The sequence below is a fragment of the Saccostrea cucullata genome, unplaced genomic scaffold (genome assembly GCF_032062105.1).
Source record: "Saccostrea cucullata isolate Sc308-1 unplaced genomic scaffold, CSIRO_AGI_Scuc_v1 ctg1196, whole genome shotgun sequence".
Taxonomy (NCBI): Eukaryota; Metazoa; Mollusca; class Bivalvia; order Ostreida; family Ostreidae; genus Saccostrea; species Saccostrea cuccullata.
The window spans coordinates 7,859-79,947 of record NW_026940220.1 but is presented as its reverse complement, the minus strand read 5'-3'; the positions used below and the strand labels follow the sequence as shown (position 1 = coordinate 79,947).

At 32.7% G+C, this 72,089-nt stretch overlaps 2 protein-coding genes across 2 annotated transcripts; both read left to right on the top strand.

Annotated features, from left to right (window-relative positions):
• Window positions 1-17,174: 17,174 nt before the first annotated feature.
• Window positions 17,175-18,362, top strand: LOC134254987 (fibroleukin-like). Its single transcript, XM_062737528.1, has 3 exons — window positions 17,175-17,364; window positions 17,545-17,641; window positions 18,172-18,362. The coding sequence occupies exons 1-3, from the start codon at window positions 17,338-17,340 to the stop codon at window positions 18,360-18,362; spliced, it is 315 nt and encodes a 104-aa protein (XP_062593512.1). The 5' UTR covers window positions 17,175-17,337.
• A 25,295-nt stretch (window positions 18,363-43,657) lies between these two features.
• Window positions 43,658-47,361, top strand: LOC134254988 (fibroleukin-like). The gene is made up of 5 exons (XM_062737530.1): window positions 43,658-43,684; window positions 43,832-43,928; window positions 44,444-44,611; window positions 46,949-47,193; window positions 47,331-47,361. Exons 1-4 carry the CDS (start codon window positions 43,658-43,660, stop codon window positions 47,191-47,193), a joined length of 537 nt encoding a protein of 178 aa, XP_062593514.1. The 3' UTR covers window positions 47,331-47,361.
• Window positions 47,362-72,089: the final 24,728 nt, after the last annotated feature.

The window sequence follows — 72,089 nt, the reverse complement described above, 5'->3', positions numbered from 1 at the left end:
CTTCTTCTGACGATGAGACATATGAAGTTAAAACAGTCAAGACCAGAAAATTTTTCAAGAAGGATGAGAAGGATGATACTGATCAGCAGGTTGTATCAGAACAACACCAGATTATACAAGAGACACTGCAGGTTATACCAGATACGCCACAGGTTATACTGGAAACACCACAGGTTATACTGGAGAATGAGGAAATTGTGCAAGAAAGTCAGGAAGTGGTACAAGAGAAAGAAACTAAAGAGACAGAAACAGCAGATGTTCAGGAAGAGGTACCCTTACCTGAAACATCAGTACCAGTACCATTGAGAAGATCACAGAGGGTAAGAAAACCACCAAAGTGGTATTCTTCAGGTAAGTATATCACAAAGGCAATGGTGCAGTCACCATGGGAAGAAAAAATCAATTGCATACAAAGTCTTGTTTCCACTACAGATTTATTTTCAGGGATGGAGAAAGATGTCGCAGCAACGATACCTAACATCATCGACCATGGTTAGCATGACGAGGACGTCATTTGCCACCTGGGGGGAATATGTGGTAAAGTGTAAATATTTAAAAAGAGTATATAGTTTTAGTATTTTGAGCTTATTTGACAAATTGACATGCATATTAGTATTTTTGTCTATTAAATAATTTTGATATTATTTCCAGGAATTTATTTTATTTAATCATTTATATTTCAGCAGTGAATTATTTATTTAAGGTATATTATACTTTAGAAGCTTTAGAATTATTTAGAAATTAATTAAGAATTATTAGATATAAGTTTCCCTTATACTTACTTTAGCTTTGAACTTTGAGAGGTCAGTGACCTATGAAGTGACCTGGCAATAGATTTCATTGGTTAAGATTTTGGAGGGAAATCTCTTTGTGGGTAGAGCTATTTTTAGGTAGAACTGGTCATACCAGTCTTTGTGTCCAAGAGGACAGTGTGTAGTTTTGGTGAATTCCTGAGTTTACTATTTTGTTGGTGTTCAGTTGTTCACTACATTATTTACATCTTTATTGAGGGTGAAATTCAAGGATCTCAGGTTTGTTATTATATTATTTTGTATGATTGTGATATTGCATGAAAGTGAGTGAAAAAGGTGTTAGAATGGTGAGTGAAAGTTTGAGAGTTTGTGTATTTGTGTAAATGAGAAACATAAATATTTTATCTGACATTTCACTCTAAAACAGTCATGAAATTGTATATATGTAGGACTTAGTGAAATGAATAAATAAGCATAAAGTTGTTAAACTTGTTTTATAAATAATTTGTATTACTGTAATGTTAATTATCATAAAATTAGGAATTTTAGCTTTTATTTCATATAATTTAAATAATCCTTTCTAATTAAAGCATAGGTATTTTTCATCAAATTAATCAGTTATCATTATTAAAGATTTTTACATCAGCTAAGGGAGATTACTCATTTTTATGCATTCTTTATAGGACTGAAAACAGCTACATGTATTAGCTTAGTACAAGTTTGTAATATCCAGACCTTTTGACCATATTGAAGATAATCTATGTGTTTTATGTTTGTGTTGTTCTATTACATGTATGTGTTGACAGAACTTTATTTTGAGTATTTGTCTTGCATGTTTATATTTTATGTTGAATTGAATTATATGTGTATTCAGTCAAATGCATGAAAGTGTATTTTTGTAAATGTTCAGTAATATTATTTGATTCTGAATTATTTGATATCTGAAAATGATTACGATAAATTATTTTGACTTTCTATTATTTTAAATTGCTAAACTGTTAAAGGAATTATTTTTATGATAAATTGATCTGTGATAAAGAAGTAATTATTTTTATATAAATTTAATTTAAGAGAATATGAACTATAAATTTATTGTAATGATAACAAATACTGTATTGCAGTTAAATGTATATTTTTTTTATCTTGTCTAATAATTGTTATTGCTATTACAGGGTCTACTAATTCTACTTATACTTGTACTTAATAAAATCATCTAAACCAGAAATGATGTTATCCTTCCAACAATAGTCAAGTTTTCCCGTACAAATTAGGCTCCGCCTCCTTTTTGTAACCTTAACTGTGCTGCGTGATGACTAACACTTCTCTTTCGTCAACTTCCCTTACTTATGCAGCAATATTTACATTTCCAATGTCCGAGATAAAGGAGTATTCCACTTAAGTATAGTAGCGTGGTCCCTTTTTACACCCTTGGTTTACTGGATATATAGTAGCAATCCGTATTTTGTTTGATTTCATTGTGTATAACAAAGTACTTCTAATAAAATCATAATGATTTCATAATGATTTATTAAGATATCAAAAAGTACAAGCCGAATTTTTAACACCCATCGCTCTAAAAAATGCCGGAAGTTTTCACCTCATTCAGAATACGGTTTTTCTGTTACATGTAAATGGGCGGAGACATTTATAAAAGATACTTTAAAAAGAATATCCGTGATATATAATATTTTCTTTTCAAAGACGAATCATATGTTCAAGATTCACAACAAATTTAAATTATCTATTAACAAAACTCTAGCAATATGAATGAGTCACTATAATAAGATTAACCAAACTAGTCCATATGCTGACCGATACAAGATCTGAGTACATTTCAACAGAGTGCTTGCTTGCACGTTTACTGTGGGCATTTACCTGTAACAACACAAATCCACGTGGCTTATTGTGATTCGAAACAGGTCAGAAAGAGGTTAATCGCATGCAAATGAAGACAGCGACGAGGTTCAAAATCACAATACTTTTAATTAGAAAACATAGAGCACAAAGTTGTTCAACAAAGATATTTTTACTCAACCTTTAAAAATATAATATACACAATATATATCAAACTCGACTCTGAACAAATCTGTGCTCGGTGTTTACGAAAGCTTGAAAGTCTGTACCTGTCAGTGATTTCTTTTGATATTCATGAAAATCAAAGGACCCTGACTTCGTAACGTAGCTTCGAATGCTGTGTACATCTATTATTTGACATTTTTAGATGAAGATTCAAATAATAAAGACATTAGATATTAATAACATTTATTTTTTAAAGCCTTTGATAAATGTTCGAAATTTGACGAATAACCGGGGACCACAGATAGGCCTTAAATGAGACTTGTTCTTTACAAAATGTAAATGTACTTCATTTCCCCCATCAATGTATTGGCGCGTTTCCAAAAAAGAAATCAATTGCAAGGCGGGACAAACAGCTAGACAGAAGCAAGGCTTGGCGGAATAAAAGCATGTATATTAAAGGAATAAATGTCATATTTTTCAATTTCATTAAGATGATTAATCGATTGGTGGTCCTTATTTGCTCTGCTCCTATTGACCATTGTTTTATGGACTTTGATATTGTAAGTAAATGTAATGATAAAATAATCTTATTTTTTGATCGTTCAAAGTTAAACTCAATTATAAAGAACCTCAAAAGTTTTTCGTAATGGAACTCATTTTAAGTGTAGCGTCATCTGTAAACGCTGAAAGAGATACGAACAACAACTCTACATACTGACGGCAAGTGGTAAATCTAGTCTTCCCGACGCCCGACTAATCAAGGGGTAAATCTAGTACTCTGTTATAAATGTTAAGACCGAAAACGGAAACCGGTGTTTTTGTAGAATCGCGATTAAAAACAACAAACTGAAGTTTATTTTTTTAAATCAAAGAAAAACCTCATTTACATACCAAATAATTTGGTCGCACACAAACTCTCACATATACCACTGTTTTCATGTTTGGTTATTTTAAAACTATTTGTAACTTTTTACTGCTTTTTCCTTCACAATATTAAAGAAATCTAAGTTCTGACGTACTCCGTGCATAATGTTTGTGTAATTGAAAAACATTTATTTTCACAGAGAAGATTTAAATAACAAACCTTTAGCTCTTCAAAGGATGCTTTGTGAAAATCGACATCTCATTAGCATTGATCGTATTTCTGTGAAACTGAAATTTTCATAACACATGGGTAAAGGTACCAAGGAAAAATATATTATTTACAAATTTAAAGATGAACAAGAGGTACAGTGAGAAGTGAATAATATAAATGATCAACCGCCTCTAATATGAATATAATGGCAGTGTCCATGTATTGCACTGGAAAACCCAAAATATGTGTAGGATGAAAAAGTAACAGATGGTGCACAACGGCAATGTGTAATAAAGATTCTTTGCAATTAAGTTTAGTGAAGTAAGAGAAATTGCAGATAAGAGATGATTATACCTAAAGCGTAACAAACAGATGGACGTACATCTCGATTAATAAAAACCCTCCCGCTATTCAAGTACTAGTATGGGGTATAAAAAAGGACAAATGTAGACAGACAAGCATTATGGCCCATGCATTGTTTTGCTATTCAATGTTTCTGAATGTCATTTTAAAGATTATTCACAGGCATGTTAAGGTTACAAACAAATATTCTACTTGCCTATATGCTATGACGTCATAATAAGCTATATGACGTGAGATTTAGAGATAACAATTTCTTAAAATCGATATCTAAGATTGAATTGAGGTTGATTTGAGGTCGTAAAAATAAATTAAAATATGCATAAGAATAACATTAACGGAATTCTGTAGTTCCTGGGCCTCTGTAGTTATCACAGGGGTAACATACCAAACCCGTGACGTCATAACTGTTGATTATGCAGTAGCAGAGTGAAAGTGAAACGTAACGAGAATTCATGTAAACAAACACAAGAAATCGGAGTTTAAAAGCATTTAGAATGAATATCATGTATGATTCTTGTGGGAATAAAGCGTATAAACAAGGTATGGTAATAGGATTCTGCAATTTTTTCGTAAAATTAAAGCAGCAAGGGTGTTTACTTGCCGATCAGCTTTTCCTCTGTCGTTCGTAATAAAAAAGATACAAAAGTTCAATATTCTGTCGCATACCTTGAAACTTAATTTTAGTTTCTATCTTAAGTTCTTATTCTTTTATTTTTGGAAAGTGCTGCGAGAATCGTATGGTTTACGGGAATTGATGCATTTTTGTCGATGTTGTGAACAAAATGTAAAAATTTTGGGAAGGTTTCGTCCAAAATTGTTGAATAATTATTTCTATAAGAGGACAGTAGGATTCTAGCAGCACTTTTCATGGTACAGAGATGTTTTAACATAATTATTAACATAAATTGAAACTATTTATCCCCGGGGCAGTGTTAAACTTTTCACTTTTTCATTAAGGCATATTTTCTAATTATAGACGTCACGTGGTGACGTCGCGGTGAATTGCCTCCTGTAGTATAAGTTCCATTGAAGTCTATAGAATACATAATTATAGTAAAAGTTTAACCTTGACTTTTCCGATTTGTTAGTGGTGCATAAAATTCAAAAAGGTGTTAATTCGCCGAATTCTGATCCATGTGCTGCCTTAACAAACCCGCGTTGCAACACAAAACATATGAAACAGTTGTCTGTATTTCAAATAATAATATTGTTTACTCACTTAACCTCCCGATCAAAGATTTTATTTTACACTATGTTCAACTCCCATGAGTACTTTCAGTACTTTGATTTTCAGTGGGTGGAACTGTATTATTTTCTTCAGAAAGCTACAAATTGCTGGCTAATGTCAGATATGGCGACATCTTTTAAGAATCCCTGGCAGTGCATAAATGTTAAGTGACAACTGAATATGGATGTAATTTCCCAATGTCATGAAAATGGTTAAAATCATCAACCACTTCAAACGTTATATGACAAAGAAGTTTAAATTTTAGAATGATGAAAAAATAAATTTTAGCACTGGTGATGTTCATTGCGGAAAAAAGGACGTTCATGCAAAACTTTAATGAGCGTGAAATAAAATAGTTCACTGACTACTGAATTCATAATACATGTATTCACAGGAAGTGAATAAGTCTCGTTTTTACGCTAACATCTTCAACTCTGATCAATGTACATGTATCTAAATACTCCACATATCTCGAAATTTATTAATTTTCCGTTGAAATCGAAATACTCAAGTTTAAATCATAATCCTAAAATGACTCTAAGGAAAGGAATTAATAAACAAACTATCTCTGCATTGAAAGAAAAATTCTGCGTATATTACAGTCGCAGGCAGGTAGAATCGGGGAGGGGGGTACATTGAAAGTCCATTTTTGTTTTTTAATGGTAAATTTAATACGTCACTGAGTTGTAGGGGAACAGACGAAATCAGGTCATTTAGGTCTTACATGTACGAGGGCTGTTCAATAAATAATGTCCTGAACTATATTACATACATTACAGATGTCGTATGACATTGATCTTGACTTTCTCTCATTATTAAATCTTTCGTGAATTTATAACAGATTATGTGACCACTTTTAATCACATAGTTTCATCATGAGAAGCTGGGAAACAAGGGCTTTTCGAGACACTTCATTATAAATGAATGGTAAAGAATCCGTAAACAAGAGTGAAAATAAAAGCTTCATTAAAGCTGCCATAAAACTTGTTAAAAATCCCAAAGGAATATTAACTGAAATATGTGATATTTAGAGCAATCAATGCCTGTTTTTTAGACAAAAGAGCAGGTGGATTTCAATGATAAAGATTTTTAAAATTGGCATCAAAAATGGGTACCCTCCTTGCCAACAAAAATGATAACAACTCAGGAACTCTTCGCCAAATTTCAACAAATAATATTGAATTTTGTATGATTGACTTCAAGACACATAGCAAATTTGATAGACATCACATCGGGGGTAGTTTACAGTGTATTTAAAAAAAGTTGGGCGGTAAAAAAGCTTGATACTCAAAGGTCACCCTATATTTTGAAAAATGAGTGAAAATGACAGTGTGTACGATATTTCTCAATTATTTTAAAATATCTGTAATTGTAGTTATCCACGTTTGTTTTACTTTCAAAAAGATATTGGAACATGAATGTAGAGCTTTAAACCCTAAAAACAAGTTTACCATTAAGATGTACTTGATAAAAACGGCGAATGTCTGAAAAGTTCACAGATGTACAAGAGCACAAAGAAAAATTTATATGTAATTTTCTTAAACATTAGTGGTTATGTTTTTCAAAATCGTATTTTGAAAGAGAGTTGAATTTCCGGAGGGGTCCAGAGAACACTTTTTTGGCCAAAAAATCAAAAAGTTTATTAATGCAAGGACCAAGAATCAGGAATCCTCTACATTGAATTTCTTCAAGACGGCGTCCAAACCCGCATGCCCTGAAGAGTAAAAGGGTTTTCGGGATAAACAGAGAGTTAATTTTTTTCACATTAACAATATTTGCAAGATCTTTGACCTCTTGACTTTTTTCAATTTCCAAACTTGGAAAATACCTTTTAAAAGGAAGAAACAAGTCCGGGAAATCATTGGATCTACCATTTTCCAGTATACTGAGGGACATACCCAAGTATGAGTTATACAAAAGCAAACTCCATACAGTGTCGATTCTCCGGGACTACTTTCCCTACGAATAACGCCGCGATAATATGGAGTTGTAGCGTAACGTAATACTGAGCTGTCTGGAGCTTGATACAAACGACCAGAAATAAATATGAATAAAAATGTTACAGACATGCATTTTACTTAAAAGAGATAATTAATAAAATCATGAAGAATAAATATTTGAAAAGCGTCTTTTACTTGTTTCTGAGCACCGAGGACATTATTTATTGAACAGCCTTCGTATATATAGTTTAATTTTGATATATCGAAAAAATAGTACATGTATATTTTGAACTAATTACTGAGAAAAAATGGATTAGAGCGGTAGATTATAGCTTAACTGCATCGCATCTTACAAAATACATAAACGTGTGTTGTACGTAATATTTCATTATTTATTTAGACAGTCGCATCGAATTGTGAAAAGCTTTCATTAGGTGTCAGATTAGCCAATGTCACGGAGGAAGATTAATAAATGACCTTTCCTGGCCATAAAAAATATACAAATGTTATATTTAAGTGCAAGAGGGTAAAGGAGCCTCAATATAAAAAAGTGAATGTGCAGAAATATTTTTGACCGATTTTTATCTTGATTTACTTAAAAAAGAAGTTAGAAGACAATTTCACTTTTTAGGTATAAGTTCAAAGAAATTTTCAATTTAAGGTAGGGTGTATAAATTTCATAAGACAATCCTTTGACATCATTTGCCTCTTTATTATATATTCATACACCATCACTATGACAGGCGAAGGAAATGATTTGTATAAATAATTGAATTTAAGTGCTTTAAACATTTTTAAAAGTAAACTTTAAAAAAAGATCCGCTTGCAAGGAATAAGCGAATTTCATTCATGCATTCATTTTTTTTTAAACGGAATAATCATACTCAACATGTAACCAGACAATCATTATACTAATAATACTCTACACGTGACAAAAGAATAATTATACTAATCACACTCAAAATCTAACCAAACAATAACTATTCAGGTTCGTGGGAATGTTAAGGCTACAACCAAATATTGAACTTACCTATACCATATGGAGTAATAATAAGCTATATTACGTGAACATAAGAGATAACAATTTCTTCAAATCTATATTTAAGGTAGATCGCAGGTTTACTGTCTGCTTGAAAACATAAGCTAAAATTGTCAGCTAACTTTCTCGCTTAGATTTTTCTTTCTGATTCTTTTTAGATTCGTCTGCGAGGTTTAATTGTTATCATTATTTAAATGCACTAATGTTGATGATAATAGGTGACGCTTTTTCAATATAATAAATAGTAAAATGTCCATTTCCTGTCGGTGTATTCATTTCAAAACCATGGCCATAACATTAAAACAAATCTGACGGGTTTTATATTACTTGAGACAATGAATGTAAAGTAAATATAGAATCGATCTTTCAAAAAAATTATATGTACTCTTGATAAGTTTTTTTTAGCATAAACCAGTATAGATAGCACAGGGGCCGATTGCTCTATATGAATGCAGAATTAGTTTATAAGTGGGCGAAATGAGTACCCACGAAAATTCAAATCTATTGTTTGAAAACTTATTGTAAATCAGAAACTAGACCATCTTTTCGAGATCAACTTCTGAACTCTTTTGTATAAATTAGAATGTTTTTTGACAAAGTAATTTTGCAAAATACCCACGACAAGCTGAGTAAATTTAAGAGTTTGATTTTTAATCTTCTTTTGCTCCACAGTAAAAAAGTTACAGTAAGGAGTCTGTAACATTAAAATGTACATTTTTTTAACCGTTTACAACCCTTCCCCGCGATTGCTTTGGAGCAGTATGCATCCGCTGCCGACTGGTAACACATCCGCTTGATTCTTGTCTTGATAAGAAAAATAACGGAAAAATCTCTCATCAGGTCAGTTTGTAAATAATCGACTACTCAGCTATGTTATGGATAGTTAGAGTGTAAATTACATTCGTGGTACACCATATTGGAAAAAAATGTTAACAATCGACAAAAATCAAATTACCCATATGATGATGCGTAAAATATATTTTATCAGTTATTTATAAAATCTTGTAACATTGCAATACTTGATAGCAATACAGTCGAATATTAGAAGATAGTCTCTCGTCAAATATGACCTCACTAGCCTTGACATGAGGCAGTAAGGTGATCCAGAGGATTAGATTCACTGATTTAATAATTACAAAAATGCCAAAAAACTGAAATGAAATAATTTATTAAATACCATTTGTATAGAATATGAATTTATCTAGTAGAAATGGAGCTGCATAGGGACAAGGAATGTAGAGAATATCTCCAAAATGATAAGCGTATTCGTGATTTACATCAAAAGTGCAAGGGCATAGATTCTTTAGTGTGAGCTGAAATACGGAATATTTATTGGTTATATAGTGTACATTTTGAAAAGTGCTGGAAGCTGATTCTGGTCTACATAACATTTTTTTTTTGTTTATAAGAAAATTTAAGCGAAGTGGAAATTTTTAGCTGTTACACACGTTTTCGGCAAAATTTTCAGTACTTCCAAAACACCACAGACTAACTCCAGCACTTTGTGAAGAGGAAATAAACATCTTTGATTTTTTTTTCTTGACAAGCATGCATATGCTCTTTTCCTACATTCAACTTAACTATTCTATTTCATACAAGTCATATAACAAACAGCTGATAAATGCGATATAATTGGTAATGTGTACGGCCTACTCCTATCCATCATGGATTGCTATTTCAAATTTCCTAATGTATTCAGTTGCTTTGTTACAATTCTTAAAAGAAGTAATACATATCAAAACGGCGCTATGGTCCGATTTTCTATATCGTTTCTGCACATACCTGAATAACATTTAGTTTGAAAAAGTCAGCCACTATTTCACTCAATGACAAAATATATTTGCTGACAAGGTCATTGTATCGACCATATAACTTACAAAACTGTGACTTTAAACAAATCTGTGACTTTAAACGAGACTGCTGATATTCTTGATTCATCAACTTGTCTGTGATAAATTACATCCTTTCAAATTGTACATACGTAGAGCATGTCCTTGCGTATAGAGCAGGGTTGTCCATACTTGAAAAGGAGATGGGTGAATGTGATGAGGGAAAAGCCCATAGTGTAACAAACATGAAGGTGAAAAATTAAATATCAATTTTATCAAAAATTTTCCTTAATATTTCATCTTATATTAAAGTATATTTTATGTAAAATCTCTACAACTTGCACAAATCTCCTGAAAATTGAACTTATTTGCCAATGAAATATGATACACACACAAAAGAGGACAAAACGAGTCATTTTTTCACACTATAAGACTATTTTTCGTTATGAGTGGGTCTTCTCTCCATTTTTTTGAAAGGTAATCCTCAAGGTTTGCCTAAAAACATACATATTTTGGTTTCAAAAATTATGGAGCAATGACCCACTTTATCTAAATAATATAAGCTTATGACATAACTTTCGTATCTTTTTGAGAAATACTTGAAGTCCCTTAAGTCAATGGTCATATCACAAACAGGATTTAAATGCCACACTTCATCAGGACTTGTGTAGCGTAGTGGTTAGCGTGGTAGTCTCAATAGAGAATGCAAGTCAGGATTTTTATTGCCAAGGTTCGATCCCAATGGATACCACATTATTTTTCTTGATAAAAGAAGAAATTTTAAAGAAAGATTTTCCCCATAACTTTTTGTTTATCGTGATTTAACAAAAATCAATGATGAAAACTTTACTCTAAATACTAAAGTAACAATTTGAATATGATTTTTATACATCTGAAGATTGTGGTTTTTTTGCACGCTAAGTTCACCCATCTCCTTTAACCATGGAGGAAGCAAGTATCAAAAGTTCTAAAATTTATTGGAAATTATTAAAAGATGTTTTTAAAACTAAGGTTAGGTCCGAAATTCCATCGCTGCAGGATATTACAGAAAATGGAAAAATGCATATTAATTACAGCGATATTGACAAGGTTGAAGCGTTAAATAGATATTTTGCTTCGGTTTCGGCTTTGTATGACGTCGAACCTGCATTACAAGCTTTTTCTTTATTATGTAATAGTGTTTTTAATAGTATTGAAATAGTTAAACAGGATATTATTGATATAATTTCTATTCTCCCAGTGAACAAGGCAATAGGACCTGACAAAATTAGTCATAATATGTTAAAAGCTACCATTTTTAGCGTCTCTTATCCTTTATGTATTTTGTTTAACAGATCTTTAAGAGAATGTGTATTTCCTACACAGTGGAAGGTAGCTAATGTACTTCCTTTATTTAAAAGAGGTGACCCATTATTATTATCAAATTATAGACCAGTCTCATTATTAAGCTGCGTTTGAAAAATTATGGGGCGAGTTATTTTTAAATATGTTTACAATTATTTTCATTCAAACAATCTTTTTTACAAATATCAAGCTGGCTTCTTACCAGGTCATTCAACAGTTTATCAACTTATTGAGACATTCGATTACATAGCTAAAGCTATGGATGAAGGAAAACACTGTTGTATGGTTTTTTGCGACTTGTCTAAGGCATTTGATCGGGTTTGGCACAAAGGCCTTCTCTTTAAGTTACTTATGGCGTTAGTGATAAGTTATTATTATGGTTTTAAAGTTATTTAGATTTAAGGACACAAAGGGTATTGCATAGAAATACTGTGTCTAGTTTTAGATCTTTACATGCTGGAGTTCCCCAGGGGTCTGTATTGGGACATCTTTTATTCTTGATATATGGTAATAATGTCGCTGAAAATATGTCTACCTTAAGCAGATTGTATGCTGATAATAATTCTTTACAGAAATGTTCAGAAAATGTACATGATATTCAATTAGGATTGAATAATGATTTAAATCAATTTGAGCGGTGGTCTAAACAATGGCTATTGAAATTTAATCCTACTAAAACCAAAGCTGTATTTTTTAGTACTAAGAAAAACGTAGATTTACCATTGTTAAAATTTCAAGATTGTTATTTAGATTTAGTATCATCACATAATCACTTAGGTATTCTATTTTCAAACGACCTCACTTGGTCAGGGTACATTGATTCTATCGTAGCTAATGCATATAAAAAATTAGGTCTACTTAAAAAATTGCAGTTTAAGGTCAGTGCAAAAACTTTATCTCTTTTATATACTACTTTTATAAGACCTAAGTTAGAATATGCAACCGAAGTTTGGTGTGGGTGTTCTAGTCAAGATGCTGAAAAACTAGAAAAATTGCAACTTGCAGCAGCAAGAGTAGTCACTGGATTAACCTCATTGGCATCGCGAGATTCTCTTTATTTTGAAACTGGTTGGGAACCACTTGCTGTTAGACGAATGCCCAAAGTTAGAACAACTATGTACAAAATATTTCATAATATGGTACCCGGTTATTTGAAAGAAATATTTCCAAACATTCGATCACAAGAATCAAATTACGTAACAAGACAATCACAAAATTACTGTATCCCTAGGTGTAGATTAAATATTTATAAATCATCGTTTGTACCAATGGCAATAAGGGAATGGAATTCTTTATCTCTTGAAACAAAACAATTTACTACAATTGGTTCCTTCAAAAAATGTATAAACTCTCAGAAAACAACCACCCCGTCATTTTTTACTTTTGGTGATGGTTACTGGAGTGTAATTCATACTAGATTAAGACACAATTGTGTCCTAAATAAAGACTTATTTAGGTGAAATATTATCGACAGTCAACTGTGTACTTGCAGTAAAATAGAAGATGCATATCATTTATTTTTTTCTTGTGTGAACTACACTGCCCCAAGAAACGATTTGTTCAATGCTATTTTTAGAATGATAAATTTACGTTCTGTAGACACTCATGTTCTATTATGGGGAGATAATTCGATCAGTATTTCTGAAAATGAAAGTTTATTTTTAGATGTGCAATTGTATATTTAGAGTTCTGGTCGTTTTTGAGTAATGCTTTTAGATAAGTATGTCCATACTACATTAATTCAATTCTGTATATGCATTGTCTATGTTAGATAATCTTATTGACCTTTGGTTCCTGTTTAAATTAATTTGAACAATGTATTTTGTGTTACAAATTGTTTTAAAGGAGAGGACGTTCTAAGTTTTTAAGAACTTGTGTCCAATCCTTTTGTTTTAACATCAAAACAATGAAATATGTTCAAACCAAACCGGTGGAAGCTGCACGAAATCAGACCAAAAGCACGAATATATTAGATTTCCTAACCTGCATTAATCAATGACTGGCCCCACCGTTTTCACTAAACCTAAATTTACCCATATTTTTAAAGCTAAAAAATACATGTATAAATAAGAATATTTACATTTGCAAAAATCTTTCTTAGATAAACCCACTGAAGAGAGAATATGTTCAATTCTGTGTGAACTTTATATGGGGTCAAAGGTCATAACTCGACTAAATCACAGAGAAAGTTGTGTTGATCAGACATGGATGCTTAAAATGCCAAAGAACATTTGAACAATTTGAAATCACAAAATATTGCTTTATATGAAAACAAAAATAGATCTGCTAATTAAAAAAGAACATCTCGAATATATCCTTGCTCAATACCCTTAAAGTATCTCTTTCACTAACAACTTAGAAAGAAGTTAAGAAGGGGGCTTGGTTGAACATTTACTGGAATCTGCTAAGTGTTTTCATTGTTAAGGATTCCTATGAAGTTTTGGAATCCAATATGGATGTGGTAGTTCAGAATCATTTAGATGTTTGGGGTATTAAAAATATTCAGAATTGACAGATGCTTTTAAAGAATTTCTACCTTAGAAAGTGAACTATGAGTATAAGTTGGATTACCATATTTAGAATTAAATCCTAATTATGTTCTGAAATACGATTTATATAATTAGCCTTACAATCGAAGACAACGTTGTTAACTGCTTTGTCAGCAGGGATCAGTAGGTACTATTTATGTAATCAATCTATCCTTTACTTCTAGATTATTGAATACAGAAATATAGATGGTTTTCATATTGCCCCTCAAACTTTTACATACATGTAATACGTGATTGTACGTAACATAAATCTCATACATTTAATCCATTCTGACAAGGTGTCAAAGTCTTCTTTAATTATATTGTGCCCATCGTGAGACGTATTCTTTTATAGAATCATAATATTTATGAAATTCCGCGGCCAGTATTGAGAGATGGGGTTCCCTTTATTTAGGACCTTTTGAAATTATGAATCCAAGGTCCTCATAATTAACAGTATTTATGTCACCTGTACTAACGTTCCAGCAGGACTATAGTTATAGGGCGAAGAAGAACATGAACACGATGGAGGATTTTGTTTTAGATACTCGATATCCAGGATATAAAGTTTTCTTGTAATTATTATGTTTGGAAGCAATAGTCAATGTATATTTGTAGAAAATACAACGTATAGTCTTATAATCTGTCCCATAAAGTTAAATACAAGGTGTGGTCTATAACTTAAAATATGGTGGAATAAAAGACTGTGCCCCGTGATTAAGAACGATACTTATATTAGGCGCGTAAATTCCTTTTTTTGCATATTAAAATTGAAAATAAATTAAGAAATGTTTTAAAATATTGAAATAATAAAAGGCCATAGACAAAGCTTTTTAATGTGTTTTTCTCATTTAATCATATATCTAGTCTGCGCGGCAACTTAATACAGGTGTAATAATTGTAATAAAATATATGGAAATAGCGAACAGTATTTAAGCTCAAAAGCACATCAAACAATAAACAGAATAGAAGCAGGGCTACCTCGAACGTCAAAAACATCTGGGTGGGGTCAAATGCCATGGAGGAGTAAGCATCCCCTGGTGACGGCTCAGTTTCTCCACTTGCTCCTTGCCAATATTCAAAATTAACGGAAAAGTCCGTCGTCATTTCAGCTTGTAAATTAAGTTGTTAGTGTATACTTAAGTGTAATGACGAACACGTTTTTATCCAGATATTTTAAACCAGAAAATAAATCTTCATAATATTTTCCTGCACCCCAATCGGACTGCATGTCACTGTTGACCGTGTGCCCACAGACAACAAGGCACATTTTGCAGGTTTTCTGAAGTAATCGATTTTAAAATTGCACATGCATATTTTCTCCTTATGGAATTTCTACCTTATAAAGTTATTGTACAACAAATCAATAACGCTTTTTTTTAAAATTATTATTATCTTTTTATAGAAAATAATAACATGCTGGTGTACTGAAGGCGTTGAGATCTGCGCCCAAGATTTGCCTTCTTTGTTTATGTACGAACAGTTTCGAAACAAGGCAAGCTTTAAAAATATATATATATATATATTGTTAAACAATAAAATCGATACCTCACTTTAAGTCAACATTTTGTATTTTCTATACGAAATAAAATAGTATATCAGTATACCCATCGGAGCAGAGGAATAGAAAAAAGAAACAACTCCGCAAACTTGTTTCTATGCGAATTTTAAACATTTTCCTACAACATGTACAAGCCCAAAAATTTGAGCCTCACTATTTCGAAGAATCAGATAATTGTTTTTTTTAACTTGAATATAGAAAAAATGAATTTTAATTTCATTCAGAGAAAGATAATGAAGGAAAATATTTATAAAATTTGAAAATTTTAAAGACAGCTTACTAAAAAAAAAAACACTCTTAAACAGCATGACATAAGAGGAGTGAAATTGAATTGCAATTCCAAAGTAAGCATATATGACAACTCATATTAAATTCAATAAAATCGATAGTTAACAGTAAAATATACAGTACGTAACAGCCAATCATATTTCGGGCATTGATTAAGGTTCTGATATTTATATTTGGTAGTTATAGGACCATTTGGCAAAATTTTACAGATTCACAAGAACATAGCATTTATTTTTTTCTTAAGAAAAAAAAAGAAAAACCGGAAATGGGCAATCTGTGTGTTATCACTTTAATTGTCGCCTGCATGGCTTTGTCCGAAGCTACCGTTTTTTCTCAGAAATATACTACAAATCCTGATATGATTGATAAAATATCAAACCAGGAGATTTTAGGAGAACAGGATTCTATTTCTTTGACCGAGTGCGCCGCAATGTGTCGAGGAAAGTGCATCGTCTTTGGTTTCAACTCGCAAACAAGGAAATGTCGTACACACAAAAAGGTTTGCTCGACTAGGATGACTAAGGAGGACGGCTGGAGATACTACTCTCATGAAAGTCATTCACTTCCCGGTTGTATGTATAACTGTTATTATTTCAATGTCGTATGTATAATTGTTATTTGATTCCATTTGATTGTTATTATTTCAATGTCTTTATAATGTATTTGATTAATTATTTTTATTTTTCTTCCCCGTTTTATGTATGACTGTTGTCTATTTTCCCGACGTATGTATAATGGTTATTTTTTCTGTCTGTTTGCTTTTTCGGTTGTTTGTTATTTAAGGTCCCTCTTGACAATTTTTCGCACACATTTAGAACACCACCACTTGCCGATTTGAGGCTGCAAATGCCTATACTCGGTACTTGAATGGTCATTGAGCACTGATGGATCTTTTCCGTGCAAACACTTCCTACCACATGAAACATCGGTTTATACGGTCTCATTTTTATCTCCATATCCTTCATGTACTTAGAAATGAATTTCTCTTTAATATTACGACCAGTAAGAGATACAAATAATGTTTGAATTACTGACAAAGTATTAAGATTATTTTCACTAAGTTGCTTTAATTATACACGTTATATGTCTAACAAATCATAGATATAAAACAATAAGCTAATGAGAAAGAGCTTATCATAATCTACATTGGAACAACATCAAGGCACACAATTTATCTTCAACAATTAACCTTAATGAATCTCACACGTATCCTATTTATATCTGTATTTATGCAGAATACTAATCAAGTTTTTTTTTCCAGCTCTTCCCTTAGATTGTAAGGAGCTTTATGAAGATGGCAGGACTACTTCTGGTGTGTATGATATATATCCCTATGGAACCATTACAAGTCCTGCCTGTGTGTTCTGTGATATGACGACAATGGGCGGGGGATGGACGGTGTGTAGTTCATATCAGATTTAGTAACACTTATCATTACTTACATTCCGTTTTCTTGTCGTTTAAAAGAGTTGTAGAATTTAATAATAAATATGAATATTTTAGTCTATATCATAACATATTGTTCCTACGATTGTACGAAGCAGTGATTTGTAATGCTACAATTGTTAATTTTTAAAGACAATTCAAAGACGAATAAACGGATCCCTGAGTTTTGACAGGGATTGGTCAGCATATAAAAATGGATTCGGTTCACCAGAACAAGATGTCTGGGTTGGTAAGTGTATATACTTTCAAATAGGGACTTTCATTCACTTCAAAAAGACAGAATTTCTTCATTGTTGCAGATAAATAAATGGAAGCGTATCAAAGATATTATTTTTAAACTTGGTACAATTGTTTGTAATATGTTTTTGACAATTCCCAAAAATGGTGTCTGTTATTACCCAATCATGACAAGAAGTACACGGTGGGTGTGACTGGTCAGCAGGGGATGCTCACTGGCATATGGTCCCGCCTCTGATGTTTTAGAGGTCCGTGTTTGCTCTGTTCCTATTTGTATTGTTTATTAACTTTGATATCGCATTCTGTTCGATATCTCCATATCCTTCATTGAAATCTTAAATCAAAAAGACAGTAAAAGGATTAGGTCCCTCAGCCTGAGGGTTTTTGAAAGACATCAAATTCTACATCAATATTTACTACTCAAAATAATTTGATTTTTCATAAATGAATATTTATATTTTGAATATCTTTTTTTACTTTGCAATGGACTTTAAACTTGATTTAAACTATATCTTAATACAGGAAATGGCTTAATACATCTGTTAACAAAAGAAAACTCGGCCCTGTATGTATCCATCACTCTCCAGAATGGTACAACGCTGTATGAAATGTACGACAGATTCTCTGTGTCCGACGAAGCAGGAAAATATCAACTCTCTCTTGCAGGACCTGCCACGGGAACTCTAGGTAAGTGTATTCAACTGAAATTCTAAAAAAAAAATCATGTATCTTTTAATTGAAAGATTAATTTGTTGTATATAAAGTTAAAATATAATTGTTTTTTCTCTAATATTCTGTTAACGTTCCATGTTAATACAACGTTTAAATATATCACGATATCATTTGTATGTACAATTCACAACTTTTATTAAATATATTACGTCGTTAGTATAAACACTAAGTTTTAGAAAACGTTGTACCGAGCTATAGAGAGCTAATTCCTTCTGGTGAAAAGATAACCTTCTATTTTTAATGTCAACAGTAAGTGTATGTTGCATCACCGTTCAGTAAATTGTAAAGAGTTAAATGAAAATAAAAAAATGTAAACAGTTACAGGTACATCACTTCTTACCTCGTCCCGTCATAATTCGTAATGATTCTTGCGTATTACATTTTATATATTTCAAAGGCACAGTTTCTACCAGATCCTTTTTTCACGTATTCATTTCACAGTGACCTTAATAAAAATAAAAATCATTTCCTTTTTTAGTCAAACTTTAAAGTGTAACAAACAAAGTTTATTGATACATTAGAAAAGAATCTAAATGAATTACATAATGTATTGTTGTATTGTATTCTTAAGTAGATATTACCGCCCTTTCCAGCACCTTAAGCCGTCTATCTTAGAAGTACCTCGGTATTATGAATGTCAGTTAGATTGAAGATATATAAATCAATTATCTCTGTAATTGATTTTGTTTAATTTTACAGGAGACTCTATGTTAAACACTATTCATCCTAACTACGGTCTGTCTGGGATGTCCTTCAGTACCCCAGACAGAGATAATGACAGATTGACTGGAGATGACTGTGCTGCTCTCTTTTTATAATATTGTATTTTAACGGTGACCACATGAGAAGCCTAACGATCTGTCTGGGATGTCCTTCAGTACCCCGGACAGGGATAACGACAGGTATACTGGTGGTAACTGTGCTGCTTCCAGTAACCGTAGAGGAGGCTGGTGGTTCAACGCCTGTCACCGAGCCTTCCTTAACGGTCAATGGTCCCCGGGGTCCTGGTCCTGGCCATGGTATCCCACAGTACAGTACGGGACATCAGTGAGGGGGACCACCATGATGATCAGACGTCACTAGGTAAACATCATTACATCTTAATTCTTAAATCTGAAGTCTTTTTTGTATTTCCGTAAAAAAATCCAATCTTAATAAGCAGTTTTTTTCTGTTTGTATTACTGTGAAAATATCATATGGTTATAAGAGGTTTTTTTCAAAGTTAAATATGTTCTTTTTTCTGTAAAACATTAATTCAATTCTTTTTTATAACAGACGAAAGATCATCCATCAATGAGACGAATCCATTTTGATTCAAGAGACGGTTTTAATTTTAACTTTTATCACGGGGTTCTTTTTTTTGTAAGATTGTTTGACATCAACCCTTAACAAATATATTTTCAGGGGATGAAGGATTATGTAAAGCAATAAATTATTGTGATTTTGTTCCACTAAATATATTCTGTAAAAGATGTACTTTATATGTGTTGTAATAAATTTGAAATTAGAAGTATTCGTTGTTATTCACACTAATAAATGAATATGTCTGGATGGAGAATAAATGTGTAGATTACTTTATTGTCAAACCTATGACAGTCGAAGCTGTTAAATCCGACACATTTCCAATATATTTTACTGTGGTGTCCGCCATTCAACAAATACCATGCAAGTGCAATGTCATAAGCGAAAATCAAAATTTGAAATCATTTAAATTTATTGTTATTTAGGTAAGAGATAATTCAAGTAAGTTAAAAAAAAAAAGAAATTAAATTTGCAAAACAAGACAAGGAGTAAAAAAAAGAGCACTGATTCATTATTTTTAAAAAAAGATGTTATCTTATATCTGCAATTGTCTTTGCAAATAAAACTTAGCGAGCTAACAATAATCAGTATGTTTGTAATTACCTTTGCAATTATGAGACTACATCTTTTAAAAGAATGACCCAATGCTTAAATAATGACACAACTAAAAATCGATATGTGTATTAAGACAATTCATTCTATTTTATGCGATGCGTAGACTATGGTTTATATATATTCAAAACTTTGATTGACTACAACTTGGAATTTGTTGTTGAACTAATAGGAAAAATTGTAGGAGCTAATGAAAAAAACTCAAGATAATTTTGTGAAACAAAGCAGCTTTCGATGAATATTGTCGTTTGCAGGTCAAACACCAAGGTCAATATAAAATTATTTTTGGTATTATTTTTGATTCACAGTGAATCTACCTTCGAAAAATAAAAGCTATAAAAGCAGCAACAGTTCAGTAATTATGACCGAAGTTATAGCGATTTTCAAAAGTAGGTCAAACTGGACAAGGTCAAGGAGTCAATATAAATAATACCCAAAGGAATTTCACAAAGAATACACATGTGAAATATAACAGAGTCACAGAATCAGCCACTCAGAAGTCCTGACCGTCGTACCGTAGTTTTTTTAAAAGCCTTGGGTCCTAGTATAAGGATAAAAAATTTTGGTATATTCAAGAGATGCTCTTACCACAAGAAATAAACCGGTAAAATAGTAAACCATAAGCACTAATTATTCAGGAGATAAGGTCAAAGTTAAGTTTTTGAAAAGTAGGTCAAATCCATAAGTTTAATGTCAAAGGTCATTGCATTGCGGCTGATACTCAATGGTATGTTTTGTCAAAAAAAAAAAATAATAATCATGAGGAGGATATCGCTTAACTTATCCGTTTAATAGCTATGGCTAAGATTGAAATTTTGAAAATGTCTTTAAAAAGTCAATACTGCTAGTACATACGAGAAGGTGTCGACAAACATGAGCAATTATTATTTAACCCGGCATGCTCGGGGGGGGGGGGGGGGGGGGGGAGGGTGGGTGGGGGGATCCCTTATTACACTTTAGAAAACGTTCATGGACTATCGCTATAAAATAAAAACTGCTTTAAGTACATAAATGAATTTTAAAATATTAAGTAAACATGATCTTTTTTATCTAAAGAATAAACCATTAATCCAAAATTTTATTTCATTATAAATGAGTAATGTTTGTGTAAGCAATGGTATGTCCAGGCGGCGCAACCTCGAATATGACGTTTAATGCGACCTATGTGTAACTAAAAAAAACTCTATTGATATGAACATTTTACATCCAAAATTCTCGTTAATTCAGGTATGTGTAGGGACATAATTGTTCAACAAAATATAAAATTTTTACCTCATTCTGGAAGTTCTTTGAAAATTTATCGTAAAATTTACATGGAATGTCCAAATAAATGAGGCCTTAGAAATGATGTCAAAAGAAGGGAGGGGTTTCTTTTTCTAACATTTTATCAAGTTTTGCCCCAGAAAAACTGGTGTAGGCCTGTTTAAACTGGCTACAGAGAAATAATATGCATCCAGAATAATTTTTTTATAATGTTAAAATAAATTCAGAGAGGAAAGGGTTACACAGTTACATGTAATGTCGATCTGTACTCAAGGTGTGAAAAATCAATCGCGTCAAAAAAGGACATTGATGTGTTGTAGATATTAACCTCCCAAAAGCAAAGTATACCGGTGTAAAGACGAATAATGACCCCCATCGAATAATGACCGGGGGTCATTTTTCAACGACAAAAAATGACCCCCACCCGTAGAAAAAAAACATTTTTTGTAGAAAAAGGGCCTTAGGGGGTCATTATTTTATTTGTTAGTCCTATAAAATAATGACCCCCATTGAAAAATGACCCCCTTTAAAGTGATATAAAATATGCACTCTTTGATATCTTTTTTACAGCGAAACAACAATTTTTACATTTTCTGTAACCAGAAAAATACAAAAAGTCGTATGAAATAATAAGGAGATTCACGTAGTCTTTCAATGCTAAAATTGTGTTTGAAAAGAGATTCTTTAATTGTCAAGTAAATAAAATTTCTTTTTAATATTACTCCTTATAATGTTTGCTTAAAGAATGATATTCCACTTTTTTTTTTAGAAATCAAACCATGCAAAAATCAGGTTTAAATACTTTTTAATATGAAAAAATCAATTTTCCGTCATTTCAACTCTAAGATTGTTTAAGTCTGGCAAATCTTATTTGACAATGAAAGAGGAAGAATTTTTTATCCCCCCCCCCCAAAAAAAAAGAACATTAAACGTTAAATAAACACAAAAAGAAAATAATAAATGAAAAGCAAAAATATAAATAAAACTCTATGCCTTTCAATAATTCTAAAGAGGCTCTAAATAAAATATTGAAATGAAGTTAAGCCTTCACACAAGTACAACAATATCATAATTTACTTCGCAATGATTAAAGCATTACTTTAAATGTTGGTGGAGGTATACATGAAAGTATTGTGGCAAAGTAACAGTTAAAAATTAATAGAATAGTAGATTATCTTTAGCTTATTTTTAATTCCTTCTTTTAGAAAAATAAAAATAGAGTGGTTATTATTTTTTTTTTTTTTGCTTTTGTTCACTATCGACTTCCTCCTCAATCAGAAAGGGGTTGGGGTAAGTATAAGACCTAAAAATATGCTCTGTAAAGCTATGGGCCAGTGTAAAATACACAGTCATTCTAATGCAAAAAGAATACATGTAGACATAAACTTTTGATTAAGCACACGTTATTCATTACATTTCTTTTAACGTAGAACCTACTTTGTATGGCATCATAATTTGTAAATGAGTTAAACCTGTGCTAACCCATTTAGACGTCATAATTAATTCAATGCCACTTTTTCCCGTACTTGACAGCTTCAATAAAAATGGTAGAAAATACTGCATTTTGAAATTCACAGAATTCAGTCATTCAATTTCTTATAAAAATTTAATCTGAAAGTAACCCCCAAAACAGTCATTTAATTATTAAATCCCATGTAAGTGCAAAAAAGGTCAAGAATATGAGTATGGGTAAATATCATATAGTTCATTAGTTAGAGGGGAAAGATATATAGTTTAATTATTTTTTGTAATCATTTGGCTATGTTCTTTATCATATTGAAGATTGAAAACATTGTGACAAAGACGTCTCAAAAATATTTACAAATATAGGGTGAATAATTGACTAGAAATAATAGAGTTCATTTGACTATTTTTTTAATGGTGGGTCTTTTATATTAATTGAATAAAAAACAAATTATTCTTGATAAAATATTGTTTAATATTATTCAGTTAAAAAAGTTTATAAACGACGATGTTTGAAGAAGTTTTTTTTGTGATTTTTAAAATTCTCTTTATGACAAGTACTCCTAAAATATTTGAAAATGTGAATTCGCAGTATGTAAATACCAAACCAAGTTTCACAGCCTGTTCTAGATTGAAAAACAAGGAAAATATCATGATATCGAAACTGATTGATAAGAAAGTTAATTTATCATTTGAAAAGTTTGAAAAACTTGTGACAAAGACTTTTCCGACATAGGTTCTACCTTAATTCTTGTTTTACTCCACCCTTTTACTCAGTTCTGAGTATATTTTTCAGATAATTAAATATGAAAATCGGAACAAACATTTTCATTGTTGTAACGTCTTTTTTATAATGTATATTAATATGAAAAATTAATTGAAGACCATTTCTTTTTATATCCCCGTAATCGAAGAATCGGGGATATATAGTTTTATTGTATTTGTCTGTATGTCCGTGTGTCTATCTGGCGGTTTGTTTGTCCGCAAAAATCTTAACCTTTACCATAAATTTTCATTTATTGGAGCTATGACTTTCATATTAAATATGTATATGCCTTGTGACCTTACTTTGGGTACACCAAATTTGACCTTTTGACCTTTACCTTGGAGTTTGTCCCATTTTACACAAAAATGCAAAATTTTTACTTTGGCCATAATTTTTAAACGGTAGATACTAGTACTCTCATACTTCAGATATGTAGTTTTTTGGCATTACCTTTCATTGGATACTAAAAACCTTGACCTTTTGACCTTGACTTTGGAGTTTTCCGTTCTTATGATTTTTTTTTACCTTGGCCATAACATCTGAACGGTAAGGGCTAGGGTATTCATACTTCACATATGTAATCCCTGTTACATTGAACATTTTCTTAAGAAATCATCAACTTTGACCTTTGAGTTTGACCTAACTTTCAAAAAACTTATCCTTAGCCATTACTTTTGAACAAATGGTGCTGGGGCTTTCCTATTTTGCAGTTGCATTTCTTGTGAGAAGACCCTACTTTGGGTAACAATATTTATTGCATTTAAGAAAAGTTTAATCTTCACTCTGTTGCCATACAGGGGCATAGCTGTTTCACAAGAGAAGGGTATAATAATATATAATACTGCTGATTTTTTCTGTCAGTTCGATGATTTCCACCATCAAAAAACAATGTTTACCTAACCCTTAAGGCTTGATAAATCTTTTACTCCTTTAGATTCTGAATCATTGCATTTACCTTAGAATATAGCTATAATTGTATAATGTTATGAGACAAAACATATCATCAGTTTATTCCCAATAAGCTCAGGTGAGCATTTTGGCCTATATGCTTCTTTATTCAATTTTTTTTGTCCCTTTAAAATTTTAGCTTTAATCTACAGGGGGTCATTTTTCTACGGGGGTCATTTTTCTTCTCGTGAGTTCTGCAATTTTTTAGAGAAGTGACACTTTTTCTACGGGCAAAAGGGTCATTTTTCTACGTCGAATAATGACCGGGGGTTATTTTTCGCTGTCGAAAAATGACCCCCGGTCATTATTCGATGGGGGTCATTATTCGTCTTTACACCGGCAATCAAGCAAGGATCCTTCCCAATGTATAAATCCATTTGGAATACATTTATTATATTCATTGAAAGCCGTTGTTCAAGACATTGTAGAGTCATATAAACAAGGTGGGTTTTTTAAGTCCTTACTCAGCTTCAGGGAATCTCATCCAAAAAAGAGCATGAGGTAGAAGAAGAGGATATAAAAAAAATGACGTTGTCGGACGTCATGAAAATAAACGACGACAGCGCAGGGTGATCATATAATGTCGTTTTTATTTTATAAAAATTTTTCAAATAATGAAAGTATCAAGATAAATTTTCAACATTTCTTTTTTTTTCATATTACATATAAATTTTGAAAGCACAGACCACAAAGTACTAATTTTATAGCCTCAGTCCTCGAAATTTTTAATAACCCCTCGTATTATACCTGAAATTCTAAGGAATTAAGCCTTACTTTTGGATATATGCTACAAATTCCTCATAAGTATAAGAAGAACCATTTCCATCTGTAAGCTCATTAATAAAATCTAATATTCAGGTCGTACTTATTTTTGTTATTAAAGACTTTCCTATCAATGACAACTTTAGGATTATAGAAAATTGAAATGTCTCCTGCATTCTTACATACACTAGAGTGTTTATCATTTGATTCAAATAATCCTAAAAGACATTTTTCCAAAACTAGTTTAAGGTTCCTCGTGATATTTTCAATATATTCAATGCCGCATATAAATATTTTTATCAAACCTATCTAAGGTAAACAAAATTGTAAACCTTTATCTGACAGAATGAGCTGTCTCATCCAAAATATTTTAAATGATGCACTGAAAACTCTAATATATCATTTTTAGTTCACTTCTTCGTATTTTTTTTACTAAGACATCTGTCTTCATACTGTGTTTTGGACCATTCCTTACAAATGAGATGAATATTTTTCAGTACCTTTTCGACATAAATCCCGTTTTATCGCTATTAATCACTTTGTAAACTTTTTTTTTTAATTTTGTAAGCAATAGATTCTGATGCAATTTTGTTTACAGTATTTAGGAGTGTAATTGACAACCAGTTTTTGAGGAATTTCCTTGGTAAAAGTATTAATATAGCATGTCTCTGTGTGATAGACATAAGGCTTTTCTCACATGCTTAATTGATTGATCTAACAACACAGTGTTCAATGTATTTCCATAAAACTTTAAAAAATTCTAATGAAAAACCACTAGAACCTGGTGATTTGTCTGTTTTCATTTTATGTAAAGTGAAAGAAGCCTCCTTTAAAGTAATAAAACTCTCTAATTCTTCAACTTCTGAGGCATATTTGAGAATCCTCACTTATTATATAAGTCTCAAATTCTTCCAATTATTTACTCAAAACTGATTCAGAATATAATTTTTCAAAAATATTCTTTATTTCTATTAAAGTCTATACTTGATTATGGATAATCTGAATATAGATCTATGAAAAATTTGTGGATTTTTAAAGAAAAGAATAGTTTTACAGACACCACAAAATACTTTCACAGGCTGAGGATGAAGTTTTTGTTTTTCAGCCCTTTTCCTAAATTTTTTTAAGCATTTGTTTCTTGTTTCAGTTTCTCACGATTTTTTATTCTTCAGATCTCAACTTCATCTGATTAAAGCATATCATATCCAATATACTTAATGAATAAATCTATAAACGTGTAACATGATATAAATGTTATATGTGCAAGTAGAAAAGAAAATCCTTGAATAATTAAAAGCACACTTATATTTTTATAATTTTTTCTGTGAAGCATTCTTTTTTTTCTTCAAACAGTTAAATGTACAATAAGTACTTTATCTGAAATTTGTGTAATTTTAGTTGTTTTCTTTTTTTGTATTTTACTTGTAGTGTCCCTAACCAAATTACTTCCCTACTGTTTAGCATTTTGAATGCGTCTTTACTTTCATTTAACACAGTTTAAGATATTACCTGTCAGCAACTAGGCAATTGAAGCAATATATCACAAGAAAAATGGGTTAAGTAATAAATTTTAACTGTTTCTATCTCATTGTGAGGGTCCGGTCATTATTTAAGTACTTGCAGTAAAGAAATATACCACACGATTTAAAAGAATTCTAGCTAATTAACACTTTTCTATCTCTAAAATTAATAATACTCTGCTTCTGTAAATTTTATGGAGAAAAAATAAATATATGTCATTTTTCAACTTTTGGTAATGGACACTTCACTCTAGAAGTTATTCAAAATAGGAAGAAACTTAACCTTAAATAGAAGAAATCCAACAAGATTTTCTTAAATGTAGCACCAGTAAACCTAAACAACGAAAAAATAATGAAATGCAATTTTACTTAAATCCTATGATGTCAATAACATCTACCATCATTAAGGTAATGTAACACCAAGGATCTTGTATATGGAATGGTGTAATCTGGGTTTCCAAAACTACTTGCATTATCAAAATGAGGGAGAAAATAAAGTACATTGGTTAACTTGTTAAACAAACCTCTGACCTTTGTGAATAGATTAACATTAGCGTTTTAACTCAGCTTGTTTCAAATTGCCTCAAATACAGGTTACGACACTACAGGATTTTGTAGTGTCCGTAACCACATTTGTGATTATAACAGAAAAACAGTGGTGATGATCAGGAAAATTACAACACATCTCAGCATCTATATGAAATGCCTATCTAGGAAATTAGTTAAGATATTTATAGAGCCTTCCAATTTCACATAATTTAAGTGGTTACAGACACTACAATTATTTGTAAAAACTAAATTTTCCACATTAAAACAAGATGAAATTTCATGACAATCATTACATAACCTAACTTTTTTTTGTAAGTAAAAGAGCATTAATACTAGGATTTTAGACAGAAATGTGAAAAATTAAATGATATGGACGTTATTTTTATTTGGCATAATGAGAGAGGTACAAATATGTGAAAAATGTATAACTTTTTACCCCTGTTACATTTTCTTTCATATCTTCAAAAGTTGTTATTCAATCTTGAAAATCAAGTACCAAAATAATTTGCAAAATAAATTGTGATAATGATCATTGGCATGAAAATGTATGATATTATACTAATATTTCAATTGGGAAATGCTGTAATTTCTAAGTGCAACCGCATCACGCTGAAAAAAAAATTCATTTTTGGTGTACATTTTTGTTATTTACTTAAAGTCTGTTAAAGCTAGATCAACAAAATTTTGCACATAAGTCCTTCAGATGTATTCCTTTAAACGAATTACAATAAATTTCTTGTAAAGAAAATAACATTTCTTAAAATCATGTATAACAATAAGGTATTCGTATTGCGTCCTATATTGTGTTTCATCCGTAACAATGTCATTTGTTTGTTGCTATGTGGTGTTATTGAAATGAAATATCTATGAAAAATTAAATTCTCTTGAGGAGGTTTGATACCTTTGCTTACTTAGATGTATTAATTCCTTTTAGTGTGATGTAAATAAATAATTATTGAAATTCGAATGATGTAAACAAGTCATTTTCAATCTCAACACTTCGTTTAACACATATTTTATAGACATTGATATTTCTTTCATCCCTGACTTACAATTTCGCTAAATGGCCTGTACTTATCTTATATTAATGCCGAATAATTACTTTTGACTTCGTGTGTGCACCATTAGGGAAATAGATCTGTACAGAAGAAGACATTTTCCATTTTAGGGTTAAATAATTCAGAAATGAAAAAGAATTAGATAGACTAGAAATGGTCTCGTTGCGAGCAACGAAGGTCTTCCGTCCGATTCAGGAAAATAATCCCGTAAAATCAAGCCAAAGTGTGAAAAAAAATTGACACACGGGTGATTGAACTTAGGTGACCAGCGTGAAAATCCAACAAATAATCCATTATGCTATGCTCTAAATTTACCTTCTTATACTTCTACAACTGCGCATCTGTCTGAGAATTATCTAAAGGCGGTTCACTATCCACTATTCATAATTTTGAGCCCGCCCCCCCCCCCCCAAAAAAAACCGCCGCGAATAAATATTTGCGTCTTTTCGTTGGAATTTTCTATTAAATAGGTGTGATTGCTTCAACGAAATTAAAAAAATATAACGTTCTTATCACCTATATCTTATTTTGAGGTTTAGAAAGTATATCAAACACGTTGAACACATAACATATCGTATCTAGGCGAGTAACAATAAAGCAGTGAAACGGTAATTAAGGTTTAGTTTGAAACAGAATTACGACGTAACTACTACGTGACATTCCAAGTAGTCTTCTAGATTTCATTTATCCTAATGTTAGATTGTTAGATGTCCGTGTTTGCTCTGCTCTTATTTTGTATATTGTTTAATGGACGTTGAGATTGAATGCTGTTCGTTATCTCCATATACCCATTCGTTTATGCAAACACCCGGCTGTCTCCATAAACCCCAGATTTAAAAAGTCAAATTTTTTATTTTATTTTTTTTTTGTTTTTCAATATTTTTCCTTGATATTAGTAATCTAAACAGAAACACTTCAGCGAATGCTAATTAAATAATTATACTAAATTCAGAGCAGAGCACGGACCTCTGAAATATCAGAAATTGGATCATTTGGATCATTTGCCATAGAGAACTGAGCATCGTTTTCAGAAAATATCATATGCTCCTTGTCATAATGGGACAATAAATTGGAATATCCGTGGACAATACAGTATGCAAATAATAGTTTTAAATCAGTACAAAAACTGTCAATTTGCATTTGACTTACTGATAGATCGTGTTTACTGAGGTCATTTTATCGACCGTGTAACATGACCTTTACTTGATAAAGCCGTAAATGGTAATATCTTAGCTCTATGATAAACGTGATAATTTTTCTATCGTCAGCCCCCCCATTCCTTGTGCAGCGACATTCTTCAACAACCTAATTAATTTATATCTCTCAGTTGATTCGATAAGCAAAAGAATGCTCAACGTATGCACAATGTCTAAAACAATTCCAGCAGTCATTCATAAGTTCTATGTTCGATGGAATGACCTTGAAAGCAAATACAATTTATAATTGAATCAAATGCTGACTGACATTTATTGAATAATATTTATAAGTCCATTATCTATACACTGAATTGACGATGAGTTGTTCAGTTATTTCTCGATCATGACAAGGAGTACACGGCGGGTTTTACTGGTTGGTATGCTCAAACTGAGCCAAACTTCGATATTTTGGAAGTCCGTGTTTACTCTGCTCCTATTTTGTATTATTTTATCGACTTTTGATCTTGAGTACTGTTCCTTAACTAACCCTAACCTGAACCTACGCAGCACTTCTAAGGCTTACTATGAGAAATCAACGGAAAATAGAAGTGCAAAAACGGGAATTGTTTTTAAAACTGAATTTATTTTTATTCAGCTGTTCTATTATCACAGAACTTTAATACTTATGGAAATAGCATAGTATAACCTACTCTGTACTGTATGGCAATAGTCTATGTGTAGAACCTGTTTGGTCTCATCGATGGACAGTCACGTGATGAATGCATAGTAGGTACACGGAATGTAGGTCAATAACAAATTTCAATATCGCAAGGGCATACCCTAGTTGAAATTAAAAATTCAAACTATTAATTAATTCTGCATACTTTGTACTTTCTGGAAAGTGCTGCTGCTTTGAATAGAATTCGCGTTTTAATAAATATAATTTCAAGTAAATATGCTGATGTCGAAATATGTTTGACTTTTACCAAATATTTTGTGTACTTATAAAGTCATGCTCTCGATTTCAAGAAAGCAGCAGCACTTTTCAAGTTAAGGAACATATCCTTTATTTATATTAAAAAAAATGGTCAAGATTTATTTAGTGTATGCCCTTGCGAAAAAGCGATTTTATGAGGCACCTCGATGTAAAATATACCTAAACTGAACATTAAAACACGACAGAATTATTTAAATACATTCTCTCGATAGCTGATGAATAATCGCACTTAAAAAAGGATATACGTTGCATTGTTAGCCCATAAAAAACCTGTAAATAATATTCTGTTTTATAATAAAATGCATTTTTCATTGTTAAAAATTCCCAAATCTGCCTCTCACAGTACATAAAATACGTCATTTTTACCAAAATGACGTCATGATTGACAAGTTCATCGAGATCAGTGATTTATTTAAAATCGGCTGTATGGGATTTACATGTAACTAGCGGCTTTTGTTAATGCATTGGTAATTTTTTCTTGTTGCTTATTATGCTAATACGCTTATACAGTTTAAAGTTGCAAATTAATTCATTTTCGGGTAATATGATGAATGCATAAAAGTCATATTTTTGTGTGACGTCACAGTTAACTTTTCCCGTATAAATTAGGCCCCACCCCCATTTTCTAGCCTTAACAGTGCTGCGTATATAAATTGTTACATTTTATCGCTAACATTTCATTTTTTGGACGGCAGGTTGAATACTTTGAGGCCAACTACATTAGATATAGGTATGATTAATTTATTTGCAAGATTTTCTCAGGTTCGCAGTATTTTTAAATATCTTAATGCTCATAGAGTCTATGTGTAGAACCTGGAATATGTGCTTGCAATAAATCGATTCATTTGGACCCTTCTAATACTTTTTCAATGAATATACATACATATACACGAGAGTATAACTTGTGTAGATAATATACGGGCAGTAATTATAATAAAATCTATAGAGATACTTAGCATTATTCAAGCTCGAAGTCTATTAAAACACATAATAGGTGTGAACAAACGAGGACCACTAAAACATCAATGGTAGATATAAATATCAATTAAATAGTAAAATAGACTTCGCATCAAATTTAATGGTCATTCATACAGCTGCAAATAATATTTTATTTGATTGCAAAATACATTTTTCTTTATAGAAAATGTATTTTGTTAACTCTCTCACTGTGCAAAAAATGCGTCGACTTTTACAACATGTATATAATAGTAAATGATGATGCATTAGAGCTTTCCAACAATTAAAGTTGCAAAAAAATTCAATTTGTGGTAATTTGAAAACTTAATTGTTTTATGTGAGGTCACAGAAAACATTTCCTGTATAAATTAGGCCTCGCTTCCTTAGTGTGCTGCATGACAATATGTCGTCGATCTATAAAAACATCAACTGTTTCACATTTGGATAATTTACTTAAAAAAGACGTTAATGATAATCTAAAAACAATGCTCTAGGTAAAACGTGATGACTTTAACTTTTCTATCGTCATTTTCTTTTACTTACGCAGCTATGCAGCTTCATAGCCTGCATTCGAAGTTTATGTATCTCAGTTAATTCGATACGCAAGAGCATGCTGTACGAATGGACAATTTCTAAAACGAGGTAAATTATTGACACACAAGTTGATGAAATAAGAATTTGATCAATCTAGTGTAAAGTCATCATTTCGTCAGTTCTATGGTTGATATAATTACCTTCTCAGCAAATACAATCAATCATCGAGTCAAATGCTGACTGACATGTTTCATATGATTTTTTTTCCGACATTTCCCTTATCACGTCAGGGAGAACAGGGCGGGTATTTCCGGTCATTGATTGACAAGATCTATGGGTTTTTGGAGACCAGGTTCTTCCAACAATCTATTGGAATTCCAATGGGAACCAATTGCAATCCGTTATAAGCAGGCATATTTGTGTATACATATGAAGCAGAATTCATGCAAAGTTATATGATAAACGTAATGACTTTAAATTTCTATCGTCAACTTCCATTACTTATGCAGCAATATACCTTTATCACCTGCATACGGAGGGTAAATATCTCAGTTGATTCGATAAGAGCATGCTCTACATATGAACAATTTCTGAAACGAGGTAAATTATTGACAAGCAAGTTGATAAAACAAGAATATCACCTGTCTCGTTTAAAGTCATCATTTCGTAAGTTCCATGGTCGATACATTGAACTTGTCAGCAAATACAATTTATCCCTGAGTCAAATGCTGACTGACGTTTTTCATAATAATTGTTAGTCCATTATTTATACACTGAATTGACGACGGATTTTTTCCATTATTTCAGGATCACGACAATGAGCACACGGCGGTTGGGACCGGTCAGCAGGGGATGTTCACTCCTCCATTAAACCTGATCCCACCTCTGATGTTTCGGAGGTCCGTGTTTTCTCTGTTCTTGTTTTGTATTGTTTTATGGACTTTGAAATTGAATTCTGTTTGTTATATCCATATCCTTCTTACCTGATTCAACCTACGATATCGATGTTTTGGAGGTCGCTGTTAATTGCTCTGCTATTACACAAATATCGTATTGCTATACAATGTATATAAATTTGATACTGAATACCGTATATTTCTCCATATATCTCATTCTTATAGAATTAATTTATTATAAATTACATGTATTCTTGTTGAGTTCTATATAATATCAGAAACTCTAAACATTAACCTAGATATACTTAATATACTATATATTTTCAGGTTTCAGCCTCAGATATTCGTTGGTATTTTTTTTTTAGGAAATTAACTGTATGATTGAGTGCACCGTAAATTTTTAGCATGTGGTCGTAAAGACTGCTTTGCTTCTATTATCTTCATTTCTGAAGTGTTATTTTTTATTATGTTGTCTTAAGTAAACAAGTTACCCATGTAATTATTCAATTAATGCATTTTTTGATAAATAACCAAGATAGCTCTATATGCACCGTATACCATCATCTGATAAGACGAAATCCCCAAACGTTTCTTTATACGTATAAAATCTTTTATTGAAGCACAGTATCATTCTTTGATTAGTTTACTTCGAAATTGACAAGATGATGTTTTCCATTTTTTCAAGTTTTTATATCAGAATCACAAGTTTGGACTGGTTCTTTGTCAACCGGTTCTAACGATCCTAATTCTACGACCTTGGTGAACGAAAAATGCGACAGCAAGAAAATAGAAGTTTTTAGACAAATAATTAACCAAAAGACCATTTTCCGTTTAGCCGTGGTCAAGGCAACAGTGGACAACAAACAAATTGATGGTACGACAATCTTGAAATTTTTATGTGTTAACCTATGACTACAAAAATTTCAAATTACTTTTTTGTATCGATCACTAAAAATTACATTATGTGGGCAATGACGCTATCCATCATGTGACAAACGGGAAGAAGTCTTCCCTCCATGTTTCCATTACTTTACGGAATAATACAACTTTGTATGAACTTTATCATCAAATTGTGTTGTTCATGAGAGGGACATTAACAGACTCTTTATTGGAGGGTCAGTAACAAATACGAGAGAAATGAAAAGAAAGGAGAAAAAATAGAGAGAGAGAAAAAGAAAGTAAACTTGTAATACCATTGCATGTTCTTAGATAAAAAAATCAGCCTGCATTACCAGGTGTTTGGAGAGGGTGGAACTCTTCAAATCCAGAGAAGAACCCAATTAAATGCAAACTATGTTGTGAATGACCTTAATGTGCCTTTGAAAAACAATTGCATTGTATGGCACAAGTTGTTTATCTAATATTTTTATTAGATATTATTATTATTATTATTATAAGATATTTTTATCTTCATTTAATAGCCATCTTTTTACTAACTTAGCTAATACTTATCTGATATCAGTGTCATTTATTTGTTGTTATGTGGTCTTATTTAAATGTAATACTTAAGTACTTATGAACTAAATATTCTTGAGGAGGTTTGATACCTTTGCTTACTTAGATGTGATGTTAATAAATAATTATTGAAATTCGAATGATGTAAACAAGTCATTTTCAATCTCAACACTTGGTTTAACACATATTTTATAGATATTGATATTTGTTTGATCCCTGACTTACATTTTCGCTAAATGGCCTATACTTATCTTATATTAATGCCGGTTAATAACTCATCACTACATATGTTAACCTTTAGGGATATGGATTTGTTTACTAGAAGACATTTTCCCCTCCAGTGTTAAATAATTCAGAAGTGAAAAAGAATAAGATAGATGGGACAAATGCACTTTACCGGTACGTACAAATTACATAGAAATAGCACGTGCTCTCTCTCTATAAGAGAGTCACGCGTCTGCATGACGATTTCATTAAAACGGCAATAAAATGCAAAAATAACCTATTTTTTGAATTCCTCGTCGTTTTCCTGTTAACAAACTTTGTTTTATTAACGAAGTTTATTAATTACAATTTTTCTTGAATTCTAAAACAAACCTCCTACATCCTAGTTCTTGACCGCATTCAAAAGCCATGACGTTTCTAGTCACGTGACCCAGACGTGCTCTCTGATTGGTTTAGAGGTAAATTACGTTATTTGAAGTTGTAAACACGAAACAGCTGAATTTACGAGATTTACTATGCCCTTTGTCTATGACGATATTTACGAGGTTTACTATGCCCTTTGTCTATGACGACATTTACGAGGTTTACTATGCCCTTTGTCTATGACGATATTTACGAGGTTTGCAAAACCAGAAGATTTCTTATAGGTTGGCTTCAAACTAAGGAACTTTTTAGGAGACTTTAGTAGTTGTGTGACATTTGTGAAGAAGGGTCATTTCGTTTTGTTGAAGATAATTCCTACAATAAAGACGGTATGGTACGGAGGTGCACAAACCGCAAGTGTAATAGGAAAATATCTGTAAAAGAAGGATCGTGGTTTTCAAAATCACACATGTTACTAGAACAAATTGTTAAACTTACTTATTATTGGATTTATGACTTACCTGGCGACTTTATTTCACAAGAATTAAAATTAGTCTAGGTACACACAATAATGGACTGTAGAAAATTTGCCAGAGATGTGTGCATGTGTATTTTGCAACAGGATAACGAGAAGATTGGAGGACCAGGTAAATCTGTTGAAATCGATGGGAGCAGATTTGGTAAACGAAAGTATCACCATGGAAAGTGGATGGTGTTTGGATATTCGGTGGCATTGAGAGGGAATCCAACAAATGCCTTTTTGAGGTTGTAATTGACAGAAGTGCAGTCACGCTTATTTCTATAAATCAGCCTGAAACTGCTGGAAAACGTATTCCTCTTTAGAAAAAAAGGCGTCCCCATCTGACAGTGAACCATTCAATAGAGTTCAAAAACAAGGAAACGGTTTCATATATTAATTTAACAGAGTCAACATGGAATGCGATAAAAAAATCTTTGCAAAAATCTGGAACCCAGGAACATTTTTATGAGGGTTACCTGGTGGAATATTGTGTGCGTAAAAATACTTGCAGTACGTTGACGACAAATTTATTACATTCTTGGACCTAATCAAAAAGGTATACACCTGTGAGAGGAGACTCCCACTACAACCAAAAAATGACAAGTTCAATAGCAGTTCCGATCTATTTAATAAGTGAGTTTCTTTTTTATATTTTTCCAAAGAATGGGGAGCTGTTACCCCCAAATTCCGATTAAAACTGCTGTAACCCACACTTCTACCTAATTCTCGCTTCCTACAAAACAAAATGGCGTCGCCGATCATAGTTGATACGTTATTAAGTTTATTCTCCGCGCCACCTCACGCGCAGATCTAGAATCAAAATGGCGGTCGTACTGGTAAAGTGCAGTCTATCCAAAAGATAATAATAATAAAGATAAAACGTTATTGTATTGTCTATATGATAAACATATCAGGTAGAAATTTCATTTGCAAAAAATAAACACACGTGCACTTTAATTTGAAAAACAGTTACTTCAGAAAACCGGCCAAATTTGCCTTGTTGTCTGTATGCACACGGTCAACTGTGACAAGCCGATTGGGGTGCACGAAAATGTTATGAAGAGATATTTTTTGGTTTAAAATAGCTGGATATAAATTTTATAAAATTCATAAATTGATAGTAATCGTATTTAAAATCAACTTTTATTTGAAATTATCTACATTGATTGATTGATTGTATATTGTTTAACGTCCCTCTCGAGAATTTTTCACTCATATGGAGACATCACCGTATGCCGGTGAAGGGCTTCAAATTTTGACCTTTTAAGGTCTCATCCGAAGGACCCGTAACTTTCACTTCAAAGTGCCGATGGCATGGGGAAGAAACAGTTGCTACCCATTTTAACGACTAGTCAGTCGCGGCCTAGATACGAACTCACGACCTCCCGATCACGGAGCGAGCGCTCTACCGACTGAGCTACGGTGAAATTATCTACATTGATCGAACATATATTAGTAGTTCTATGGTCGATATAATGATCTTATCAGCAAATACAATTCATCCTTGAGTCAAATGCTGACTGACGTTTTTCATACCGATTGTTAGTCCATTATTTTATCACTTGGTTGGCGACTGATTTTTTCCGTTATTTCCTGATCCTGGCAAAGGGCATACACGGCGCGTGTAACCGGTCTGCCGGGGATGCTCATTCCTCGATGGCACCTGATCCCACCTCTGATGTTTCAGGGGTCCATGTTTGCTCTGCTCTTATTGCATAAAACTAGTGTGCTGGGATCATCCTGTAGAAAAAAAGATATTTTTAATAATATTTTAATAAAAAAGCAATTAAATCATGTAGAATTAAGGTACAAAAAGATTTTTCTCAAGAAATAACGATCTGAATATAAAATTTTACTTCAACTCCTACACAATGTTTCTACTTTCACTTTCATATCGAGATTGTGTATATATTACTGTTGACAAAAGGAAAAGAAATTTATATGAAAAATTGGTTATGGTAGATGGATATGATTTTTCCATTCTTAAGAAACAAATCCAAAATTTCTTACTGATCACCAGGTTCGGCTTTTACAAACCGCATTAGGCTTTAACAATTAGGCCCACTTACTGATATGAATTCTGCTATACAAAAAGTTTATACGCATATCTGTAATCGTAATGAAATTATCTAAAAACAAAGAACTAGGCCTAACAGTCCTCAAAAAGTATTATCTGAAAACACTTACCCTTTTCCGGCACCAAAGACTTCTGCTGCAGCAGTGAGATCAAATATGACGTATACTTTCATCCGATATAAACCAAAAGCGGTCCTGAATAAACCAAATAAAAACAGTTTTCAATTAGAAAGATATTTTTATTTCTACCTCTTCAACTTTTTGAATAAAAAAAAAAGATTTTGTGAAGAGTTGACGAGGGTGTAGGAGGGGATGCTGAGTATAACAGAATAGTAATGCTTCCTTTGTATACGAGCATCTACAAGAAATGATCGTCCAGAGTCTTATAGATAAATAAGCATTCAATTTCATTTTAAAAGATCTATGTTTTGAAATTATTTTTTACTTGCACTTTATTTGTTAAAAAAGTAACATGAAATTAATATCGTGTTATTCATATGAAGCTTAATTTAAAGCTGGCGCAGATCAAGGAATTATTTTCTAGCCGGTCTATCCCAGTCCAAAAGAAATCATTAGAAAAACAATTAATAAATATCCATTAATAATAATTAAAACTAATAATACTAGTAACTATTTATAAATTATCTAAAATGTAATGTAACTATAGTGACTTTTGTGGGAAGGAAAATTGAGCTGTTGAACATGTTCTAATTTTGGACATCTTTTATTGTAAAAAGTGTCAAACTCAAAACATAATGAAACGTATGTTTGTAATAATCACATATTGAACATATCATTCTTGGGATTTGAGGGCTACTATTACTATTTTATTCGACATTTCTCACACATATTGCAGAACCATTGTTTGAATTTGCTAAAGTTAATATGAAACATCCAAAGACAAAATTTGGTGATAAGTGAACTAAAAGTTGTCAGGATTCATTTGAACAGCTGAAAACAGAGCTTGGATACTTGGATACGCCGACTTTACATTACCATTCATTGTTAAACTGATGCATGTTAACATTGACTAGGAGCTGTGTCATCTCAAGTGCAAAGTGGACGTTCTGTTGTTATTAAATATGGCAGCAGAACTCTTAAATTTGGCCTAATGAACACTCCGCCAAGACCATAAGTAACCTGAAGCTTGAACTTTTAGCACTAAAATGGAGTGTGACGGAGAAATTCATAAACTATCTTCTAGGAAACAAGTTTGTGGTACTAAAAGACAACAACCCGTTGAAATACCGTTTGTCAGCTAAACTTGGTGCTTCTGAACAGAAATGGGCTTCCCAACTGGCAGATTTTGATTTTGAGATAAAATACTGACCGGGAAAACAGAAGAGCAACTCAGACGCATGGTCAAGACTTCCCATGAAAAGTGTTGATGTTCTCAGTGAAGGCATTCATGGATCTATTGTTCCTTTGGATATTAAAGCTGCGCATTCTTCAGTGTTATTCATTGAGTCAGCTACTGTCATAAATGCAGAAACATTTTTTTTGATATTCAAAGGATTAGAATGGTGAATTACAAAGAAAAGACGCAGTGATTTCAAAGTATACGAATTTTCTGGAGATAAACACTGTTCTTTATTCGAGTTTTTTCGAAAAAACAGTACAAAAAGTGCACGTTTTGTTAAGGTAGTTAAAATCCTTGTATTTTTCTGATGTTTTTATTATCAGGAAGATCAAAGATCCAAAATTCGGAGAGCTTACGCAGATTCTACTTCCAGAGTGTATGAAGGACTTAGTGTTAGAGTGTATCCATGATCAGAATGGTCACCAATGTTATAAAAGAACATTCAATATGATTCCAAAGCGGTGTTATTGGCCAAAATGTTTCTGAATATTAAAAACTTATGTAAAAAATGTGACCGTTGTGAAGTTTCCAAGATTTCACCACCCAGAGTGCATACCATCATGAGACACCTTACAGCATCAGATCAACCGGAGTGTTTAGCGATAGATTTTTCTGTGTTGGAAAAAGCCCACGGATTTGAGAATGTGTTAGTGATCAAAGATGTTTTCTCAAAGTCGACTGTTGCAACCACTATTGAAATAACGACCACTATTGAAATAATTATATCAATAGTGGTTGAGAGTGCATTTTAATAGCAACATAGTTAGTAACCACTATTGAAATACGACCACTATTGAAATAATTATATCAATAGTGGTTGAGAGTGCATTTTAATAGCAAACATAGTTAGTAACCACTATTGAAATACGACCACTATTGATATAATTATATCAAAAGTGGGCGAGAGAGCATTCCAAGAACAAACATAGGTAATAACCACTATTGAAATACGACAACTATTGAAATAATTATATCAATAGTGGTTGAGAGTGCATTTCAATAACAAAATAGGTTATTAACCACTATTGAAATATGATCACTCATGAAATAATTACTTCAATGGTGGGTGAGACTGCATTTCGATATGATGACCATAGGTTTAAACCACTATTGAAATACGAGTAATATTGAAATAAATATTTAATAGTGGGGATTTCAATATGATGACCATAGGTTTAAACCACTATTGAAATACAACCAGAATAGAAAGAAACGTTTCCCTGCGTAATTTTTAATTTTTTATCCAAAATTTCGAAAAAATTGGATTTGGAGTGAAAAATATATAGATTTATTATTAAAGTGCATAAATTAATAAGGATGGTTTTAGTGAGGCAAAATTTCATTATATTCTAGAAATTTATTATTTGCATCATTTTCAATTAAATTAGACCAAAAATTATATACACCAATCCAGGCATCCATATATTTTTTGTATCATCTGTTCTTAAATGAAGATTTCGATAATTATTGAAATAAAAACTTCAAAAGTGATTTAAATAACTATTTTGATAGTTGCTGAATATACTTCAAAACAAAAACCATAATTTATTCCATATTGAAATCTTACTTTCAAAAGTGAACATTATTTCAATAGTGATTGCAACCTATGTTTCTTATTTAAAAGGAATCTCACCCACTATTGAAATAATTATTTCAATAGTGGTCGTTTTTCAATAGTGGTTATTACCTATGTTTGTTATTGAAATACACTCTCAACCACTATTGAAATAATTATTTCAATAGTGGTCTTATTGCAATAGTGGTTACAAACTATGTTTGCTATTGAAATGCACTCTCAACCACTATTGATATAATTATTTCAATAGTGATCGTATTTCAATAGTGGTTACTAATTATGTTTGCTATTGAAATGCACTCTCAACCACTATTGATATAATTATTTCAATAGTGGTTGCAACAGTCGACTCTAGCCGTTCCTACACGAGATCAGACAGTCCAAACGGTAGCCAGAGCGTTAGTGAACGAGTTTTTCTTTAAGTTTTGAGTTTGTAAACGTTTACATTTAGACCAGGGAAATTTTTTTGTGTTATTCAGCTACTGTGTACCCTTTATCGCATTAAAAAGACAAGAACGACTGCTTACCACCCTAAATGAAACGGACAGTTCGAACGCTTCAACAGAACGCTACACGATTTACTTCAACCTTTATCCCCGGTGAGGAAGCGGAAGTGGCCAGGATAAATCAAGGAGCTCGTGTTACGTACAAAGTGACGCCTCATTCATCAACTGGATATGCATCTTATTACCTGATGTACGGACGCGACCCATACCTGCCGATAGATTTCCTATTAGGACAAAACACTTATAATCCAACCGACGATATCAGTTTAGACTGGTGGATTGAACTTCATTCGAATAAGTTTCAATTCGCGTACAACAGAAATGTTGATATGTTTTTCTCACATTTTCATATATTTAGTGTGCACAGCAACCTAATAGAGGGTAATAACTGTAATAAAATATATGTAGATAGCGAATAGTACTTAAGCTCAAAAGTACATAAAACAATAAACTGAATAGAAGCAGAGCTAACTCGAACATCAAAAAAAATCTGCCAGTTGGTGGAATCAAATGCCATGTAGTAGTAGTAAGCATCCCCTGCCGAACGTTCAGTTCCTCCATTTGCTCCTTGTCAATATCGGAAATTAAAAATCTGACGTCATTTGAGGTTGTAAATTAAGTTGTTAGTGTATACTTAAGTGTATTGACGAACATGCTTTTATCCAGATATTTTAAACAATTGCTTTTAAAATTGCACGTGCATAATTTTTTTTCCTTACGCAATTTTTAATTTTTGTAGTATTTTCTAACATAGTTGGAATTCAGCCAATCAGAGAGATGGAAATTATTCAATCATAAAATAGTATATCAGTATACCCATAGGAGCAGAGGTATATGAAAAGAAATAACTCCGCAAACTTGTCTGTTTCTATGCGCATTTTCAACATTTTCCTACAAGCCAAAAAAAAAGTTGAGCCTCACTATTTTGAAGAATCAGATAATTGTTTGTTTTTTTCAACTTGCATTTCAAAAAAGCTGAATTTTAATTTCATTCAGCGTTAAGTAATGACGAAAAATATTCATAAAATTACAAAATTGTAAAGACAGTTTACTAAAAAAAACCACTCTTAAAAAGCATGACATAACATTAGTGAAATTGAATTGCAATTCTAAAGTAAGCATATTTGACAATTCATATTAAATTCAATAAAATCGATATTCAAACAGCAGTAAAATATAGATTACGTAACAGCCAATCATTTTTCAGGTATTGATTAAGGTTCTGATTTTTATAATTGGCAGTTATAGGACCATTCGGCAAAATTTTACAGATTCACAAGAACATATCAATTATTTTTTTTCTTCAGAAAAGAAAGAAAAACAAGAAATGAGCAATTTGTGTACTATCACTTCAATTGTCGCCTGCGTAGCGCTGTCCGAAGCTACCATTTTTTCTCAGAAATATATAGCAAAACTGGAGTTGAGTAATAAAATCTCAAAGTACGAGTTTTTGGGAGAACAGAATTCTCATTCTTTGACCGAGTGCGCCGCGAAGTGTCTAAGAGAATGCATCATCTTTGGTTTCAACTCGCAAACGAAGAAATGTCGTACACACAAAAAGGTTTGCTCATCTAGGATGACTAAGGAGGAAGGCTTCAGATACTACTCTCATCAAAGTTATTCACTTACCGGTTGTATGTATAACTGTTATTATTTCCATGTTGAACGTATAATTTTTATTTGATTATCACTTTTATGTACAATTATCTTTCTTCCCGTTGAATGTATGACTGTTATCTATTTCCCCGTCGTATGTATAATGGTTATTTTTTCTGTCTGTTTGCTTTTTCGGTTGTTTGTTATATAAGGTCACTCTTTACAATTTTTCATAAACATTTAGAACAACACCACTTGCCGATTTTGGGCTGCAAATGCCTATACTAGACACTTTAACGGTCATTGAGCATTGATGGATCTTTTTTTCGTGCAAACACTTTCTACCACACGAAACCTCGGTTTATACTGTCTTATTATTATATCCATATTCTGTACTTACTTTTAAATGAATTCCTCTTTAATATTACTGCCAGTTAGAGATACAAATAATGTCTGAATAACCGACAAAGTATTATTTTTACTTAGTTTCTTTAATTATATGTTTAACAAATCATAAATTTGATACAATTAGAAAACCAAAATAATTTCAGGTAATGAGAAAGAGCTTATCGTTATCTACATTGGAACTACATCAAAGCACACAATTTATCTTTAATAATTAACCTTAATGAATCTCACACGTATCCTATTAATACCTGTATTTGCATCTCACACGTGTCCTATTAATACCTGTATGCAGAAAAACGATTCAAGAATTTTTTCAGCTATTCCCTTAGATTGTAAGGATCTTTATGAAGATGGCAATACAAGTTCTGGTGTGTATAACATTTACCCTGATTGTACCATTACCAGTTCTGTCCAGGCGTTCTGCGATATGACGACAATGGGCGGGGGATGGACGGTGTGTAGTTCATTTCAGATTTAGAAGCACATAAGATTACTCACATTCAGTATTCTTGTTGTTTAAAAGACTGTAGAATTCATCAACATTGTTCCTACAATTGTTCAAAACAGTGAATTGTATTGCTATATCTGTTTATTTTTAAAGGCAATTCAAAAACGAGTTACCGGACCCCTCAGTTTTGACAGGTACTGGACGGAATATAAATATGGTTTCGGTTTACCAGAACAAGATGTCTGGGTTGGTAAGTGTACATACTTTCAAATAGGGACTCTCATTCACTTCAAAATAGACAACATTTCTTCATTGTTACAGATAAATGAATGGGAGCGTATCAAAGATATTATCTTTAAACTTGGTAATATGTTTTTACAATTCTCTGTGATCGTGTCCGTTATTTCTCGATCATGACAAGGAGCACACGGCTGATGTGACCGGTCAACAGGGGATGCTCACTTCTTCATGGCATCTGATCCCCTCTGATGTTTGAGAAGTCAGTGCTTGCTCTTATTTTGTATTGTTTAAGGACTTTGATATTGAAAACTGTTCGTTATCTCAATATTCTTCATTGAAATCTTAAATTAGAAGGACAGGGAAAGGATAAAATCGCTCGAGGGTCTTTGAAAGACACCATATTCAACATCAATATTTACAGCTTAAAATAATTTGATTTCTTTTTCATAAATGAATATTTGTATCTAAAATAATTTTTCTCTTGTAATGAACTTTACACTTGATTTAAAATATATCTTAATACAGGAAATGACTTTATCCATCTGTTAACTAAAGAAAACAACTCATCCCTGTATGTGTCCATCACTCTCCTGAATGGTACAACGCTCTATGAAATGTACGACCGATTCTCTGTGTCCGACGAAGCAGGGAAATATCAACTCTTTCTTGCAGGACCTGCCACGGGGACTTTAGGTAAGTGTATGCAACTTAATTTCTAAAAAAAAAAATCATGTATCTTTAAATTGAAATATTAAGTTGTTGTATATAAAGTTAAAATACAATTTTTTACTCTAATATTGTATAACGTTTTAATAAATCGTTTAGAAATTTCACGATATCATTTGTACATGTATGTACAATTCACAATTTCCAAAGACATTTTATCAGTTATTGCTAGGTAGTTGATTTTTTTTTTCTAAAAACACAGACGATCATGCTGTAAAATCAAATGTATTGGTAACTAGCATACGCAGTAGCTATCTTTGGTCCGCCATTGTTGTTCGGGCTGTTTTCTTGAGAATTTTTCATGATTAACATTTTTAGCTTCGAGGGAATAAGAAGTTTTCAGAGAGTTATCGATATCACAAAATGTTCATGATAGCTTGATGTAAAAAAAATGATTTGGAACCTTTACACTTTAACATTACCTAATTTATATTTTATTCCTTCTCCCAGCATCCTCAAAATATCAAGGGTTTGTGATTTCAACATTTGTGTGGAGTTCGAGAAATCACAAACCCTTGACATTGTAAGGCTGTCTTCCCCTTAGTCACGCATTTAAACGCATATAGCATTAATATATTCTTATTTTTTAACGCAAACTCACGTATGTACCATATCCCAGCAATAACACTTCTTTCAAAGAACAGCGAATCCTCAATTTAATGCCAATTTCTCTTTTTTAAACTTGTTAAATTTTCAAATTAAAAGGTTATCATTTTATTAAATATATTTCGTAGTGTTGGCAAATCGGGCGATTTTTAGTAATCGGGTACTCACTCAATCTTCCGATCGAGTACCCAGTTACTCGGATAATTTGATAATATTCATATCTATCATTTATTGTTTTTTTTTATTCTTAACTTATCCTTAGTGATAAAACACAGATATATTGTGAGTGAATGAACTTTATTTATAAACTTAAAGATACACTCACAAGCAAAATCTTGAAAGAATTATGATATAGTAAGCAAACAATTAATTTCATCGTAAGAAAACTAAATATTTAATTAATGTTTCACGCTATTTTTTAATGACGGTTCATCATCTTTTACTTTGCGATCCCCGATATATATATATCACGATCAAGGAGAATAATTATTTGGAAATTTTAAGTCACAAGCCCACAAGATAACTCCAATTCAAATGCTTTATCGCTTTTTTGTAAATATGTTATGTAATATCCTCTTTGTACTATTTTATACAGTTTATGAGAATTAAGTCTTGTCTTGTCTAACTTACATTTTACAGGTATCGAATCAGATGTCCTCTTGAAATACTTCCAAGCCATACATGTATGTCTTGTTGATTTATTTAATGAGGTAATTAAAACTCGGGTATAAAAAATTGTATAACCTGATGGCAATCAAAGCTATCAATTAACTGTGAAAAGTAATCAAAAGAAATCGATCGTTTAAGTGACACATTAGATCATAAAGTCTAAGTGTAAAGAAAACTTGAGAAATGTTTATGTATACGCTTATTAACAAATTAACATTTCATTTTTTTTGTTATCTACTATATAAGATGCATTTTTATCCGAGTAACCGAATAACCGAGTAATCGAATAGAAGTTTTACTAACCGATACCAGCATCGTTCAACGTTTAACCAGTTAACCGGGTACTCGTTGCCAACACTTAATTATTACGTCATAAGTATTAACACTAAGTTTTAGAAAAACTTGTACCGAGCTATGAAGTGTTTGCGGTAAAAAGGAAACGATATATTTCCAATGTGAAAACTAAGCGTACTTTATGTTGCATCACATTTCATTAAACTGTAAAGACTTAAATGAAAATCAATAATTGAAAACAGTACATCATTTCTTAGCTTGTTATAATTCTGAATGATTTCCTGCGAATCACATTTTATACACTTTGGGGGTGCATTCTGTACTGGATCCTTTTTTCACTTTTCATTTTCCAGTGACCCTTTTAAAAAATCATTTTTTTTTATTAGTCAAACTTTAAAGTGTAACAAACAAAGTTTATTGATACATTAGAAAGGATGCTAAATGGGTTACACAAAGCATTGCATTGTGTTCTTAAGTAGATATTATCGCCCTTTCCAGCACCTAAAGTCGTCTATCTTAGAAGTACCTCAGTATTATGAATGAAAATTAAATTGAAAATATATAAATCCATTATCTCTGTGATTTGTTTGAATTTACAGGGGACAGTATGTTAGACACTGATTATTCTTGGGCTGATCTGTCTGGGATATACTTCACCACCCAGACAGGGATAATGACAGATTGACAGGAGATGACTGTTGTGTCTATTTATATTGTTAAAATATTGTATTTCAGGAAACAGCATGATAAGCTATGATCTGTCTGGGATGTTCTTCTCCACCCCGGACAGAGATAACGACGGGTCCCCTGGTAACTGTGCTGCTCACAGTTACATTAGGGGAGGGTGGTGGTTTAACTGGTGTCATTGGGCCTTCCTTAACGGTCAATGGTCCCCGGAGTACTGGGAAAACCCATGGTATCCCACAGTACCGAATGGGACGTCGGTGAAGGGAACCACCATGATGATAAAGCGACAATAGGTAAAACTCATTAAATCTTAATAGCAAGTTGTTTTTTTGTATTACTGTGAAAATTTCAGTTATAATTTTTTTTATATAGAAAAAAATATGCTATTATACATGTATCTGTGAAGTATTAATTTGATTTTTTTTAACAGATGAAAGCTCATCCATGGATTATGCAAACCCTCAAGAGACTATTTTAAATTATTTTTTAAAAAATATTAAACATCAAGTAACAAACATGTAAACAAAGATGTTTTCGGTAAAGGAAGGGTTGTTGAACTGTTCTATAAAGCAATACTGAAAGCATTCAGTAAAAGATGTACTTTATATGTGTTGTAATAAATTTGAAATAAGAAATATTTCGTTGTTATTTACAAACACTGGTAAATGAAGATGTCCGGACGAAGAATTAGGATGAATATTACTTTATTGTTAAGCCTCTTATAGTGGAACCTGTTTAATCCGACACAAGTGCAGAACGCTTTACTGTGGTTTCTGCCATTTAATTTCATTTCTAATTTCTACTTATGTCAATGATCTTTATACGCTGCAATATTACACCTTTTTTTTATTCCGAAACATACATTTGTAATCTCCTTCCCCGTGCATGTCGGATAAGACAGGTTTCATTGTAATAAAGATGTTAAGAAGTTTATAAAAAAAACAGAGGTATATTTGATGGTCATGTTTTGTAGTACACTACATCTAAGATTATACTTCTCTCTAAAAACATAACCTCATCTTTTTCCACCCATGCAGTATTTTAAATGGATGAACATTTATTATCCTTTAATCTACTTAAAACCGCTTAAATTGAAATTATTATTTTTAATATCATAGAGAAAATAAGCTAAATAGTTGAAGTGAGACGTACTAAATATTTCTTTCCACAAATCTCATTATACCATAAATAAATTTAGATTGCTTGAATTTTAGGTGTGGCAAGTAACGAAATGATTCTAGATTATTAGCTTAAATAAAAAAAAATATTTTTTTGAAGATCAATATTTTTATTGCTTCAGATAATCATTTAAAAATCAGATGTTTCTGCTCTTGAATTCAGAAAATACGTCATCGTAGACCGTAGATCAATACTGTTATTTTTATTGTTTTATTTTTATTTCAAAACACCATAACACACGTTGGGGGTCAAAAGGTTACAATGTGTAAGTATTGTTATATGCGAGAATCAAAATTTAAAATTGTTATTTATGTTGTGAGGTGTGTTGTATTTGTATTGTTTCATCATGTCTATTATTAGTAACATTAAGTTTCTTGAACATTCCAGAGTGGTCAACATGTTCGGTCATTGTTTCTAGAACATTCCTGAACTTTGTGTATGTCCAGAACTTTCCAGTAATATCATGTACTTACAACTTCTAGAATATTCTAGATTTATAATACTGTATAAATACCCTGTCAATTCGATGCATAGAGATATTGTCATATAAGCATCATTGAGGTATTACTGGGATATATTTTCACTGGGACATTGTGTGCAGCAACGGACACTCTGATGTATGTATTCTTAGATTCTTGCTAAGTTTGTACTTTATGTTTCATATACTTATTATATATTACTGTAAATAAATTATTGTTAAGTTTAAATTGTGTTATTGATCTTTGCTGGCATTTCGGGTAATTCTGACCCATAACAGAATTGGGGGCTCGTCCGGGATAAAGAATTTCTTGCACTTTTGCAGTTTATTGTCAAAATTTTGTTAATTGAACCATTACATTTGATTATAAGCCAGCAGAAATCAACATGGTATTTTCGGTCACAGACTTTCTTAATTCGCCAAGTGTTCAGGTTTTTGATACATTAAAAAAGGATGACTTGATCGCGTTAGGTTTGCATCTTGGGTTAGAGGTTAAATCTTCACAGAGAAAGCAAGACATTAGAATAAAGATTGCAAACAAACTAGTTGAAGAAAACATCTTTGGAAAAAATGATCTTCCAGATTATACACTTAAATCAGAATCTTATAATATGTCAGAATTTCAGTATCAAGTAGAGTTGGAAAAAATGAGATTTGAAGAACGAGAGCGTGAACGGAAATTTGAATTAGACAAATTAGAAAGAGAAAGAGAAGAGCGAGAAAGAGAAAGACAAGAGCGAGAAAGAGAGCGTGAAATGAACTTTGAATTAGAGAAATTAAAATTACAGAACCAACTAGGACCGTCAGTTGTCAAAACTGAATTTGACGCAGCAAAAAATATCAGATTAGTTCCAAAATTTCAAGAAAAATCTGTAGATAAATATTTTCCCCAATTCGAAAAAGTCGCAGAGAATCTTAAATGGCCACGAAATGTTTGGTCAACGATGTTACAAAGTGTACTGGTTGGAAAAGCGGCTGAGGTATACTCTGCACTAGGGGTAGTTGAGAGTTCAGACTATGAGAAGGTCAAATCAGCAATATTAAAAGCCTATGAATTAGTACCTGAAGCGTATAGACAAAAGTTCAGAAAGTATAGAAAGTTTGATAATCAAACATTTGTTGAATTTTCACGAGAGAAAGAAGATTTATTCGATCATTGGTTTAGATCTAAGAAACTTGATAAAACTTTTGATAATTTGCGCCAAGTCATCCTGGTAGAAGAGTTTAAGGAATGTGTTTCTCAAGATTTGAAAACACATTTAGAAGATAAGAATGTGAAAACTCTTGAAGAGGCAGCAGTCATATCTGATACTTATGCTCTGTCTCATAAAAAGAATTTTGTATCAAGAACTCAGACTAGCAGTAATTCTACCAATTCAGACACATATAAAAAGAGTGGTTCAGGGTCTCAGTCTTTCACAAGTTCCCAGTCTCCATCCCAAGGTGGTTCTAAGTCCGGTCCAGGACGTTTTGAAGGATCTTCTGGAATAGGGTCGCTTCCTACTTGTAGTTATTGTAAGAAAAAGGGTCATCTGATCAGTGAATGCTTTAAACTTAAGAGAAAAAATGATTTTGATAAAACTCAACCACATGCTTGTGCGGCAGTTAGAGGTGATAGAGAAGCCTTAGTTTCGATTTGTTCTGACACTCCTGATGTCCAGGGTTCACAGTCCAGTGCTATTGATTCTATGGAGGATTATAAGCCCTTTATGTCTCAGGGATTTGTTTCACTCGGTGACTCTAGCGAAATAAAACCTGTCCAGATTTTGAGAGATACTGGTGCTGCACAGACATTATTGTTAGAGGGCGTGCTTCCTTTGTCTGAGCAGACTTCTACTGGTGGGTCAGTTTTATTACAGGGTGTGGAGCTAGGCGTCATTGATGTTCCCTTGCATAGAATTAGTTTGAAGTCAGATTTAGTCACTGGACCAGTTATCGTAGGTGTTCGACCTACTCTTCCCGTTCCAGGCATTTCTTTGTTGCTAGGCAACGATTTAGCTGGTGGAAAAGTTGTACCAGATCCTATAGTTTGTGAGAAAATCACTCCAGATGTCATGTGCGATGATGAAAATGATGACATTTATCCAGCCTGTGCTGTTACTAGAGCGATGGCCAGAAGACGAGAAATGGAGGCAGACCATACTCAAGCCTTTGACGAGACGAATTCCTCTGTTGATATTGATTTGAATGACACTCTCTTATCTGACCTTAATGACACTCAAACAAACATGGAACCACACAATATCAAGAAGTCGGTGACGAAGGAACCTTTATCAAAATTTAGTGGTAATGAAGATAAGTCAAATCTACCAGAAAGCCAAGGCAAGGACATCCTCAGCCGAGAACGTTTACTCTCTGAACAATATAAAGACCCAGATATCATTCAACTTAGTAAGAGGGCACTTCCACCAGAAGAGGCTACTAAAGTTGGAGAATGCTTCTATATGAAAGATGGCATCCTTATGCGAAAATGGCGACCACCTGACGCTTCCCCAGATGAAGTGTTGCGTGTTGTTCACCAGATAGTGGTCCCAGCTGCTTATCGTCGAGATGTCATGAGTTTAGCTCACGATACACCTATGGCTGGTCATTTAGGTATCAATAAGACTTATAATAGGATTTTGAGTCATTTTTATTGGCCTAAACTAAGGAAGGATGTTTCTGAGTTTTGTAAGTCGTGTCATGTCTGTCAGATGGTAGGTAAACCGAATCAGAAGATACCATCCGCCCCTCTCCAACCAATTCCAGCTTTTGAAGAACCGTTTAGTCGAGTGTTGGTGGATTGTGTAGGACCTTTGCCTAGGACCACATCTGGGAACCAGTATTTACTTACCATTATGTGTACATCCACTCGATTCCCCGAAGCCATACCTCTTAGGAATATAAAGGCAAAGAGCATAGTTAAGGCCTTAACCAAGTTCTTCAGTTTTGTAGGAGCACCAAAGGCAATTCAGTCGGATCAAGGCTCATATTTTATGTCGGGGTTGTTCCAGCAAGTCATGCATGAGTTGGGTATAAGGCAGTATAAATCAACTGCTTATCATCCTGAGTCCCAGGGAGCGCTAGAACGTTTTCATCAAACCCTAAAAACAATGCTAAAGACCTATTGTTACCAGTATGAAAAAGACTGGGATGAAGGGGTTCATCTTGTACTATTTGCTGCACGAGAGGCAGTCCAGGAGTCTCTTGGGTTTAGTCCTTTTGAATTGGTGTTTGGTCATACGGTTAGGGGTCCTTTGAAATTGTTGAAGGAAAAGTGGCTGACTGAGACTAGGGATCTTAATCTTTTAGATTATGTGTCTGATTTCAAAGAAAAACTTTACAATGCTTGTAAATTAGCACAAGAAAATTTGAAGAGTTCTCAGATGAAAATGAAAATGTGGTATGACAAAGATGCCAGAAATAGGGTGTTTAAGCCAGGTGATAAGGTTCTTGTATTTTTACCTATTCCTGGTCATCCTTTACAGGCCAGATTTTATGGCCCTTATGAAATTGAAAGCAAGATCAGTGATGTTAACTATGTAGTTAAGACACCAGGTCGACGTAAAGAGAAACGGGTTTGTCACATTAACATGTTAAAAGAGTATTTTGAAAGGTGTGACCGAAATTCTGTAAAACCAGTTTCCACTTTAGCCAATGCTAAGACTGTTCAAAATTGTATTGAAAGTGATACGAGTGTAGAAATGAATGAGAAAGATTGTAATCAGAGTGTTCGTTTGCAAAACTCAGAAGTTTTGGCTAATTTGGATGCCAAACTTGGACATTTGAACATTCACCAAAAAGAACAAGTTAAAAACTTGATGAATGAGTATCATCAAATCTTTTCGGATGTTCCAAAGAAAACTAATGCAGCTTGTCATGATGTTATAGTTGGCGACGCCCTGCCTATTAAACAACATCCGTACCGTCTCAATCCAATAAAATTGCAGTACCTAGAAAGGGAAGTGCAGTATATGTTGGACAATGACATTGTTGAAGCTAGTAAAAGTAATTGGAGCTCACCATGTATTCTTGTACCAAAACAGGACGGTACCTACCGATTATGTACAGACTTTAGAAAGGTGAATTCTGTTACCAAAACTGATTCATATCCAATACCTAGAATCGATGACTGTATTGACAATATTGGAAACGCGAAATTTGTCAGTAAATTTGACCTGTTGAAAGGATACTGGCAAGTGCCGTTAACAGAAAGAGCAAAAGAAATATCTGCTTTTGCTACACCAGATGGACTTTATCAGTATAAAGTAATGCCTTTTGGCATGAAAAACGCACCGGCTACATTCCAAAGGATGATTCACTCCCTTCTTCAAGACCTTGAGGGATGCGAGGCCTACATTGATGATGTCATCATATACAGTGACACATGGGACGAACATCTTCGAATCATGCGTGCTTTATTTGACATTTTAGCTAAAGCAAACTTAACTGTGAATCTTGAGAAGAGCGAATTTTGTCATGCTTATGTAGAGTATTTAGGTCATAAAGTAGGTCAAGGTTATGTTACACCCATAATGGCTAAAGTGGAAGCTATTGCAAAGTTCCCGATTCCTACAAACAAGAAAGAATTAATGAGGTTTTTGGGCATGGCTGGGTGTTACAGAAAATTTTGTCCAAATTTTTCCTCAGTAGTTAGTCCACTTACAAATCTTTTACAAAAGAGGGTTAACTTTGAATGGACAAAGGACTGTGAAAAATCCTTTCATAAAATCAAATCTGTCCTTATGAGCAACCCAGTTCTGTCAACTCCAGATTTTTCTAAGCAATTTAAGCTTACTGTTGACGCTAGTGATGTTGGAATCGGGGCAGCTTTGTTTCAAGAACATAGTGATAAGGTAGATAGAGTTGTTTCTTATTTTTCAAAGAAACTTACAAAGTGTCAACAAAAGTATTCCACCATTGAAAAGGAATGCCTTGCTTTGTTGTTAGCCTTACAGCATTTTGATGTTTATTTGAATGTTACTTTGCATCCAATTCTTGTATATATGGATCACAACCCCCTGACATTTTTGCATAAATTGTCAAACAAGAATCAAAGACTGACTAGATGGAGTTTGTTGTTACAAGAATACAACATAACAATTAAGCATATCAAAGGCAAAGACAATGTTATTGCAGATGCCTTGTCAAGAGTATCGTAAACATACTAGATTTTGTATTAATGTACATATGTTTTACAATTTAAGTTTTTCATTGACATTCAAACTTTTTAAGGGGGGAGGTGTTGTGAGGTGTGTTGTATTTGTATTGTTTCATCATGTCTATTATTAGTAACATTAAGTTTCTTGAACATTCCAGAGTGGTCAACATGTTCGGTCATTGTTTCTAGAACATTCCTGAACTTTGTGTATGTCCAGAACTTTCCAGTAATATCATGTACTTACAACTTCTAGAATATTCTAGATTTATAATACTGTATAAATACCCTGTCAATTCGATGCATAGAGATATTGTCATATAAGCATCATTGAGGTATTACTGGGATATATTTTCACTGGGACATTGTGTGCAGCAACGGACACTCTGATGTATGTATTCTTAGATTCTTGCTAAGTTTGTACTTTATGTTTCATATACTTATTATATATTACTGTAAATAAATTATTGTTAAGTTTAAATTGTGTTATTGATCTTTGCTGGCATTTCGGGTAATTCTGACCCATAACATTTACATGAGAGATAATTCAAGTATTTCTAAGTAATAATGATTCATAACAAAAGACAAGGACAAAGATATAAAAATATAAGCACTGATTCATTGTTTTCTGAAAGATGTTATCTTATATCTGCAACTGTCTTTGCAAATAAAACTTAGCCAGCTAACATTAATCAATATGTTTGCAAATCCCTTTGCAATTATGAGACTACATCTTTTAAAAGAATGATTCAATGCTGAAATAATGACACAACTAAATATCGATATGTGTTTAAGACAATTCAAGTTATCTTATACGATGTGTAGACTATGGTTTATATATATCCAAAAAAGTTATAGACTACAACTTGGAATTTGTAGTTAAATAAATATGAAAAAGGTTTAAGGAGCTAATGATAAAAATTCAAGATGTGTTTGTGCTCCTAACAAAAGTCCTATTTACGCTATGTTTGTGAAACATAATACTCTCGTAATGCAGCTTATGTTGAATGTTGTCGGTCAAAAGAAAATTATTTTTGATACCAAAAGAAAAGTTCCTTTACCATGTTTACAATGAGTCCACCTTCGAAAAATGATAGCTATAAAAGCAGCAACAGTTCAATAATTATGACCAAAATAGATATTTTCAAAGTAGGTCAAACTGGACAAGGTCAAGGAGTCAATATAAATGATGCCCAAAGGAATTTCGCAAAGAATACACAGGTGAAATATAAAAGAGTCACAGAATCAGCCATTCAAAAGTTCTGACCGAAGATTTCAAAAGAAGGTCAAAGTTTGGGGTCCAAGTAAATCAAAAAAAAATTATTTGGTATTCAAGAGAAGCTCTTACCAAAAGAAATAAGCCGGTAAAATAGTAATTTCCTAGCACTAACGATTTAAAAGATACGGCCAAAGTTAACTTTTTGAAAAGTAGGTCAAATCCATAAGTTCAAGATTAAAGGTCATTTCAGCTGGTATTCAGTAGAATGTTTTGTCAATAAATGAGCATGAGGTATATGATATCCCTTGTACGAAAGCCCAGAAGGCTCATTCGAGATTCGAGTTTCAAAGTACGAGATTCGAAATTCGAGATTCGAAATTCGAGTTTCGAGATTCAATATCCAAACTAACCAATCAGAAGCGAGTTTCAAAGTACGAGATTCGAAATTCGAGATTCGAAATTCGAGATTCGAAATTCAAGATCCAAACTAGCCAATCAAAAGTGGGTTTAACATTTGATTACTCCCCTTTATAATGTTTTTACTATGAAGAAATCGTTTAAAATAATTATAACAAATGGGTCATTTAATTATATTACAATACAAGAAAGTGTGTGATATATTTTAGAAGGAAATTTTAATAATTTTTGGATTTTTGATCAGAAAGATATACTTCAATCTATATTATAGCTTCTTAAATATTAAAAAGATTACTTATATCATGAGTATATATATATATTTGTATTGTCTTCTAAACTTAATTTTTATGTATTTCCCCGCATAAGAAAACCAAATGTACTTGTGGACAGGGCACCCCCCCCCCCCCGCGCCCCCTCGATATTCAACCCCAGGGCTTATTGGACTTTTTTTCACAACATATATCTAATACACTTATTCATCGTGTGTTCAATGCCAAAAAAATCGTAAAAACCCAGAATAATCGCTCAACACAAAAAATACCCCACTATAAATTACAAGGGAGAAAATATGCCACAAGCACTCCAGTTTGTTTACGTTGTACGCCCGCTGCTATTTCTAGGTATAAAACCATGCATTTATTTTAACTTAAAATGTTGATTAAAATTAACTATCTCTACATATATTTCTGTCTTAGTCCATGCTATCGGATTGACTCTGCATCTCGTAATAATCCCACATTTTCTCCTTAAATGACACCTCTCTTGTATAGTGGGGTGGGGTAATGTATAGTGTTTTTTTTTTGGTTAAACGATTATTCTGGGGGTTTTACGCTCGTGATGTTTTCGTATTGTACACATTAATAAGTGTAATAAATATAATTTGTTAAAAAAAAATGTCCAGTAAGCCCTGGTATTGAATATCGAGGGGGGGAGGGGTCCTGTCCACAAGTACCTGTGGTTTTCTTATGCGCGGAAATACAAAAAAAAAAAATAAGTGTAGAAGATAATACAAAAGTATATATACTCCTGATACATGAAATCTATTTAATATTTAAGAAGCTATAATATAAATTGAAGTATATCTTGCTGCAAAAATCCAATAATTATTTAATTTCCTTCTAATATATATAAAACACTCTTTTTTGCATTGTAATTTAATCAAATGACCCATTGGTTATAATTATTTTAAACGATTTCTTGATAGTAAAAACATAATAAAGGGGAGTAATCAAATGTTGAATCCGCTTTTGATTGGTTAGTTTGGATCTTGAATCTCGAAACTCGTATTTCGAATCTCGAATTTCGAATCTCGTATTTTGAATCTCGAATCTCGAATGAGCCTTCTGGGCTTTCGTACCCTTGGCTTAACTGTTCAATAGCTATGGACTAAGATTAAAATTTTGAAAATTTCGTAAAGTTAGTCAAACTTCGAGACCAAAGTCAAAATGTAAAAAAAATACTTGTACCCAAGGAAAAAGTTCTTAAACATGGAATACATGGGTGAAATACGACAGCCACAGCTCATTTGACCCAGGCTCAAATTTGAAAATGAAGGTCAAATATCAAAAGAAAATATTTCAACCCAGGGAAAGGTCTTTTTATATTATATAGACCTGTGAAATATGAAAACCATAGCTGAAACTAATCAAACGTTATAGTCAGCTAACAGTTAACTTACAAATACATCAGAAAAAATCACAAACAAACTGACAGACGGACCGACCGTCAGAACAAAATATATCTGCCCCGGATTCTTGGATGTGAGAAAGTCAATGAATTATATATCGTCTGCCTCCTGGGAAATTTTAAAAGGAAATAGATATGCGAATTAAAAATGCACAGAGATTAAAACAGGTTTTCAAAAATAGAATATTAGTTTCCTTTTTTATTGAAAATCATTTTTACTGTCCAAAGTAAAGGAACACGTGTGTCAAGTTCATTGATTTTTCATAGCAACTAACCGACGTACTGATTTTTTACAATACGAGCGGGTATCAAAAACTAACATCATAAACTTAAAACCGCCTTAGGAACATAAATGAATAAAACAAAAAATATGTAGTGTCATCTTTTCTATCTATAGATAATCCAAAAATCATGTTTAAATAAATTAGTAATCTTTTTCACTTTTATGTAAGCAACGGTATGTCCAGGGGGCGCAACCTCGATCATGACGTTTTTTTCGACCAAAGCATGGTTAGTGTAACTGAGAAAATCTCTTTTGATATGAAACATTTGACATTAAAAATCCCGTTAATTCAGGTATGTGTTGGGGCATTATCGATCAATAAAATGTGTAATATTCACCTCATTCTGGAATTCCGTGAAAGTTCTGTGAACATTTATCGTATATTTTACATGGAGAGTCCAAACAAATAAGACCTTGTAGAAGTAGGGCCAGGTTGTGTCTTAGAAGAAACTATATAATGCTACAGTGATATGTATGGAGATAACGAACAGAATTCCAGCTCAAAAGTCCATTAAACAAGTTTGTTGATTCAGGATAAACTGTTGCTAATTTTGAATCTCATCTAAAAAAAATACGGAACAATTCATCATTTGTTTTATCTTGTCTGGAATTGCATAAAGGTGGACCTTCAGGGATATGGAACTTGTATGTTAATTCATTCATTTCTTAATCCTTTATTTCCCTCATTAGTGGATTATGCAAAGACATGAATTCAAATATATGCAATCATGGATACATACAAAATAAGGTTAACATATATGAAGACAATGCATGCAAATTTGTAAACTGAAAGCCACTATAAATTGTGTGTGTATTTATCCGCTGACAATTTGCCACTGAAATTGAAGGGCTCGGTTATAACACGTAGCAACATTTCGTATATGACGAAAGTTGGTAATTTTAAGCTGTTAGAGATCTTCAGATAGCAAGTGAAAGGAATTACGTCCAAGAAGAAGAAAAAAATATCTCGTCATTTGTCATTGCACAAGTTTCTGCAGAGAGGTGGACATCAAAGTTGTTAGAATGTCTTCGATGTTAACAAACAAGAGCAGGTGATGTGAATGTCAATACATCTAGAAAGAGAGTTGGAAGGAACTGTCCATATAAAAGAGGGGATCTGATTCCAGGACACGGTGAAAATCACTGTTGTTCAGCATTCTTTTGTCCCGTTGTGTTTTATGTTGTTTTGATACTGAGGATCTTTCGATCTTTTTCCAGATATGTTTCGTTGAAAATGAGCCCTTGTGAGCCAGGTGCACAGATATTCGGTAAAATCTTAAACAGATAAAACTGATATAACATCAGGTATGAAACCAAGTTGTTTGGTGAATATGTTTTCCAAAAATGAATTTAACCGTGTCAAAAATCCTTTATTAGAGAGAGAACGATGATCCATGCGACAAAGTCACCCCGAGAAAAAGCAGTTTACTCACATCTATTTCAGATTTGAAAGGTAGAAAATTCTTTCACAGATGGTGGATCTTGTCTTTGTTGGGAGATTCTGCGCATTTTTACAAATGAAATGTTGAAAAATATTCTGGCGATGGTAATCAGTTGTAGAAAAGTTGTTCCATAGCTCGCAACCGTAAAGGACTGTGGGTAGCACAACTGACTTATACAGATGAGATAAACGGATTAAGGTAGATCGATCCAATATTGTTCAGCGCATAATATGACTTTTGTCGTTTGCGACACGCTGAAAGAATCCTATGCGAAAGGTTGTCTATTGTTAATGATAATCCCTAGATAGTTATAAGTTTGGGGACAAGGGATTGTGGTGTCACCTAGTTTTCAAATGCAATCTGGATCTTTTTCGGAGCCTTTTGAACGGATCTGTAGTATGCATGATTTTTGGGCATTAAGGACGAGCGCCATTTTCTAGAATATTCGTGTGATATATTAAGCATATATTGTATGGCAGCTGGGGTTATTCCAATGCATGCAATATCATCTGTTAATGCAGAAGAATTTCTAGTTATTCCAAAGATGTCGGTACTAATACTTTTTCGAGGTTAACAACAAGTTCATTAATGCACACAAGATATGAGAAAGATGACTCAACACCTTGTCGTACTCCTTGTAAAACTGCAAACCATTTAGATTTTTTTTAAAACAACAATTGCACTAGATGTGTCAGTCATTCATGATCGACCAAAGTTACCCGAAATACCGAAGTCGTACAATTTAACGAGGAGGTCATGTCTCCACACCGTGTCGAAAGCTTTCGAACTATCCAAAATGCTAATACAGACATTGCTGTCTTGTTCAAAATTATGAAAAATGATTTCGTGTGTGTTAAACGAAACGATAAAACAACCCAGTTGTTTTTGGAACACTTGTTGTTGTTTGCAGGGGAAATGGTCACGATTAATAATATGATCTCGAATTCTTGTATGTAATACATTAACAAAGATTTTCAGGTAGCATGATTGATTGATTGATTGTATATTGTTTAATGTCCCTCTCGAGAAATTTTCACTCATATGGAGACGTCACCATATGCCGGTGAACGGCTTCTTTAAATTATGATCTTTACTCGGCACTCATCCGAAGGACCCAAAATTTTCACTTCAAAGTGCCGAGCGCATGGCGAAGGAACAGTTGCTACCCATTTTATCGACTGGGTCAGTCGCGGCCGAGATACGAACTCACGACCTCCCGATCACGGAGCGAGCGCTCTATCGACTGAGCTACCGTGGACGGTTTCAGGTAGCATTAAAATACAGCAACAGGCCTATAGCTAGCACATGATGTTTTCAGTTTTTCATATACACAATAAGCCAATGTGTTTGGATTAAGAAGACTTTTGTAAGTTTATAGTTTTATTATAAAATCACAGCAAAGGTAACAAACAATGGTACATGAAAAGTTCAATTACAAAGATCTCGGAGCCAAGATAATGAAAGCTCTCATAGTTCGTATTGGAGCTAAGATGTTAAAAGCTATTGATACTCAGTGCGCACAACTTTTGTACAAGAAGCTGCATCAAAGGGTTCACATATTTGGTAATAGCAATTAGTTAGTTAGAGTGTCACTTCATTAATATTAATATTGTCCGCCCCTCACTGAAGCTCTGTCTCCCATACGGCAATGTCCTCTGTTTACATTAACATTGTGCATCTTGCACATTCTTCAGTTAATTAGATGGCTGCAGCTTTGCACAAAGTCTGATTGGACGTGTCAATGTTCGAGAACAACACATCGTAAAAATTAATTGTCCGACAAATGAAGACGCTCTCTTACTGTATCCAATCTCCCAGAGTTTGGAAACAAGTTCGTAATTAAGATATTATTGTCCGTCGCTCTACACACTAATAGTATCAATCATAATTCATAACACGATATTAAAACATAGATAAATGTACTGTACAAATTAATATACGATTAAACTTACAATTTATACGCTCATTGTGTTACATTCTCCACCTTTAAATAGAGGCACAATGAATCTTAGTTTCCAGAATTCTGGTATTTTCCCAAGGTGTATAATGGAGTTAAAGAGTTTCACGATACATTGAATCACGTGATCGCCTCCGAATATTAGAGGCTCATAGGTAATAAGGTCTGGTCCTGGAGCTTTACGGCGTTTAAGATTCTAAGATATTTCTGATAATTCAGCGGTAGAAATTTGGCCGCCTGGAATGTCATCGGATGATCGGGTGATTCTGGTTTTTGATGGTATAGTACCTTGACTTCTGGTTTTTGATGGTATAGTACCTTGACTTCATTTGAGAGTAAAAGCTTTCATCAAAAGACGATTCTTTGGATGGAGTATGTTTTCAAAGTAGGTGGCAAATGCATGCGTGACAATTAATGGATATCGATAAGATAATTTCTGGGTATGTGCCAGAATTTTTAACCTGCCTTTGAACAAGCGTATTTTACATTCCGCCGCTTCATCTAGATCCTTATAAACATTAAGCATAAAATTTTAACATTGAGTAGTGAGTGCGTTTGAAAATATCTTTATAGCGTGTTTGTAATTTAGATATGAGTGGTGTATCATATCTCTTGGCCATCCCTCATGTATCAAAATGCGTCAGAGGTTACATTCAGTCGAAAGTAGTTGTTTGATCTCCTTCGGTCACCCTGATCAAGTGTGCGGATTTGTTCAAAGTTAAAAGAGACTAATATAGGCTATATAATGATCAGATGTGTTACAGAATTCACCTTCTCAAAAAATTTGATATGAGAGTAATGAGTCTTACATACATTTGTTAAACAGGACATCGTCAAGCATTGTTCTTTAAAGGAGAAAAGTATACGATTCACCTGCCGTTTGAAAATCTCTTACAGGCATACACAGTTCACATTTGTTTATTAAGTCTAGCAACAGTTAAGACTCTGCAACATTTGTATTGAGATGACTAAAATACTACTGTTAAGGTCATCAGCTATGATAACATCACCATAAGATCTATAATAGCAGTATAACTTTCAACATAATTCAGTTCTTGAATGTATGTTTCTATATGATCATCTGCTGGGATATATACTCTACAAACGTACAATACATTACCCTTAGTGTCAGCAGGTTCAGTGAGTTACAACAGGGCACATCCTTGATTGAATAATCAAGCGATTTAAAATAAATGCCTACACCACCTTTGCCAACAAATTGTAAAGAACTCTATAGCTCAACATCGGTACCTACTTTACCAAAACTTGAACAGTTTCTATGTACAGAATCAAGATAGTTTTCACAAGTACTGCTATCTTTGAGTTTATGCTTAGAAATAAGGGCTAAATTACAATCGGAATAGCCTTAAAGTTTAGATAAACTCATCGTTGATGACATTATCCTTCTTACATTCCAAGATTATATGACAACTATAGAAAAAGACAAGATAATTAATACATTAATGATATGTTGAAAATACATTTATACTTGGTTGTAAACAGTAGAGTTTGAGTCAGAAACTAATATTATGTCCGCCATTTGCGACATTGGTGGTTTCTTTCAGTGAAGTTTTGATTTCTGTGCCTGTCTTTCTAATCGCGAGAACTATACCAGCTGTATCATGGCCAAAATCCATAGGTCTCTACATGTTGCACGTGATCAAGCGGTACGTTGATCTTTGCCGTCATCTGTGACCAGTGTGATCGTGCGGGGAAAAGAACTATGTCCGTTACCTTGACAAATTTGCTTTCAATAAAGTTTAATATTCCTTGTTTTGAGGAATCGGGGTCTATTCCAGAAATATAATATCAAGAGTTTCTCTTATATTTGACGCTTTTGAAGATTTCTTGCATTTAGTGGGTATGATTGCTACTATTGTGCGTGTCATTCAAATTGACTGAATGTAGACTAACATCAGCTTCAAAAGTTAGCTTGTCCGGTTTTGTTGGTTGATTTTTATCCACATTAGTACCGCTATGTTTTCGGTTGGACAGTTCTGTTGAATCGGTAGACCGTGACGAATTGCCGACAGATTGTCCTTTAATAACGCTAGTCGGTGGGGTGCCCAGAGAAATGTGAGAATTTGCAGGTGTCTGTACTGTGTTCGATGAGGATACTGTCACTTCTGTTTGCTGTGGTGACAAAACATAAGCGTATGATTTGTAGGAATGTTTAGAGTTGATCTATTTTTGTAAGCTAGAGGTTACCTAGAAGAGTCGTTTGATCTTTTCATTTGATTTGTTTCCATGATCATTCACTTAACTACAATCTGTTTCAAGACGTTTGAATTGTTGGTTGGCTAATTTGTGTAGGGAGTCATAATTTTGAGTCTGCCTGTGATTTAAGGTTTTCGTACTCTCACCAGAGTTTTTTGTGCTCTTATTTGAGTAATGCTAAATTGTGGTTAAGATTGCCAATTGTTTTATTTTTGTTTTGTACATTTTCCTCAAGTTAATTTACTTGTTGTGTCAACGATCGTAGTAATTCTCTGATGTCAGCTACATATGACTGATTTGTCACCTTAAAGAAACAAATGCAAGGTATAAGTAGAATAGTGTTAATATCAGTTATGTAGTAAACCCTTGCTTTCACCAACATGAATAAGTCCACAAAGATTAGACACTATTCAAAAATGAAGGGCTGCATGAAGAATATGGATAATGAACAGTAATTATTCTCACAAAGTCCATAAAACAGTACAAATTAGGAGCAAAGCAAACATGGATCTCCGAATCATCAGAGATGGGATCAGGTGCCATGGAGGAGTGCGCATCCCCTGCTGACCGGTCACACCCGCCGTGTGCTTCTTGTCAGTTAGCTCTCTTGCGTAATAGAAGCTGTTTACCTCTGTGGCAAACCTGTGAAACCACATAAACTAATGTAATGTAAGAGGCTGGAAGCAATCTTTTCCTTTGATTAATTGTACCGATTCACTTAACGTAATGTATTGAGTTGAATGGAATTTCCTAGCTTATTTTTTTTTAAATCTTATACGCTTGAGGCATTACGAAAATAGGTAAAACTAGAGGTACTGTGACCAATCAGCTCACTAAATGATACCCCGCCTCCCATATGAATATAATGGCCGTGTCCATGTTTTGCTCTGGAAAATCAAAAATATATGTCAGATCAAGAAGTAAAATAGGAGGTGCACAATGGCAATTTGTAATTAAGAATCTATGAAAGTTTCATTAAATTTCCTTCAGTGGTATGAGAGGAGTTTCGGATAAGAGATGGGTACCCCAAAGCGTTACAGACGGACGGACGGACAGACGGACGAACGGAAATACCGATTACTATATACCCTCCCACTTTTCAAGCGGGGATGGGGGGGGGGGTATAACAAACATATACAAACTTGATTTTTATTCTAAATACGTATTCATGAAGGAGGAAGGTCTATCACATGTACATACAAGAAAATGTTATGAATGGCATTATATAAGTTTAAATGATGAAACTGAAGAAAAACGAATTTTAAAGGATTTTCTTCCATTCATTATGACATCTTGCTTTTGACTTAAAAGACAAACCATGTTCAATTCGTCAAAATGAGAGAGAGAGGGGGGGGGGGAATTAATATGTTTCAGTATACTTTATATTTGTGCTGATACTAAGTGTAGATTTCTTGGTGTTACATATTTTCTCTTTTGCTTGTTTAAGTATCAGTTAAGTAGAGTTATGTGTTTTGGGAGAAAACAGTAATTTGATTGTTTCCAGAATGGTTATTTGAATTAAGACAGGTGCTGTTAATTTCTTGAAAATTATTTGGAATTTAATATCTTATGTTCTAATCTTTGTAGTAATTCAATAATTCAATATTCTTTCTTCACTAGAAGCAGATCATAATATACGTATAAAACATTAACTTTTTACATTAATTTTCTTCACGAAAGTATATTGTAGTATCATAATGTAAGAAAACAAATAAAGGGACAGCATATAATAAAAACAATGAAGTAAATCAAATAAAAATTGTGTTCGAAAGTCAATAAATCATATATCGTCTTCCTCCTGGGAATTTTTAAATTGATTGTAAATGAGTATTTTAAATGCAGGGAAAATTTAAAATAAATAACTCTCTTAAGAAGTATGGTATTTTAATTCATAAAGTTTATTGCCTAATTAAAAAAATGGGTCTCACGTATATCAAATACTTACAGCAACGATATTAAGTGAATTGTATCAATATTTTTATGTCACATGTGCAGCTATTTTGGTATATTGAAGAACTGAATTAAGGAAAAAAGCTACATACAAAACATAAATTGAAGTCTCTTCCATAAAATGGAATTCAAACATTTACACACATTAAAAGATGTTTGAAAATTTATTTTATTCACTGAAACACAGGGGTGGACATAATTTCATAGTTATCCAGAAATTAAAACGATAAAATCGATTTTTTGTCTATTCAGTTACATGAATCATTGAGAAATATTGATTAATTCCAACCTCAGATGATGTTTGAATTATATCCCTTTGTAATGTGCTGAAATCAACACTGGATTTGAATGGATTTTAATTATGACCTACATTGCATGTATTTACTCTTGATTTGTTATTGCAAGGAGAGAGAAAAATCAAAGAGTCATTTTATATATATTATAACTCCTATCCGTGAATCTTTTAATAATTTTACTGAATGGCAACACCTGTCATTTACGTATTTTATTTTGTATATTTTAATAAAAAGTCGTGTATTATTTCTTCAGTCTGGATTTAGCGAAGGCAAGTCTCGTTCACTTCGAGCTCCTCAGGACTCTGAGTCCGGAGGCCACCACGACCTATCCGACTCAATTACACTTAATATTTCTGTTTGTTGATTCAGGTAAATTGTTACCAACTTTGAATCTTTTCTAATAAATACGGGACAATTCACCTTTTGTTTTATCTAGTAATTTAGAAAACTGGTTGGTTGACTGGAAGGAAACGACGCGTGGCAGTAAAAGAGGTTTGTACCACGCCACGTTTACAGATTTGGTCACCACAGACCTTCTTTATTTATAGTGAATTCTAGAAATAAGTCTGGTACCTGTAACCAGAGAACGCTGAAATTCTGCGTGTGGTAGTTCCTGTTTTCTCCAGTCGGTAAACTTGTTTTGATTACTTTTATAGGATTTTGTTTCTTTTTGTCTGTATACTTGTTTTGTGTTAGGTAAGTGGATATTATACAGTTATTGCTGTTTTGTGAGTTCGATACAATAATTTAGCCATCTTTGAAGTACAATATTCACTTCGCCCTTCGGACTAGGTGAATATTGTACTTCGAAGATGGCTTAATCATTGTATTGACCGAAAAAACAGCAATAATCATTTTATATATGATTCACTGATAAAATGATACAGCTCATTACTTGTTTGCATTTAGTTAAGTCATAGCCAAATACAAGTACAAGAGAGAGGCAGAATGAAAATGTAAATACACCTTACTAGTCGCATCAATTTGAAATGTTCTTTTTTCAATTTAAGTTGCCATAAAAAAATATAATGTCAGTCTTTTTTTATAGGATAGATTTTGAAAGGACGAAGTTTTATCAGGGAAAACTGACTGCAAAAAAGTAAAAAATTGTTGTTCAGTAAAATTATTGGAGGGGGGGGGGGGGCTGCATCCCCTTTTACCACCCTCACCCGAAAATATATATTCGCTTATGTTTTGTTGACCTAAAAAAAAGGGCACAGTCGTTTACACTAAATAGCTTCCTAAAACAATTTGTATCAATTTAGAATTACCCGATCTTTTTTTTAGATCAATGTACAGGAAATAAATCCTTGTATTCACCTGGAACGTCACGTGCAGGTCAATACAACGTAATATTTTTCTAACATAGTTGGATCTAAGCCAATCAGAAAGATGGAAATTATTCAATCATATAATACATTCTGTTATTTGGTATTCTAGAAAAGTCGTTTAATTTATTTTAGTGCATAGGGCATAGAGTATACGAGGGGCTAGGGGCTTAGCACGGTAAATGTGAGTGGTCAGTTTGTGTCTAGGACCGGAGCATACGGAGGGGCGGCGGTGGTACTACTGGTAAGTCAGACCAATGGTAGAGCCTAAGCCACAGTCTAACGGATGGATAGACGACTACAGCCCCGTGGTGCTGATATTTGTGTTGAATAAGTGAACAGTTGTCAGACAAACTACCAATGTGGTTTATTCAAGAAACATTTCGAAAGTTGTATTACAGTAAAAAGTATTTGGCGTGTAAATTCTATTTTGAGCTTTTTTTTAAACGACTTGAATTTAATTTCTTTAACTTATTTGTGTGAGAGTTTGTGAATATGGTGTATGTTATTTGTTTGTGTGTGTTTTTTTTTTTTTTGGTTTGTTTATGCATTTATTTGATCTGTAAAATAAATTAATTTTTGTTTAATTGATTCTACAGTGTTTCGTTTTTTCCGGGACTTACACAAAATCCAAAGAACTCATCACGTTAAGATATTGAGTTAATTCGTTAAGATATTTATCAATTAGTGAGAGGCCATTTTGCAATTTGTGTTCTGAATAAATCATTATATAAACACTGGAGTATTGAATTTGTTTTAATAATTGTTTTAGGACCATTTGTAAAGATAAAGATGTTTATTCATTGGATATTATAAATAATATTAACTCTATTGCCAAATTTTCACAATTTTAAAAAATAGGTTCAATGGGAATAACTTCATAAATTTGATTAATGAGTAATACACCTATTGATATCTTGATTTAATTTGCTAAGATACTAATTAATTAGTAGGAAGCTAATCAATGAGTGATACAACTTTAACGATAGTTTAGTTAGTTTGAACATATTTTATTGTATAAATACTATACAAATGGTTTGAACACAAGTTCTAACAACTTACTAGGTTCTCACCATACAACTGTCAATATATATACATTGGGAAAAAAAGTGAAAAAGAAATATTGATGTACATACATGTTTGTTAAACAGAACATACATTTGTTACATATGATAAATATATAACTATGTAGAGTTTAAGTGTTAGGAAGTAATAATTAATTAAATCTACCAGAATCTCTTATAAATTTTTGAACTGACTGAAAAATATATTTATTGATTTCTACATTTTGAGACACGTCTCCCCACAGAAGTAAATGGCAATCAATTATGTTCAATTTAATATTTGGTTTCGGAAGACAGTAAATCTCTGAATAGCTTTTCTCTAGCATGTTGGTACTTTTTGCAAACAAAGAAAAAATGATGTGGGTCTTCTGGTGTACCACATGAACAATTAGGACTCTCAATAATGTTTCTTTTATAAAGACCATAATTAAAAATGCAATTGTGTCGTAGTTTAGTATGTATGATGTTAGGTCATTTATTACCATGGGAGAAATAAGAAGGGGGTCTGCTGGTTTTTTATGTATGTTGTTTTTAAAGCTACTAAAAGATATGCTATTTCTAGTGGTAATACTCAGACTATTCCATTGGTTTATTGTATCAGGAACAAAAGATTTCTTAAATATTTCTAGTCTACATCTAGGAATAGTGTAATCCTCTCTGTTGCGTGTGTCGTACTTTGATTCATTACGTCTTGTTGCGGGAAAAATACTTTTTTAATAATCGGGTACTAAGTTGTGGTGTACTTTATTCATAGTATTTAGTTTTGCTACTTTTCGCCTATCTGCAAGAGGTTCCGATCCTGTTTCTAAATATAGTGCATCTCTTGAAGCGATAATTAGTAACCCTGTAATTATTCTTGCAGCATAAAGCTGCACCTTTTCTAATCGTTCAACATCTTGTAAAGAACACCCATCCCAAACTATAGAACAATATTCAAGCAGCGGTCTAATAAAAGTTATGTACATTTTAGATAAAGTTTTTCTACAGATATTGTATTTCAGCTTTTTTAAAATACCTTATCTTTGGTAAGCCTGTTTAATTATATGGTCTATATGATCAGACCAATTAAGATTTTGGCTCAAAAGTAATTCTAAATGCTTATGAGAGGTTATGTATTCTAGATTACATCGTTGAAATTGTAATTTTGGGAGATAATGATTGGATTTTAATGTACAGAATAATGCTTTTGTTTTAGATGGGTTAAATTTCATAAGCCATTTGGAAGGCCACTTATCCAGAATATCTAAATCATGATTTAAAGTATATTCTATAGTTGCAACATTATAAGAGGAACTTTGCAACGAGTTGTCATCTGCAAACAATCTACACAATGAAATCATGTTCTGATACATCATTCACATAAATCAAAAAAAGTAAAGGGCCAAGAACAGATCCTTGTGGTACACCAGCGTGAATGTTTCTCTTAGACGAAAAAATATCTTTGTACATAACTTTCTGTCCTCTACTACATAGGTAACTCTCTATCCAGGTAAGAATATTTCCACATAAACCATATGTTTTTAATTTAAAAAGTAAACCCTTATGCCACACTCTGTTGAACGCTTTAGACTGATCACAAAATATCATGCAACAAAATTTTCCTTCGTCGGTATTCTTAATTATAGTGTGATAAGTTTCAAGTTATTGGTAAACAGTTGAGTGACCTGGCTAAAAACCTCCTTGAAATTTGTAGAATAAATTATCTTGATGAAAGTAATTGTACACATGTTTAAAAACAATTTGTTCCATAATTTTGCTGACACAGCTCAACAATGATACCGGTTTATAATTAGTAGCTACTGAAGGATCATCTTCTTGAAACAACGGTAATACATGAGCGACTTTCCATTTATGTGGAAATACATTTTCTGCCAGCGACTTATTAAATAACCAACACAGCGGTTTAGACACAGAATTAATAGTAGATTTTAACATCTTGTGGCTTATTGCATCAGGACCTATTGCTTTATTAACAGGGAGTATTGATATTATATCGACAAATTCTTGCTCAGTAATTAATATTTCACTTAGTGTGTCATTGCATAGGTAATACTGTTGTGGTAATTGTTTGTTAGAGTCATCAACATTGGATATAGAAGAAAAATACTTGTTTAACACATCGACCTTATCATCGTCTGAGAAAGCTATGTTTTCTTCTCCGCTATCAGAAATGTATTGTTAGGGTGGAATATCTTTGTTTGATTTTATATGAAAGGCATCTCTTAACATTTTCCAGTATAATTTAGTATTATAAACGCTCGCTTCTGATAACTGAAGGTCCATGTTGTCATAATAATTCAATATAACGATATTGAAATAATTTGTTAAGATATGTATTAATTAGTGGGAGGCTATTTCATGATAAGTGTTTTGTATAAATCATTATATGAACACTTGAGTATTGCATATATTGCTGAGGTTTCGTATACATAATCAATTAAACATTTGAGTATTTTATATATTGCTAAGTATTCTCTGTAATGATTTGAAATTTTATATAGGAGCTGTGGCACGCAGAGTCTCAGAATTTCTCAACACTCTATAGGATAAAAGTCATTGATACCCTAAACTGAAATCAGGCAAAAATTGGTTGCTATGCTTTATAGTTACCATGGCAACATGTCTTCAATTTCGAAAAATGGGATTATTTAAAGACGTACAACACACTGGGGGAGATAACTCTTGCGATTTCAATTGAACGTTTGACGTGACGTCAAATTAACGTCAAAAGTAAAGCGTCAAAATGACGAGTAAAACGATCCCGATGTATATCAATCTTGAAAGAAAATTGGGATAAGGGGCTTGGCTGTGATTGTGCGTACCATACTCAATCAATAAGTATTTTTTAATTAACCCGATTAAACCCCGTAAAAAGCAAGACATAAAATACCATCCCTTAATTGTCATCTCCCTCGGGAGATGACACATTAAGATTGTATGCCGGAAGTGAAGTCCTAGTGTAAGCCTCCATTAATCTTTTGGGAGTCCTTGATGTTTTACAGAGTTCCAAGTAGCCTGTAAACTGGTTTTCTTTTAGAAGAACTAGCTTAGGAGTGTGTGATCTACTTTCGGTTTAGGCCTATTTGAAAGCCAAGGAAAATTTAGAAAAGAAGTACGATGCTTATAAATATCTATAGTTTCTGTGTGTCGTATATATATTCATCCTCAATACTATGCCTTATTAAATGGGTAAGCCACACAAGGAGAATTGACAATGACGTGATCTCTATATATAGATAGAATCGTTGACGGGAAGGGAAAACTTGTTCTCGCACAAAAGAACAAGCCTACAATTAGATTCTGCAAAAAATGAACGAAGAGTGGTCAACGCTAATTTTATGTTAATTTTTTAGTCTGTAATTGGATTTATTAAATTAATTCCTGTCAAACTTTAATGATTAGCTGCTTTTAAATGAATGATAATTATTGTTGATAATTCCGTATTGTGTTAAGAAAATATAGTTCAAGGAAAGTATTTGAATTTTAGTAAATTGTAAACACCCAGAACCACAAAGACCGCTAGAATGAAATTTCACCAAAAATCGCCTTGGATGCTCTCGCAGACGTCCATGCTTTCCATATACATACTGCGGCCAAAAGAAACTGCGTGCTTTACTGTGGAGTTTGCTGAATAAGTCATTTGGGAACTTCAGGTGTAATAATCCATATACTAGTATTCATTGCATTAAAATATCTCCCTTTCTGTTTTATTTCTTTGACATTATTGATACCAAAGAGATGACATTTCAGGCTTTCTGGAAAGCCAAACTTGTGTTTATTTCATTTCAGATACAATAAATTGTATTTTTGATCAAAGAGCAGCATTTTTTTTTATTCTGAAAATTTTATTTTACATTGCCGAAATTCTCATTATGTACAATTGGCTATATAACATTCCGATTAATGGTCTTCATTACAATTTGTGCATATACGATATAAATATTGTTTTTCTTCTTTAATTAAATAAAACAACAATAAATAAACAAAAAAATCGATGTTGTTCTCAGACCCTTACTGATCAAAGAGGAACAACTCTGAAAATGTAGGAGATGTTTATTTTCCTCCCTTATTCACGGTTTTCCACAGAATCAGATACATTTACAGCAAGACCTGATAAATCCGAGAATTGAATACTATAGACCTCATATACACAATGTAAGTATAGAATTGAAAAGAATTGTTATTTTATACTGAAGTTATCTGCATTGATGAATATCCTATTTCAGCAAATCGTTTGACTTTCTGTCAACAATGTCGGTTCGCATTTCCTCGAATCAAAACAAAACGTAGCCTATAAGATTTTAAAAAAATATCAAAGTGCGATTTGATATAAATTGAAATAGATGAAGAGTTCAATGGTTGATATTTTGAAGTTAATGTGGACGAATACTGAATTTTCATTTTAACTTTAGAAGCGACGACATTGAAAGAAATGTGTACAATATCATGAGGGGTGTACATCTAGATACAAGTGTCGATGTATCCCCACGGCCACATACTGTCTCGTTTGAAATAATGACATGAAAGAAACTACAA

Coding starts and splice junctions, on each gene's coding strand:
- LOC134254987 (XM_062737528.1), top strand. CDS start 17,338: ATGACGACAATGGGCGGGGGATGGACG. Junction 17,365..17,544: donor CAATGGGCGGGGGATGGACG/GTGTGTAGTTCA, acceptor TAATTTTTAAAG/ACAATTCAAAGACGAATAAA. Junction 17,642..18,171: donor AGAACAAGATGTCTGGGTTG/GTAAGTGTATAT, acceptor ATCTTAATACAG/GAAATGGCTTAATACATCTG.
- LOC134254988 (XM_062737530.1), top strand. CDS start 43,658: ATGACGACAATGGGCGGGGGATGGACG. Junction 43,685..43,831: donor CAATGGGCGGGGGATGGACG/GTGTGTAGTTCA, acceptor TTATTTTTAAAG/GCAATTCAAAAACGAGTTAC. Junction 44,612..46,948: donor ACCTGCCACGGGGACTTTAG/GTAAGTGTATGC, acceptor ATTGTATTTCAG/GAAACAGCATGATAAGCTAT.